Source organism: Pyxicephalus adspersus, chromosome 3 (assembly GCF_032062135.1).
Source record: "Pyxicephalus adspersus chromosome 3, UCB_Pads_2.0, whole genome shotgun sequence".
Lineage (NCBI taxonomy): Eukaryota > Metazoa > Chordata > Amphibia > Anura > Pyxicephalidae > Pyxicephalus > Pyxicephalus adspersus.
In genome coordinates this window covers 52,935,058-53,007,146 of record NC_092860.1, presented here as the reverse complement: position 1 = coordinate 53,007,146, position 72,089 = coordinate 52,935,058, and the positions used below count along the sequence as shown (strand labels likewise).

At 36.9% G+C, this 72,089-nt stretch overlaps 4 protein-coding genes across 12 annotated transcripts; 2 read left to right on the top strand and 2 right to left on the bottom strand.

Annotated features, from left to right (window-relative positions):
• The first annotated feature begins 28,930 nt into the window (after positions 1 to 28,930).
• TMEM221 (transmembrane protein 221) lies at positions 28,931 to 36,790 on the top strand. Its single transcript, XM_072404609.1, has 3 exons — positions 28,931 to 29,958; positions 33,846 to 33,931; positions 34,916 to 36,790. Exons 1-3 carry the CDS (start codon positions 29,672 to 29,674, stop codon positions 35,473 to 35,475), a joined length of 933 nt encoding a protein of 310 aa, XP_072260710.1. The 5' UTR covers positions 28,931 to 29,671; the 3' UTR covers positions 35,476 to 36,790.
• Positions 36,791 to 38,182: 1,392 nt separating this feature from the next.
• On the bottom strand, positions 38,183 to 43,187 carry BORCS8 (BLOC-1 related complex subunit 8). Of its 2 annotated transcripts, none has more exons than XM_072404620.1 (4): positions 43,038 to 43,187; positions 42,358 to 42,470; positions 41,258 to 41,322; positions 38,183 to 40,606 (listed from the first exon to the last, which is right to left on the bottom strand). In XM_072404620.1, exons 1-4 carry the CDS (start codon positions 43,072 to 43,074, stop codon positions 40,495 to 40,497), a joined length of 327 nt encoding a protein of 108 aa, XP_072260721.1. In that variant the 5' UTR covers positions 43,075 to 43,187; the 3' UTR covers positions 38,183 to 40,494. The 2 variants fall into 2 exon arrangements, with proteins under 2 accessions (XP_072260721.1, XP_072260722.1); XM_072404621.1 differs by having other exon boundaries at positions 42,980 to 43,122.
• Positions 43,188 to 43,245: 58 nt separating this feature from the next.
• On the top strand, positions 43,246 to 53,102 carry RFXANK (regulatory factor X associated ankyrin containing protein). Of its 7 annotated transcripts, none has more exons than XM_072404610.1 (9): positions 43,246 to 43,442; positions 45,730 to 45,855; positions 47,020 to 47,100; positions 47,974 to 48,039; positions 48,128 to 48,228; positions 49,413 to 49,538; positions 49,644 to 49,710; positions 50,104 to 50,184; positions 51,039 to 53,102. In XM_072404610.1, the coding sequence occupies exons 1-9, from the start codon at positions 43,367 to 43,369 to the stop codon at positions 51,089 to 51,091; spliced, it is 777 nt and encodes a 258-aa protein (XP_072260711.1). In that variant the 5' UTR covers positions 43,246 to 43,366; the 3' UTR covers positions 51,092 to 53,102. The 7 variants fall into 7 exon arrangements, with proteins under 7 accessions (XP_072260711.1, XP_072260715.1, XP_072260716.1 ...); XM_072404614.1 differs by having other exon boundaries at positions 43,322 to 43,465; XM_072404615.1 differs by having other exon boundaries at positions 43,329 to 43,525.
• Positions 52,128 to 60,921, bottom strand: NR2C2AP (nuclear receptor 2C2 associated protein). 2 transcript variants are annotated; one of them, XM_072404618.1, is made up of 5 exons: positions 60,817 to 60,921; positions 58,741 to 58,831; positions 57,701 to 57,806; positions 57,354 to 57,421; positions 52,128 to 55,007 (listed from the first exon to the last, which is right to left on the bottom strand). In XM_072404618.1, exons 1-5 carry the CDS (start codon positions 60,894 to 60,896, stop codon positions 54,891 to 54,893), a joined length of 462 nt encoding a protein of 153 aa, XP_072260719.1. In that variant the 5' UTR covers positions 60,897 to 60,921; the 3' UTR covers positions 52,128 to 54,890. The 2 variants fall into 2 exon arrangements, with proteins under 2 accessions (XP_072260719.1, XP_072260720.1); XM_072404619.1 differs by having other exon boundaries at positions 60,812 to 60,905.
• Positions 60,922 to 72,089: the final 11,168 nt, after the last annotated feature.

The window sequence follows — 72,089 nt, the reverse complement described above, 5'->3', positions numbered from 1 at the left end:
AGACACCGTTTTATTAGGCGGGCTTTCACATCTGTTTTTTTTAAGTGGTTAGATATTTCATACATATATTTAGGGTAGTATGACATGGATATTGATTATGTTGCACTGCAGAATAGAATGACATAGATGCTAATTATATTTCCCTGTATGCTACTTATCTTCTTTATTCTGTGCTGAATGCTTCGCTGCCAGATCCTGTGAAAAGAGAAACCTGCTGGTCTGTGGGAACCCTGCCAGCATACGTCTCCCATAGATTCCTCTCCATGCAGCAGCGCACTATGAGTAATACTGCTAGGACTCCATTTCCCATGGTGAACCATTTTGCTAGGTTGATGGATTGATTCTGGTGAGGGTAATCATGATGTCTACAATTATGGCAGTCCTGCAGTTTTCTGGGACTGTTCTTGTGTATGAACGCTATAAGCAGCATGGTAATTGGACTGGATGTAATATTTCAGTATCTTTAAAAAGAATAGAACTAGCTGGATTTGTTTGACAAATAGATACTTGGATTTCACTGATAAGATTGCAGTAACTGGATTATTTAATCAACCCCATTGACTGATTTTATACATTAGATAAAAAATCTTTGCATAATCTAATGTGAAATGTAAGGTAATTTCAAAAAGCAGTATAGCGGCATTATACATGTATAGAAACAGCTATTTTGGAAATTATCAGGAATATTCTTGTAACGCTAAGCAAAAAAAACATTTAGAATATCAGATAGAAATTGATATTTATAATCTCTTTAACAATAAATGAAAAAGTAGTTACCACGGGTCTAGAATTCATAATTTTGCTGACGTTGGAAAAAAGTGTCTGGAACCTTTACAAAGCCTGATGTATAACAGGGGTGTCCAACTCCAGGGACCACATACAAGCAGATCTATGGAATCAGCTACTGGGTTTTGGATACCTGAAGTCTGAATGGATCTACTCCAACTCTGACACCTATTAAATTTAAATTGTAATAAAAAAAATATAATAATATTAATAATAAACCTCCAATTTCACAGATATTAGTCATAATAAAGTACACAACCTATTTTGTAATCCAACATTATTGAATAATTTTTATCTTGACTATACATATAGAAAGTGTTTTTATTTGAGTTGTATCATGGTTAAAAAAAAGTTCTTTTAAACATTGCATGTAACTAATATTAGTCAGCTCCAAGGCCAGCTCCACATGAGTTGAGCTAAATATCTAACTATCTAGGCCCAGCTGGTGTCAAGGGGACTTTCCTGTTCTCTCTGCAGATGTTCCTACCCAAAGCTGTACTTTAGCATGGTCTCTTTTGCTTTCTTGCTCGGAGTGCTGCATATAGAATAAAGGTGGACTGGGTGGCCTGGAGACAGAAAATGTGTCTTTGGTAAGCTGTTTTGGTGAACAGCAACACCAAATAAAAGCATAGTGTAAATGTTTCCAGCAAAAAAGCAGACACTGCATTCATATAGCTGTAAAATTAATAAGAAGGGCTTTCAATTAATATGTTAAAAACATTCTGTATGTACCGGAATGTAAACGAATCCAATTATAATCTGAGATACCTACTTTTATCTGGAAACATGTACACCATATTTTATCTGGAAACATGTACACCATATTTTATCTGGAAACATGTACACCATATTGACTACATATAGAAATGACAGTAAAATTAATGTGAATAAATAGATCCATAAAGTGTTATTTTTAAAACATTTATTTAAAAAGGAAAAAAAATATCATGGGCTTAGTGAGTATATCTTTTTTTTCCATCTGTAACGGGTTTTGTAATTTTTGCCTTGGTTATGATGGGTCACTTCTAATACAGGGGTCGGCAAACTCCAGCCTTTAGGCCAGATACGGCCTAGCCGGTAGTTCGTTCTGGCCTAACTCCCCCTGGCAGATCCGGCCTAACGCTGGCCGGCAACCCACGGCTCCGGAACTGCGGGTTGCTGGCCGGATCTGCCAGGGGGCATTAGGAACTACCGGAGCTACCGTGCCGCCTCCTTGCTGTTGCTCCCCTATTTACCGTGGCCAGCGTTGATACTTCTGCCACTGCGGTAAATAGGGAAGGCTCCCTAAAGGGAAACCCCTCTCCTCCACAATGCATACGGAGGAGAGGGATTTCCATTCAACGGGCGTTCCCTGGTGGTGGGCAGAACCATTAGGGCGGGACTCAGGGTCTGGCCGAATGTGCTCCTGCCCACCCCTGAAATGGCCTATTGGCCGTGAAAGTTTGCCATGTTCCTATAATCTTTTGGGCATTATTGCAGACCACCAGTAGATGGCAACATGTCCTCATAAACTTTTACAATTTCTGTCAGAAGACAAGAGTTTGTTACATACTTTATATGAGCACTCAGCACCATCTATTGGTGTGATTAAAGTATTAACCAAGATTCTTTTTCTAATGACATTTTCAGGTAAAAAAGCTGTTGGTTAATACTCGACTATACAGTATATGGTAATTAGTATTAGTATTTAAAAAATAAAGGAGTTAAAGTCAGGGTATGACGAGTCAAGTATACTAACATCTTAACCTCACATCCATGCAAACAAGGCAGTATTTTTGTTTAAACATAGTAATTTTTCTGTAAACCACACTTTACTTCCTTTACTGCTGTCTGTTCAGTGCTCAGTTTAGGATTACGTTTACGATTAGGATTAAGAGGGGGTTGAGGGTAAGATGTTTTTAGTGGAATGCCAATTCTGTCAATTTCAAGAAATGATTGTGAGATGCTGATGTCACCTAACCACAGAATTTCTAATGGATTTTGACCCAAATTTAAAAAATACACTGAGCTCCATTATTGATCAGAGTGTTCTTTTAAGAGCAAGCTTAAAGAATTCAAAGATAGGTTCAATGAATTGGGTAAGACAAATTCAGCAATATTCAAATATTCTGCTTAGTCACTTGACTTGGGGGGTCAGGACCTTTATGCCCCATTGACTATGTGAAGTAAGGATAATTCTGCTAAACTAAAGTCCCCACAATGACATATGTTGGCTTTTGTCGCATAGCAGGAGCATTCAAGACTAAACTTGTAAACGGCAAAGATATTATCATTTGAAAACTTTCCATTCTCCAATTTGTCAAAGCACACCACTTCTATAGAAAACATTTTAAATGCAAGAACTGTAAACTGGATGAATTTGTTGACTATGAAAATCAAGGTTAAAGCACTAAGAGAGCATTAGATTTTGTTTAAAACTATGACTAAAGAGAATTAATGGGATACTTGGAACTGGTAAGAAGCATACAGTTTCTTTAACCTTGGCCTGACCTTTGAATAAAACACTTGTAATACCACTTCTGTGTCAGTGAATGGCATACTTCACAAGCATACATGATAACCTGCATGCTGACAATGACCCTCAACTCGCATTTGAGTCCAATTACAGCAACATCTATGTGTTTAGAACATCTCTGCTTTGAGAAAACATCATTAAATGTAAGATATACACTGTACAGCAGCAACCTGATATAACTGCTTGTACTCCTCCTGCACTCTCTTACCACCCAGATCTTCCACTCCACTATAGCTGTGTCAAAACCAGGACATCCAGGAATCAGACACAAACACACAAGACACTCCGTACTGCTTCTTACAATTTATAAAACACCAGCCCTGAGTTCTGGCACATTGGGGTATAGGAATACCAATTTTAAAAAGTCTTTATATGTATGGGATTTATGGTGGGCACTGTCAGTGAATTAAGATAGTGGTTCAATGCCTAAAAGGTAACAGGCAACTGTTTATGGTTCCTCCTGTACAGTCCATGTACTTTTTTTTTTGATACAGTGTCACTTTAAAGCTAAAACCTAGAAAGATTTAAAAGACACAAACCCATATTGCACCTCTGTAATCATTAATACATACAAAGCTGATTTTTTTTATCTTTTAATGGGCTATTACTATTGAGCTTGTTATTTTTGGCTAGAGTTCTGCTTTAATTTCTATACTGGAGCAATCAGCTATCAAATCAGATGCTGTGCAACAATTATTTCTGTGTGTATATGTACTGGTTTGCATTTGTTAACTAACAGGAACAACCTTCCAGGCATTAGTCACCCATAACAATACTACTTAGAAAATAGGTTTGACAATTCTACTTTGCCCTCTTTCTTATTCAATTTTACTTCCCGTCATAGATGGCCTCGTTCTAAACATGGTAGTTTCTGTCAACAATTATGCTAAATGTATTGCTTCATGAATATGCGCATCAATTTCTTTATTATAGTAATGATTTGTAACTTTAAACGTAAAAATATTTTATCAGGTGGATTTGTTGGTTCCATTTTATGTTTCGCACTCGCTTGCTCTTCTTCAGTCCCAAGTTTTAATCAGTCAGGTGAGCAAACTCTACTGTGCTTTGTTTGGGTTTTTTTTTTTAGCTTGCCGATAAAATCCTTTGTAATGTATTTTTTTATTTTCAGAGATTTATTTTTTATTATAAATTACAAACACAGTTAAATTGAACAATAGGAGGGGAGTGGTCATAATATAAAGCGGTTGCCAAAGTTTTATAACAAAACTTACACATAATATAATTAAAGTTTCTTTAACTTCCAGCACCTTCTTTACATCGAAATGTAAATAAAACCTAAAGACTATTCATTTCTCATTGTTGTCATTACAAATGGCTTAACCAAATAGCGAAAAAAGTAAAGAAATTAACAGCGCATAATAGCTTATTTATTAAATTTTAGATTGAAACTATTGCCTATCCTTCGGTTCTTCTTAAAATTTACCGTGAGTATTGCTAATGTATTTTTTTTAAACTAAAGAACTAAATTAAAACTGACACCAAAACATTATCAATTATCAATCAACAAATATCTTCTACAAAATAATATTTTTGTTTAATGCCTTTTATTATTTAGGTATGATTTATAGTATAGTTTACTTTTCTATAACAGTGGTTGCCAACCTTTTTGGACCCACGGACCACTCAATTTACCGGCTCTGGACCGTGCATGCGGTGCGGGGGGGTGTTATTTAAAGGGAAAGAAACTTCCCCTATAGTGACATCATGATGCCAGAACCCGTCCACTCTCCCGTCACAGGTCTGAGCCTGCAATGGGAGAGTGGGTGGGTTGTGTCCAGAGAGACAGCCCGCCCACTTCCCTGAGCCGTTCGGGGGCCAGAGAAGCGTACCAGAGAGGCGTAGCACCAAAACTAATTGGGCTGCTCACTGCCCAATATCTAAACTTTTGTACAAACTTTAACACATTTATGCGATTTTAGAAGCTGGTTTCATTCTTTTTACATCTGCAGATTTCATTGAAATAATTCTTGATGATTTGGTCAGACATTATCTGTTATAGGGAAACAGCTCCCTGTCTGATTTGTTCTGTCCTGTCTCATATGCAATGCCTAGAACACATTGTGCGGATACAAAGCACTAATGTCACTATCAGAAAGATGCAGTTATGTGCAGCAAATGCTGGAGCTCATTATGTAGAAGAGAAGTGGTTTAAACAGACAGAGAGAGATCACTAGCACCTAAAAATGGGCTCGCAGAAGATGTTGTCTGGTAAAGTAACCATTGGTTTGTGTTTAATTTGAAAAAAAAAAAGTCAAAAAGTCAAACAGCATTTAATAGAAAAAAATAATAAAAATTATCTACTGAAAGGGTTTAGATCGACTTTAATTAAATAAATTAAAAGTTACTTTTTCTTCCACTCAGTTTATGTTTCAATTGTTGTTTAAAGCCATGTATTCCCCATGTTTATATTTTTGTTTATTTTGTTACCCATTTATTGTGTTATTGGTGATTGACCACAATAAAAAGATATTAAAAAAACAAATATAATAATTATAAATATATACATAACTATATTATTAATTAGAATATTCATTTTGGTATTTGTTACTAAGTGTGCAGAGTTGTATTTTGGAGATTCCATGAAGGATTAAACAATGTGGAATCAGGTAAAGTTTACTAACTGTACTTTTGGTTTTATAATGTTTCCAGTATAGTACATCTCTTTCTTAGAAGTAGCATTGCCCTAGCTTATCATTAAACAGTTCTACATTCTTTTTCACATAAATGGTTGCTAGGAGCACATTTCTAATGTCCAACAAGTAACCCCTGACATCTAGGGTTAAAGTTCTCAGCTGAACAGATCAGTAGACATGGTCAGTGCCTATTAATCTTCTGACTTTGCTTGCTGTTGCACTGTGCTGTTAGAAGGTTTGCAACACCAGCCCAGTGCCTGTTAGGAAATGTACACACAGCACAAATTGTAGACTCACATATATGATAACTGGTTACTTATTTTTTCTGTCTTTAGAAAATGTTTAATTTCTCATCTGTAATTTTAAAAAATGTTATGTTATGAAATATGGTTGCTTGAAAAGAGCATTGAAATTGTGACACTATTTGTAGAGTGTTGGTTTAATTTCGATTTCTAAAGTGGACCTGTCACTGAGAGATGCTGTAAGCTGACATTACTGATCTGGTTCTATAATATCCAGGTTGTCTGGTTGGTGTTCTGATCACTGACCCAGAATGAGAATACAGCTCAGGTGTTCAGTAATTATTACATTGTTATCTGATTGTTCCAGGTGTGTTAATGATACCAAAAGCTCTACATCTGGGGTCAAACTCAAATACAGTGTGCCAAAATGAAAAATTGGGATAAAGTCGCGGGTCAACGCTGATATTTATTGAAAAAATATCTACAATTGAGGAAGGTCGCCAATAAATGTCAACAGAGAAGGGGTCGCTTGGGGTCTTGATTGACACGCCAGCAGAGCATTCTGGGACTTGTAGTATTATCAGTGCATGCACTGTCTACCAGCAGGCCAGCTCTAGTAGATATTTGGTATTTTCTTGTGGGTCAAATATAATTACAGTGCAGCCAGATTTGGAGCACGGGCTTGAGTTTGACTCCCCTGCTCCACATCCAGGTGATTAGCAATCCTTACAATAGCAATAACAACTTATAGCATAGGTCTGCTTTAAACAGTCTGGAAGCAATTTCTGATGTTCTTCTGACATCTACTGGTCAAACAACTAATTGCAGTAGAGACGTACAGCGTACCTAAACTCAGAAATTTCACTTTACATAAAAGGGTAGAGGTTTTTTTTTGAAGGGCAACACCCCCCTTTTTTATTTGCAGCCCCACCCTCCCAATTCCTCTTTAATTAAGATCTGGTATAGAAGACTTTTTTTTTGGTTTTGGATAGTAGAAGATAAATACAATCTTCACCAAGTTTTTATTGCCATTGCCCCTTTTTCCCCTGGGGACTATTATCATTAAGACAGAAATTGATGCTATATCCACTTTTTTGAGAGTTTGAGAAGAAAATGGGACAACTCTCTGCAATGAAAATTTAACTTTATTTTCTCTGCAATTATTTTCTCTAATATTTAAATGAAAATTTAAATATTAAATTAACTTTGGAGGGAATTACTGCCTCATTTTGTTCAGTATTTAGTACAAAAAAGGAAAGAGAGATCTTCCTGGTGAGGTGCAAACAGCAAAAAAAAAATAAAATAAATAAATAAACTGGGTTGTAAACAAAGCAAAGGGGTAGACATTATTCACTGTAACATGAATAGTTTTTGTTTTCTTGTGCACAAATGCCTTATTAACATGTACCTGGATTTATCTGATTTACTAAGCTTAGATAACAAACACTTTTTTAAAGTGAACACTCACTTCACTAAGACAACGGTCCTGACTCCTTTAGTAAATAAAATTTAATGGGAGCTCAGGTTGAGAACTTTTTTTGGCAGGTTCTGCCAATAAAAAATCATATTTAAATGGGAAGAATTAAGGAATGAATGAGTTGGTGTTCTCCCTTCACCTATCTCTGTATTGCACCTCTTCTTGTAGTTAAGGCTTTATTTATGCCACTATAGTTTGTATTACAAATATCACTAATGTGTAAAATCATCCTTTCACCAACTGGCCAAAATGAAATACTGCAACATCTTACTACATACTGATATGCCTATATACTGTAAATATGTATAACTACCCGGTACTTTGCTTGACTTTAAACTTGTTCATTAAAATTATTTGTTCACATAAAACAAACATAAGAAGATTACATAAAATTCATGTGAAAGGCCATGGCTTTTCAATTGTTTGAGACTCTGGTAATATAACAGCTTTTTGGATTCTTGCTTTCAAAACCATAACACACTAACAGCATCATCAAATCATTGTATCTCTTTAGGATATTGAGATTAACTGTTGGGATCTAGCTTTCACATAGCTAGCTAGATATTAACTGTAGCTCAAAAGCTACAGTTAATATTATTTTTTATTATTAAACAAGATTTATATAGCACCAATATATTATGCAGCGCTGTACATTAAAAGGTGTTGCAAATGACAGACAGTGATACAGGAGGATAAGCGCTTACAATCAGTTCTCTCTATGTCTCTCTTTCTCTATCTAAATTATTTTCTTTGTTTTACATACTGCAAATAATAAATTTAAAATAAATTTAACACATGCCAGTGAAAACCCCTTTTCACTTAGACAAGTAAATATATTATGATATCCTGACATTTCAATAGACACAGACCTTGTAACTTACAGATATCCGTGTGCAAAAAATGTTAGATCTCTTGACACGAGACTTGTCCCATACATGTGCAGCACAAATATCCTGCATGGGAACTTAAGCTAGAAAAAAACCTTATATGCTATGCTAAACTCTATAACCTTAGAAATGCTGACTACTACTAGCCAAGCAGCACATTCCTACAGGGCATGTACTTTTTTCTCCCCTAGGCATGGCCACCTTGTGCCTCCCCTTTCCTTCCAAATGCCTTGAAAGAAGGCTTTTCAGGCTAGAGTTTTGTTTATTATTAATAACAACAGTAATAATAATAATATTAACCACCCTACCGCTAAACCCGACCTTGGTTCGGGTTTAAAAAAATTGCAATTATCGATAAACCCGAACTTTTCTCACTGTATGAAAATACAGTGAGAAAAGTGTGGGTTTATCGATCACTTACCTGGTCCCGCTGTGATCATCCAGCATCGTTCTCCAGCGTCGTCCTCCAGCGTCGATCTCCCTCTCCAGCGTCAGGTGCCTTCTCCGAGAAGAAGAAGCCGGCCGGCAGAGAAGAAGAAGCCGGCCGGCTTCTTCTCAGTCCGTAGTGTGTGCGTGTCCCTCGGCGATGACGTCGGCGCGTGTGCGGGAAATTCAAATTCAAACTCATTCAAACACATTTTGTATTGGATTGAATACAAAGTCCTGTATCCAATCCAATACAAAATAATTCAAAATAAATACAAAGTATATAACTGGTAAATTCAAATGCTCATTTTGTATTGGATTCAATACAAAGTCCTGTATCCAATCCAATACAAAATAATAGAAAATATATTTATGTGGTTTTGTCTATAGGTAGTGTTTCAAACATTTTTTATATTCATGATATCTACTAGACCCTTGTTCGGACATATTTCTGTAAGTTACAGGTCTACAATTTAAAAAAAAAATTTCATGAAAAACAGTGTACCACTTTCGGTACAGAAATCTAGACCTGGTGGTTAAGACTGATAGTGGCTTCTTCTTGCCTGGGAACTGCTGCCTTGGGGAAGACACTACATGTAGCTTACATGTAGCAGCTCCACAGAGAATGAATGCGGGCAGCAGTGAGCAGTTCAGTACCGCAGACAGCTGCCCGCTGTCAAATGTTTTTGCTGAATTGCTGGATTCCAAGACAGATCTGAGAGAGAGGGTGGAAGAAAGAGTGGTAAAGAAAGAGAGAAAAATGGAGAGAGAGAGAGAGAGAAGGAATGATAGAATGAGAGGAGGGAGGGAGGGAGGGAAAGAGAGAGAGTGATGTAAAGAGTGGGGGGGGGGGGGGTAAATTACCTCCCCTGCAGTGCCCAACCGGTAAAGAAGGAGCAGTTGCTACCTACCAAAACAGTGCAGTTGAAAAGTCTGAGTGCGCCCTCAAGTGGACATGCTGCCCTAGTCCACAGCTAAGGTGGCCTTTTTGGCCCTGCATGCCTACTGCTACTACTGTTTTTTTTTTCTTTTTAGTGTTTTGTTAGCCTAATACATGTAACCTAAAATTTGCTGAAAAAGCTGCTAATGGCTTCAGAACTAAAACAGCTGTTACATTAAGGGACAAGTACAACTAATACTTCCATTTTCTCTTTTGTTACCACATACAAAACCCTCTATGAAAATGTTCATTGTCTAAACTGCTGTTTTATCATCTTCCGTTTGAATTCTAAACAAGCAGAAATAGATTAACAATTGTGTGAATTAATCTCTATATGGTTCCTGTCCAATAATTGGCTCAAGAATGATATTAAATGAGAATCTTGCATGTGTACAGTGTACGAACGATCATAATGAAAGTGAAGGGTGAGAGAGAACAGATAAAAGAGAGGGGAAGTACAAGACAAAAGTCATTTTGTGTTTTTCAAATTATGAAATTCCTACTTGACTAGCTTGTGACAACCACGTGATAATTTTTATAGAGTATATTCCATATATATCCAAAACTCAAATAAAACAATAAATAGTACACTTAAACCTTTGTTGTCCTTTGGCCATAGCCTTTGAGTTTTCCCACAGGTCAGTTAACTTTATAGGAAATTGGATGATTGCATACTAGAAGTAATGATAGTGTTCATAGTCTTGCTAGATGGTGGGATTGTGAGGAATCCAAAGGAACAGTTTGCTTTGTATGTGTGTAGATGGGAGGAACCTGTCCAGCGAACTATGTTGTGATTTGATGTCCAGGAAAGTATTGAAGCAAGAGCGTTAGCATAACTACCATGCTTCTTAAACTATCTTTAAGCAGATTTTTTTAAAATCTGAATCTGTAACATAAAGTTATGTTGGTCCTTTTTAGAGAGATCCAATTATACTACAATTATACATACTATACTATACTATACTATACTACACTACACTATACTATACTATACTATACTAATTATACAGATCTTTTTACAGATACAGATAATCTATACAATTTTTTGTATTTACCCTTTTACTATGTTGGTGTTATATGCATTGTTAAATGAAGGACTAAACATCTTTGTTCCTAGTTGGTATTGTATAGCTGATGTTGCATTCCATTGCTGGTCTATGTTACTTGTTGCCTCACTTTTACTGATGTCCCCTATTATTATTATTATTATTAAACAGGATTTATATAGCGCCAACATATTACGCAGCGCTGTACATTAAATACACAGCCCAAGGGCCATTACCTCATATACAGCATTTTTTTTGTTTCCCCTCCTCTGAGATTCTGAACTTCTTTGCTACTTCTTTGTTTGTTGTTTGCTAGTTTTAGATTTTGTCCTTCATTCTTAAGAAACTTTGTATGAAGTGCATTGAGAAAAGAATAATAATGCACACGTATCTCTCTTAAGAATCTGGGGATATTATCCGATTATTGTAAAGGGTTGGCCTCCTGATATTTTTGGAACGGTATTTTCCCTTTCTTGTGTGAGTTAAAAGTCCTGTTTATTTTGGGTCCAGAAAGTTACAAGCTTCAGTCTAAGACAGCTAAAGACATTCCTCTTCCTCTTTATGGGGAAGCAATGGTCTTACTGCAGAAATCTGAAAACCCCTTCCTGAATGGGTCAGAACTATAGCTGAGCAATCAGCAAAGCTCATGCTTGCTTATTAGTGAGCTGTGTTCAAGGGTTGGCAGGTATGGAGTGCAGGCAGCCAGGGGGTAACATTGAAGCTATTCCAGCTTGCCCATATTCACCACCACTTATCGTCGGCATTAGCAGTTTTCAAACTATCTCCTAGTTGTAGGTCAGTTTAGGAATAAACGCTATGCAGATATAAAGTTCCATATAACGGCTTGATATCAGCACTCTGTAATGTAATGTTCAGCACAGCACAGGCAGCAGATGGCAGAGGAGAATCCTGATCGGAGGGGAGTAACAGACATAAAGCCCATTCTTTTGCTTCTTTTTCATTACATATTTCTCTGAGAATAACTACAAAGAGAGAGCCACATGCTGAGCTGTGTACTAAGATATCCAGCTGTGATGCTATATGAAAACCTATATGTGTCAGACAAATGGAGTTAGTATGTAAGACCCCTGACTGACTGGAGACAGCAATACCCACCTGTTCTCAGTCGGTCTCACAATTGTTTGGGGACACTTTCCACACCAAGAATTGAATATACATAAGAAAAAAAAAGTCCCTTTAAATTTTCGTAAGAAAAAAAACTTTGCTGAATTAACTATATTGTTTATTCTGCTCTGTTCCTTAGGTATTCAATATGTATCTTCTTCCATCTAATGTAAAATAAATCTGTTTAATTCAGTAAGAAAAAGAAATCAGAAAATTTACAGGAATGTTATCTAAGTGATCATCCTTTATGATTCCATGATAATGTTTAACAAATGACTACTGGTAATTACTGTGCTCCTTTTTATAGAGAGGGTGGCATTAACATAAAGGATCTGCAGGGAAGACAGTGCTATTCTGCATAATTGAGTTTCCAAGCAACAAAGTGAATCCTTCCTTGCTCCTTACAGAAATACAACAAGTAGTAAATGCCTTATGCCTAATGGACGGCTTCTTCTTGGTGAATATATGTTAGAAAACAGTCAGGTGTAATGGTCTAATACTTATGATGCAAATGCAGACACCACTATCCAGATTCAAGGCAAAGTGCCCTAAAAATGCATAGATATTTGATTATTGGAACTCATTATTTGTGGCCCACAGTGTGGTTAAGAATATAAAGGGTTTCAGTCCTCACACAGATCAGCTAGTGGATACTTTCCGGAGATAGAATCTTATTTTTGTAATATGGTGGCAGATGCTTAAGTCAACAGTATCTGACTTTCCTAATGCTATTTTTATCTAATCTACACATTATCGTCTTCAGCCTTCATCTCAATCCATTTCCATCTCCCTTCTATAGTGGTCCTCTTATATAAGAATGCCTACTTTTATTCAAAACTATCCTTAAGGTATGGATCTTGAAAGGTAACATATTACAGAAAGGATTGGCAAAGCGTAGACCAATATATTATGTGGGCACTACAGTCACCTAAACTTGCATGCACAGACAAAGAAATTACTTGTCAAGTGCTTATTATTATTTTGGTTCTAAAGCAAAAGTGGTCTCCTGATTTGTAAATTAGCTTTTCATCTAGTCAAAGCACCAGGATTTGTTACCTGTACATGCCCGCGTTAGGACAATTGGGAACAATGGTGCACCTATTGATAGCTATTGAAATCTAGGGAGTAGGAGGCACCACACATGTTTTATTTATATACACATATATAAAATATATCTTCCTTTTTAAGGAGGTAAACAATATTACAACTAACATTTTTTAATTGCTTTTCAATTTTCTGCTGAGAGGGTGAAATAGAAGATCACATATCAACCAATCTTCAGCCTTCTTTTGGGAGGACTGGTTGCTTTAGTTTTCTAGACATGGTCCATCATCATTCGTTTGTCCTGTCTTTCACTGACAAAGCTCAATGAGATTACAATAAAGAACAGCTAATAACATTCCTCCTAGCTTTATTTTTGGGAAACAGCACCTTTAATGTAAAGGTGCTACTATTCTTGACAAAGAACATTTGTATAGCCAAATTTGGATCCCATTACATAAAATATTCCGGTCCAATGAATTGAGGCCCTCAAATGTAACTATAATTTCCAGTGGGGAGTAAATTGCTTCAATATCTAGGAATACATTTGACCCCAATGTACCAAACGCTTTACCAGGCTAACTGTGACCTGTTAATGAAGACTATCATCTCACTAGTGAGGTGGGCCAAGTAACCTCCCTCGTAGTTTGGGCATATAGCCACCATCAAAATGAATGTTCCACCAAGAATCCTATATATGTTCCGTATTTTACCGATCTTAATATCAGGACCAATCATTATTCACTTGCAAACAAAAATTATGCAGATTATATTGTGTGGGAAAAGAAGCACAATACAAAAAGCTACTTTTTATGCTCCCTGTCTACAAGGGGGCCTGGGGGTGCCTAATCTCCACTACTGCTTCAAAGCTGCTCAACTAGCCCAATTATTTTTGTGCAATATATCAGGATCAGTCTAGAAGAACTGGCGTGTAAACTAACCTCCATTTGCGCACTATTGTGGATCTCAAAAAAAGCCAGGCCAATAATGCAATGACCAGTCTTAGCCTTTTTACTGGTCTGGGATAGACTTAAAACCAACCCGAAAATCTCTTTATCTCACTTACCACAACCCAGAATTTTTCCCAGGAAGGGACCTGAAACGGATCAGTTGGTGGATTAACAAAGGTTTTCTTTTTCTCTTTTTTTTTATATTTAAATTTTTATTGAGGTAATTCCCGGTACAAAAATACATCGCTTTTACAAATAACAAAATGTACACTGTAAAAAAGGAAATAAAACAATATCACAGGCAAATATAAACTGTACTTTGAGCACCTGGAACATCTCAGGGCCATTTTTTCCATGTATACAGCATTGAGTAAAGAATTATGGAAAGGGAAGGGGGGGGGGGGGGGGGAGTAAAGGAAAAAAGGTGGAGGTGGCACAAGTAAAGTAAAAACAGAAACATTTATAATACATGACAAAATCCGATTAGTACTTTCTTTGGTATGAATGGAACTTTTAAGCAAAAGACCACTGGGAGGAGAGGGCAGCAAGATCGGGAGTGGTACTGAACTGAATCCAGTAAAACCAAGTATGAGTAAATTTTTCAGAAGTTATCGAATCTGTGGACATCAGATCTTCCATATGATATATATCTGTAACTCTCCCCAGCCATTGTCCAACCGATGGTGTTGTCTCACTTTTCCAACACGAAGGAATGTAGACACGTTAGACACGTTCAAAAGGTGACGCAGTAAAGAGGATTTATATTTTTTCCTTGTCATATTAGAAACGTGCAACAATGCCAATTCCGGTCTACTCCCTATATCTATTGATGTAAGGTCAAATGTAAGTTTTGGGACAGCTTCCCAAAAGGGTGCAAGTTTTGGGCAATCCCATAATATATGAAGTAGGGAGCCATGGGCCGTCTTCCATCTCCAACAAGTTGTGTCTACATGAGGATATATTTTTGCCAGCTTAACCGGCGTTCTATACCATCTAGTGAGTATTTTGTAATAGATTTATTTATACTTTTTGCTTGCTTGCTTGTCTGTGAATTTGAAACCCATGTCCTGCTCCCATCTCGTCACAAATGTTGGGGTATCTCCATCTGTTGGCGTGATGAGGTTGCTATATGCACATGACAGTGAACCTCCTATTATGTTTTCCTCCAGCGATTCTAAACGGAAAAGGGGGCGGATTAACTGAGATGGAGAAGGGAGGGATCTGAGAAAATATGTCAGTTGAATGCTGTGCCACACATTCAAAGCCGGTATATCATGATCAGCTTGCAGATCCGTGAATGAACACCATGCATCTCCCCTCAAAAAGTGTCTGGCTCTAAAGAACCCTTTGGCCCTCCACATTTGAAAAATCATATCTGAGTGGCCAGTAGGGAAATCATCATGACCCAACACGAGTGACAATGAAGATGGAAAAGCAGGGACCCCTTTGTGTCTGAAAGTATTTTGCGATTACCTTCAAGGTGGGACCTATCAACGGGTGCTTGGTCATCTTATTTCGAACTGCCGTGGGAGCCCAGGCTAGAGTGTCTATTGGGACCAATGAATCTTCATTTTCTAAATGCACCCAAAGCTTGGAATGTTTGTTAGTGCACCAATCTATTAATCACGCTAGGTGTGTTGCTTTATAGTATAAACAGGATCTGGGAAAGCCATTCCACTATACATTTTAGGTAAACTAGAATTTTCGTGCTTATTTTTGGTGTGTCTGGAAACCAGAAAAATTTGGTGAATTCTGATTTGTAAGCTTTAAGTATCGGTACAGGGATCTGAAAAGGTAGGGCTTGTAGGAGGTATAATAGCCGAGGCATCACATTATTTTAAGGATATTACACCTTTCAAACCATGTAATTGTATGTTGTCTCAAATATGTATATGTTTGTGAATTTCATTGGAGATAGGAAGGAAGTTAAGGTCCACTATATTCATAATTCGCGCTGGGATCTGAGTGCCTAGATATTTAATAAAGGAGGTGGCCCACTTGAAGGGGAAATTCGTAGATATTTATCTGTGTGTATTACATGGGATGGATACTTTTAGTGCCTCTGACTTCCGGAAAATGATTTTATAGTTGGATAGTACCGTATCTTCAGTATATTTAGTTCAATTTAATCAAATTTGGGATGTATATATGTGGGGAAGATAGATAAAAAAGGAGGTCGTCTGCGTATGCTGCAATTTTATGTTCTATTTTCCCTATTCTTACTCCTTTAATATTTGTATTAGCAACATGACATATAAAAGGCTCAGTTGTGAGGATAAAAAGGAGGGGGGGAGAGAGGGTAGCCTTGTGTCGTTCCATTTGTAATACTGATGACCTTAGAGAGTTCCCCATTTGACAAAGATTTTCCAAAGATCAAGGATGTAATAGATGTGCGTGCAATGTTTAGTTTTGAGTACCTAGTAAGCAAAAGAGAACTTTCTCTCACGGAGAACTTTAGATATAGACAACGCAAGTCCTTTGTATGCACTAAACATATATTAGCTACACCTCCATACAGGTCTACCCCCTTTGAAAGTGCATGTCATTTAATAGCTGAGGTCTGAATTCCTTGATATATGACACTTTAGCGGCTTCAGCCATGAAACTAAAATTATTGAAACTTTGGGAACAAGAAGAGTGGAACGAAATGTCCCTAGCGCTTTCAAAGGTATTGCTAAATTCCGCAATAATTGAAGCAAGTTATAAGGTAATGCTAAGGTGGTACTTGGTCCCAGATTGCATATCAAGATAACATCCATCATCCTCTCCATTATGTTTTAGGGGATGTGAAGAACGGGGAACAATGGAACACATATAGTGGTCCTGCCCAAAAGCCCAGAATTTTTGGTCAGCAGTTTTTAAGCTAATATCTGATGTAGTGCTAGTAGAGATAAATAAATCTTCAGAAGGGGCTTTATTTAGCAAAATCAACCAACCAATACCTACTCATTCCAGAAAGCTGATAAGGGTAATTTTGATGGCAGCACAAAATTCTTTAGTGGAAGCATCCTCATTAAGGGTAATAGCCTGTCTAAGAAATTACTATCTTGAAAGTCTCTCTCCCCCATTCCTTTATGTACCCCTCTGTGCTGACCAATGGCAGACTCATATACCAAGGGTACAGAAAGATTCCTTCAGTCCAAATAGACAACATAATAATTCTGTATGGCTCACACATAGAGCTGAGGAAGGGATAGGGGCTCCAGCTGTTTGAATTGTTTGGCACTGATGTCTTTACATTGTATATATGATGTTTTTCAATATTATATAATTTGTTTGGAAGCACATGTCCACATAGACCACCAATACAGTTACTTGTCAATTAAGTAATGTTTTTCACTTAATGTTTGTAAACTATATACATGTTAACAATGAATAAAAAGATTGAAATACAAATTTAGATCCTGCTGTGATAGTAGCGAAAGCACTAATGTCAGATTTCCCCTTTAAATATAAAGGAGAGGAGGCTAGAGTCTGTCTAAAGCTGCGTACACACGGCAAATTTTTCTCGCCCAATAATCGGTATCGGCCAATTGCCGTGTGTACAGTCGGTCGTCGTCCATCGTCCGACGACCGTCCTGGCGGATCCATGGGCGATGGACGACGACCGATCCTAATGAAAGGGAAGGGGAGAGCGCGCAGCAGGGTGCCGCTCCGTCGCTCTCCCCCTCCCCTCTCCATAGAGCATGAATGGTGCTGTATGTACAGCATCGTTCATGCATCGTGCAGTCTTTTCTCGTTGGAAAGGATCGTGAAAGATCCTTTCCAACGAGAAAAATTGCAGGTGTGTACGCAGCTTTAAAGTATGGCACAGGATCATAAATTCTCTTTTATCAGGTATTCAGTTCTCTTACCAGATAACCCACCAGCACATCCTTCCAGATCCACTGATTTACAACATGCATTGTTGAGATTGAGTTGTTATGTCTCCATGTGTCATAAAAGTGTGCATCAGGCAGATAAGGTTAGTAAAGCAGCCTCTGATTCACCTCCAATCTGTATTAAGGAACACATTTATTAATAATCGTCATATTACCACTACACAGTTCTGTACACAGTTCTGTACAAAGTCAATTCAAAACCCAATCATTATGGTGAGCATTGTGAGACCAAGAACTAGTCTCCTATGCCTCAAGAAAGCCTGGAAATTATATCAGCCCTGTTCTGGTGAACCATAAGTCCCAGACCTGCCTAGTTTTGTCTATTTGAACTCCATATTTTGTGCTAACTAATAATCTGGGGGTTGGCAGTTCATAAAACCCCACCCTGAAAAATTATGAATATTGCTAAAATAAGAGTATCCTGGGTGTGTCCACAAAGCATCATAACCCATGTGGACACAGCTTTTCAGACAGCCCCCACCCTGGTTTTATTGTATTTTCCTATTAGTCCCTCCTCTGTGTATTGCCATTGATAGATTGAACCTGGACAGACCTAGACAAAAGCAAATCAATTTTCACTTAAGTATTATTCACAGATATTCCCTTTTATTTTACACTGTTGCTACTATTCTGTGATTAGTTTTTATTTCTCTGTATTTGTTTATGCATTTATGTGTTTTGTTATGTTTCTACTTTTTTAAACACTATAAAAAGTGTAAGCTGAATCTCTAAATGCTCTCAGTAGAAATAGTGTAATTTTCTCCCCTGAAAATGCTACTATAAACTTTGCGATTTCTGAGACATCCCTGTCTGGAGTGGCAGCAGGTGACAGACAGTATTAAAAGAGGCAGAATCATAACTGTGGTTGTCACAGGTAAAGGTGTGTGCTTCCATCTAAGCATGTGGTTGCAGTCCACCTGTGTGTGTGTTTAGCAAGGGTTACCAGATCAGTTAACCTTGCTCTCTGATGGCCCTTTTCAGCCTGCTGATGCTTAGATTGTATCTGAGCTTGCTGGAAAATCTATCTCCCCAGGGTGTGGGATGAAAGCAAGCGTTCCCCACAACCATCAGTGGCTGATCTGGGTACATAAGGGCTTGTTCACACCTGCAGTGAAAGCATTGCGTCCAGGATCGTTTTCAAGCAAAATGCATGTTTTCTGCAGGCATTTGCAAATGCTAATACAGACATTTGCAACTGTCTGTTCTGGTGTTTTTAGCCTTTTTAAAAGCCTAGAAAAAAAAATAAAAAACTAAGCACTAGGAATAAAAAAGGCTAAAAACGCCTGTAAGCATTTTAAAATGGAAAACTGTTTAAAAATTGCTTGAAAAACCTTGGGTCTGAACAAACCGCAACTATGCAAAACATTCCTGCAAGGACTGTGGAGGTTTCCTAAATCTTTCAGCCAGCAGTATAAAAACTTACTTTTAGAAAGGGTACTGAAACTGCTTTGGTGGATATACTTGGGCACATATCTACTACCTGGATTAAACCTATGCCCACCTTTTTATATATATATAAATATATAGAGTGAGGTTAAAAGTTAGATTGCTACTCCAAAAGTAATAATGAGCTGTCATTCCTAAATATTAGATCTTTGTTAATCCATTAATTATGTAGAGGTCATAGGGGGCATCTTCAGTCAAAGTCACCGGCTTCTTGCTTTTTTTTGGGTATCCAAAAGTAATGCCTTTTCGGAATCTGTTCTTGCCCACCTCTTGGGCCTGATTTATTAAAGCTCTCCAAGGGCTGGGGAGAATACACTTTCATCAGTGAAGCTGGGTGATCCAGGAAACCTGAAATGGATCTGGTCCAGGATTCAAAACATTTGCTAGCAAATAGCAAAAAACTTTGAAGAAATCCATTCCAGGTTTGCTGGATCATCCAGCTTCACTGATGACAGTATATCCTCTCCAGTCTTGGAGAGCTTTCATAAATCAGGCTCTTTCTTTTTACTGTCCAAAAATAAGATGAAAATTCCTCAACAGAAGCAGTGACAGGTGTGAAGTCTAAACGTCCCCATCGGGACTTCCAAGTACCATTGGAACTCAGTTTTGGCTCTTCTATGTTTTAGTTTAGTTTTGGAATGAATGAGTGCTTTTTTACAAAGCATATTAAAATGTATTTGTTAGGTCCCCCTAAACATAGCTAGGTATGTGAATGCAGGTTATGGTAAAAAGGTGAATTTTTTTACCTGAAAGCTATCCAGTCAAAAAGATTCAACCATTTGTAAAATTTCTTAAAAATCTGGCTTTAGTGTTCTAGCACAACATTCTGCTTATACGTAGCATATAGTGATATTACCACCCTTATGCCCAGCAGTTTATACTCACCAACCCTGGACCATGCTGTGCAGGTTTTCAATCTCTAATAAAAACATAGTTCAATTCTATACATTTGCTTGTGGTTTATAGGCAAAGCTGAAAAGAAAATGCATTCTATAAATAGAAATTCCCTTTTTGTAACTGTAGTCATTTATTATTTCTTAGAAAAAAACAATTAGTCAATTTTCCCATATAACAATACAGAGCAGACAGACTATTTCCAGTGACTTTGGTTGATTAACATACTGTAGTTCTGCCTTATTGCTGTGCTGATTGATTTTAGTAGGTGTAAGAAAACTAATGGCATAGTTGAAGGACCAATGTTGAATGTATTACAGGCAGATTAAAAAAACACTTCCATCTAATCAATATGTTTACAATTTAATTTAAACTGGACTAAGTGGAATTGTTTATAATCAATATTTACAAAGCATATGTAAGCCTTTAGCATGGTAACAAACAATTGCCATCTCTAATACCCTTAGATTTTATACATTTTCAGAATAAAAAAAAACTCTGAACAAAAAAATGTGCACAGCTGAAACTAATATAATGAAGGTTGGATATCATTATTCTATAATAGTGGTATTCTCTACTGGAGCCACTGCCAATGAAAACCCACTAGTGGGCTGAAGTGTAGATATAATATCAGGCCAGGCATCATGTCCTATACTCTGAATTAGTATTCCTCAACCAGGGATCTATGGAACACCAGAGGTTACTAGAGGTTCCATGAGCAGTGAACAATTTGTGCATATAAGATCTAATTATTTTTTGGGCTATCTATAGGAAAATTTACCATACAAGTGTACTGTGTGAACTGTGGATAATGATTTTATTATCAGGGGTTAACTATTAATATTATAAAACAGTTTTTATATAGCACCATCATATTACGCAGCACTCTACAAAGTCCATAGTCATGGCACTAGCAGTCCCTCAGAGGAGTTCACAATTTATAGTCCCTACCTCAGTCTTTAATACACTCATGGTCTAAGTCTAAGGTACAGTCCAAGGGGAGCCAATTAAACTAACTAAATCTAACTAAATGTTTTTTCAGGATGTGGGAGGAAACCCACGCAAACACAGGGAGAACCTGCAAACTCCATGCAGATATTGTCCTGGCCGAGATTCGAATCTGGGACCTAGCGCTGCAAAGGCCAGATCACTAACTTCTGAGCCACTATACTGCATAAGAGATGAATGTAGTTTTAAGGGCCCCCAAGGTAAATTTATTGTGAAAAGCTGCTCTAGATCTAGGAGAACACATGGTGGGCTGACAATGTGACCAGTGTTGTCAATCCAAACCTGGAAAAGCCAGGTGCCTGCAGGATCAACAAGTATTAAATAAAATTAGAGTACAGTGGATTTTCCTATTACAGAAAACAGATTGTTTTTTTTTCTTTACCTTTTTTTCTTATGACTATCAAAATACTAGAATTATAGAAAGAACATCCAATTTCTAGGAGTTGTGCTAATCTGAGATACTAATTAAGGATGCAGAAAACTAATTCATTTGGCAATTTCACCTCCGACTATTTTCAGGGACCCCTTACAGATCCTCGTTTAGGAAAACTATTATTACATGTAAATACATTAAACAATTATGTATTTTGTTTAACTAATAGACATGAATAGTCTAATAAACTTTATTGCTTTTACAATCTAAATCTAAATTATCGGAGCCCTCCCTGCCTGGCCATACTGCAGGATCCCACTATGTATATCTTAGTATAAAATGGATCCCAAATAAAGGGCTGCAATTCTGCAGCAATACAATTAATTATGGTTTATCCAGGCCCTTTAATCCCTTTTCCACAGGCAGATGATGCCAAATACCCCACCAATTTGGCATTCACATATTTCATCTTCTTACAAAAGACATCTAATAGAATGCTAATTTAAAGTGAGGTCATATCTCTAAACATTGGAAATGCACATATATGTAATCTCCAACATTATATATATATATAGTTTCAAAATATCGTGGCAGCTTTCTCATGTGACTTATCTTTAAGATGTGCATGGATGTCAAAATAGATGGTATTGATTGGATGAGGTACAATATCCTAAGTATAGTGATTACGTACTTCCTATAGCAGTCATCATATCCAGGGTTTTTCATATATCATTAGTTCCCATTTGTTTATGGTGTAAATATAGTGTAAAGGTGCCATATCCCCACACAATTATACAATTCCTTGTTCCAAAATAGAAAGGTACTTTATGGGAGTTTAAAGGTACCACAATTAACAACATCTAATTGTCACAGATCCCCGCAGTTCCAGGTATTCCGTGCCTCCTTCCTGCTCACCCTCTGTGCAGTCTCCTGCTACCAGCACCATCTCTGCTTCTGTGTCCAACACTATGCATACTTCCTGATCCAGGTCAGGTGACTCTCTGTCAGCTGCTCCCTTGCCTCAGAGAACCAGAATATTCTGCAGACGGACTCCCTCTGCTGGCAAACCTGACATTCCCTTTCTCAAGGAAGTGACCTGGCTACAGGAAGTTGCCTGAACAAGGATTTCCTTTGGCTCTGCTTCCAGGTTCCTGTTTGTTGATTTCTCTTGCTTCTGATTCCTTGTGTACCAACCTCGGCTTGACCTTTGACTACTCCTAATCGCTGCCTGCCCTGACCTTTTGGCTCATTTGACTACTGTTTTGGATTTCCCTATGGCACTACGTTTTGGTTCCTGCTTGTTAACAGTCACCCACCTTGGTGGGCACAGGGACCACAACCTGGCAGTAGCTTGCCGCATAACAACCTCGCCTCTGGAGAAGCTCTGGAGAAGACCAAGCTACTGATTAGTCCCTGCGCTCCATGCACCTCTCTACCCACAGGGTTGTAGAGCAAGCCTATTTGGCATATTTCAAAGTTAAACTTGGTGATCAAGATAGGTCTTGGGCCCCTCATAAGGTGTGCAAACAGTGTGTCAAGGGTTTATGGATGTGGACAAAGGGAACACGTGAGAAGATGCCATTTGGTATACCTATGGTTTGGCGAGAGCCAGGAGATCATTTCAGTGACTTACTTTTGTATAGTGAAAACTTCAGGATATAACAAGAAAAATAAATGTAACATAGAGTATCTTAGTCTACTATCGGCAATACACCCAGTGGCTCATTCAGATGAAATCCCAGTGCCAGTTTTGGTTACACTACCTTCTCTTGAAGAACATGATTATGGTGATGAACTAGGTGACAACAATGATGAAGAGTTTGAAATTGAAGAGGACTCTGTTCGTAAAGGATTTGATCAGCATGAGTTGAGTGATTTGGCACATGATTTGGGACTATCAAAGAAGGCTTCAGAACACCTAGCATCAAGACTGCGTGAGAAGAATTTACTTGAAAAATGAATGAAGGTATCGTACTTTCGAACCAGAGAAATTGCATTTCTGTAGCACTTTAGAACTGACAGTGGCTTTGTGAATTGCCATAACATACCTAGTTTAATGGAGGAATTGGGAATTCCAATCTATAACTCAACTGAATGGAGACTATTCATCGATAGCTCAAAGCAAAGCTTAAAGTGTGTCCTCCTTCACAATGGCAATATATTTGGGTCAGTCCCAATTGGCCATTCAGTTTCTCTTTGTGAAGAATATACAGACATAAGAGGGTCATTGAGTTGTTGCAATATCTCCAACACAGTTGGGTCATCTGTGTTGACCTTAAAGATGTATGCTTCCTTCTTGGTCAGCAACGCGGATACACCAAGTAACACTGTTATCTGTTATCCCTGTTATCTATATGTGGGACAGCAGAGCTCATGAGAGGCATTGGGTGGAAAGGAATTGGCCTACAAGATCTACCCTAAAATCAGGTGATCCAAACGTTCTACATGAGCCAATTGTTGATAGAAAGAAAATTATATTCTCGCCTCTGCACATGAAACTGGGTCTAATAAAGTAGTACGTTAAAGCTTTGTCAACTGAAGGAGACTGTTCCAAGTACTTAATTTTGGCATTTCCTAGCCTGTCATTTGAAAAAATAAAGGCCAGTGTGTTTGATGGTCCACAGATTTGGAAGCTCATCAAAGATGAACATTTCATCAGGACCATGTCAGAAGTCGAAAAGAATGCTTGGTTATTATTTAAAGCCATTGTCAAGGACTTTCTTGGAAACACACGAGCAAATAATTACACAGAAATTGCCCAAAAACTTATGGAGAGCTACAAAATTCTTGGTTGCAATATGTTGCAATATGAGCATCAAGGTGCATTTTCTGTATAGCCATCTTTTTAACTTCCCAGAAAACCTTGGTGCAGTCAGTGATGAGCAAGGTGAAAGATTCCACCAAGATTTGCAGCTCATGGAAGGACGGTATCAGGGTAGATGGGATGTACTTATGATGGCTGACTATTGTTGGACTATCCGGCGGGATTGTCCTAACACTGAACACTCAGGAAAAGCTATAAGCATACATTTTTACCTTAACCACTTACCCAAATAATTTTCAAATGTTTTACTGTAAAAAACATGTAATATAGTAACAATAAACCCTTTTTATAAACAAAATAAATGTAAATAAACAGTATATTTTAGTTATTATTTCATTATTTTTTCATTGTATGTAAAATTTGTATGTTTTTTGACAAAAATGGAGAATACCCTGGAGGGTATCTTAAAAACTGGATGTGGTAGCAAAAACTGGGGTCATTTCTGGATTCACCACCCAAAAATTAGTAAAAAACAAGTATAAGATCTAACTGTACAAAAATGTGTTCTCCAGTGTAATTGTATTGGTTCCGAAATATCATTGGCATCCCACAGGAAGATATCATATGGAAAAAGTCTCCAATGTCAAACATCCACCCTACTGACTACTTGAATAGTCCCAAAGTGCTTGTAGCATACTTAGCAAGGCTGATAACCCTGTGCCAAAAAACTCATGTTGCTATACAACACCCCCTACATTTTTGGAGACAGGGTTTTGGAAGTATACCCTGTACATTCAACATTAGAAATACCAAATGTTGAGGAAAAGCATGGAAACCCGTACTCCCTGCCCCTACTTACTGCCCAAACAGGCTCCATGCCTTCCCTCAACATCTGCTGGTAGTTTTCCACATCCACATTTCCTAAGAGGTATGTCTTCAGGATTGAAATGTAACGGGTGCCCAATGCTTTTTTTTACCTCCTTAAAAGTAAGGAGCTTAAAGTAACCACTAACCTTAAAAAACAGGGAAAAAAGGGACTTATGGCTGATTTACACACATTGACACGGATGCTCTGTGCCCCCTCGATCTCCTATATGGAGCTGGATGGCACATAACAAAACACCCTGATATTGATTATTGTAATAATGCTAAGAATATTTAAAAGGTCAGGTTAAACCAGACCAAAGTCTCCTACCCTTTTACCTGGGGTTCTGCTGTCTCTTCCAGGCCCAGGTAGCAAGTTGAGTAGTATGCCCCTAGGTACACAGACACTTCAATTTTCTACTAAGACTGGCCTTTGCCTTAGTTGCCTCCTACATAGTCCTAAACCTTGCTTTCTTTTTTTTTATATTTATGGCTTCTTATTGGCTCTGGAAGATGGTGAGGCTTATTTTTTCTCTTTAGTGGTATGGGGTTCTGGAGACTTTAGTCAATACAGACAATGCACTTTGCAGGTTACCGCTTAAAAATGATTGACATGTTCCTTTTACTATACCTGATTTTGTGATGTCTAATAATTTGCATTCTCAAATCCTTCTTTCTTGATTAAGATATTGTATCATGTACTGGTCTATGTCATGTCCTTTTCTTGCCTTAATTAAAGAGTATAATTAAACAAAAGAAGTGTGAAAATGATGCAAGACAACAAGATGCTTATTTGTGTATATTCAAGAGACCAAACAAAAAACGTTATTTGTTAGGGTTTACATACATTTTGATGCCTGCAGGTGCTTTAGATTTGAATGCAGCAAGCATGACCCCCTAGATTGCAACCAAATGAAGTACAATAGAATATTGCATGAAGCTAGAGATAACTGCAACTTATAGGGTTGGGGTTATGTATCACTTGTTACTGATAAAACAATTTGTTACAGAACTTTTTGTCATATTGAATTATTTATTAAACCATATAATGTTGATTCAGGTGACTCATCTTCTGAAATATTTATCATCACTATTAAGCAACCTACCCTTGTAAAAGAAATCAACAAACTTCAGATTGTGCAGTTTTCTCAGAAACTGCAATAAAGGCATACAAAGCACATCAAAAATTCATGCAATGCAGATACACAAGTAAATGTAACCCCTCCTAATGTATTTAAACCTAAACCATTTCAAAGCCTATGATTTGTAAGAGAAAAAAATCTTTTTGGATATGGTGAAGACAACAACTCTCTTCCCAACTATTCACTTTGAGATCATTACAAAGAACAAGAGGGCACTCTTTGCATCTGGAGGAAAAGAAGTTTAAGCTCCGGATAAGGAAGGGATTCTTCACTGTAAGGTCTGTGAAAATGTGGAATCGGCTCCCTGAGGAAGTATTTTCAGAAACTACTATAGAGTGCTTTAAGAGAAAGCTGGATGTTTTTCTAGAAGTACAGAATATAACTGGGTATTAATGATTTAAAGTAAAGATTACAGAGACTGTTGATCCAGGGAACATCAGATTGCCTCATGGAATCAGGAAGGAATTGTTTCCCCTGTTGGAGCAAATTGTACCAGGGTTTTTTTTTTTGCTATCCCTGAATCAACTATGACAATAGGCTTTTATATCTGGGATATGTTTATTTCCCTAAGGGGTTGAACTTGATGGACTTTTCTCAACCTGACTTACTATGTAACAAGTAAACATATATTTTATTATTATAAGATAGGGAATAGGGGATCTGACATTTCTTTAAACATTCAATCCTGGGAATGCTCCAGGTTCATGTGTTTCAATGGAAGTTGTTTCCTACCAGAGAATGTTTGAGGAAATGTCAGATCCCCTGTTTTATAAACTGATCCCTTTGATGGATTTCTAAACCAGTTCTATAGTCCAAAATTTTTTTATTTTAATATTTAAAAAAAAAATGTTTAGTGCCCGTTTGGGGAGATTACACGTTACCCCCTGTTCTACAAACATTAAATGAGAGGGAGAAGAAATATTTACAAAATAGAATATGATTCTCTTACAGGGGCACAAAAAAGTTTTTAACAAGAATATTTGGTTTCTATTTCTGTAATAAACTCTAAAAACACAGGCTCATTTCCCAGCTGATTGCTATTTATATGTGCAATTAGCATATGTAATGCTGGTTATTTATGTGTAAAAGCCTTCTTTGTGTCAACATTCAAAAGGCCCGGGACTGCTGAAGAGTACCACCATTGGATGTGAAGTTAGCAACCCCAGCAGACTTAACTGAAGGAGAGTAATTAGACAAATCAGAGTAGACGAAGGCTATGACATGCGGTGACAGGGAGGGCTGTACTAGAGAACTGACCTGTCCAAAGGCATTTTGCAGGTGAATAAATTGTAAGTTATGGAAGGAGAAGCATTTAAAATACCTGATGTGTGTGTGATTGTACCTGCAATTGGTGACAGAGTCTCTTTAACTTGTAAAGCAGCTGACTGAACAACTTTCCCCAGCTTATGGTCATGAATTTTGTAAGTCAACAAGTGGGGTGGAAACTTGATAGAAACACTGTCACCTATGAGACCCACTCATGTTTGGAGGGGTAGTCCAGAAGTGTATTGGGAGCTGTAATATATCATGAAATGTAACAGAAGTCATTTAACAACATTAAAGATTTATAAAATGAAATACCACCGTGCAGGACTAAAAATGACTGAGATCTCTAAATTGCTTAAATGTTTTATTCCTGTAACTGAGCTTTCTGATAAGAATCCAGTGGATCCTTAGCTAGAAGACTTGTTTTATTACTGCACCTGAACATATTAGAGATACTAACCTAAAGCCGTGAATTACAGATTGTGCAGTAACAAGAAAAGCCATAGTATGGGTGACCACCTGTTAAAGACATACTGCCCCTTCATTCCTTATTGATTAATGCATTTTACTTTTACACCATTTTCTGAATTTCAGGCTTTTATGTGAAGAAAGATTCAAATTACAAAGGCAGTGGAGGCACCACATATGGCTGAACTGAGATGTTGCTCCCAATCTGCTTGCACATTCTTCACAATAATGGCTCTCACTTTTTTTGTTTTGTAATTAAGCTCCCTTTGTTAGGATGAACATCTGCTCATAACAGAGTGTGACAAGTGTGTAAGGGGCCAGTACATGGAATGAAAACTCTCAGTGGTGAGTCAGTCAAGTTTCCAAATGAGTAGAAAATTTCAAGAAATATTCAATCACTGTAATAAATGTGACGCTTGGAATTAAAATTTATATATCTTTAATATAATTCCATAAAAAAAATGAAAGGACAGATTCAAATTCTAATTAAATGCAAATGTTTAGTGGACATTTACTCATATTTCCAATTTACCTAAATTACATTTAATTCCTAATGCTACATTGATAATTATCTTTAACTCCAAACTGGCCACATTGACTATTGCCAGGGAGAGAGGTTAAAAAGACGGTTGAAATTCCCGCCCACACCCCTCCTCCCTTGTCCTGTACCAAACAGTTCAAAGATTCCTTCTTTTATCCTCTTGGAAACCCCTCAGTTTCTAAGAGTCAGGGGAACGAGACAATCTTTTCCAGTCTCTCTCTTACTCCACCACTTATTTATATATGTGTGTGTTTTTCCCATAGCTCAAAAAATTATCACAACATTTTGGGAGCCTATGAAGAGGTAAACAGACAGCTTTCAGGGGTAAGACAAAAAATAGATTATAAGGATAGTAAGTGGTCTGTGATATTGATGTTATAGGAGGTGGCGGAGTGGATGAACCTTCTGTGATAGAGAAACTCGATAGGTTCTTTGTTTGGGAGTTCCAAATGATTGTTGTGATGATACTTTACAAACTGTGTGTGTTTTGCTTGTAGAATTTGAAATAATGGTTTGCAGTTGATGTGCAACATTTATGTTTTGCAGCTTTTTTTTAGTAATATTTTATTATTCAGTTAGTTGTATCATTTCATTTGGCACTGATGATTCATAGCTAAGATGTTGAAAAAGCTGTTTTGTGTGCAAAGTAAAAGATGTAGCATATGTTAGAATATGTTCCTGGAGTTAGATGTTTAGGGTATCTTAGTGTACCATTGATTTTGTTATATTGTGTTTTGGTACAGGCAGCAAGCAGAATTCAATAACTTAGGAGTGATTGTATTCGTAAAGGTATCAGGGGAATGGAAATATTGGAGATAATTAAAGAATAGGTAATAGATAGTTACAAAATCAGTGATTTGAATAAATAGTAAGATTTTATCTACTACCCCACTGAAGAGTAAGAGAGAGACAACATAAATACACACAAAGCAATTATGTCTTCCCACTACAGTCACCATTCTATAGTGGCCCTGGCTCTCTTTGGCATTCTGGCTGCCATCATGGCTTCGTTGTCAGTCATGTTAATATTCCAGGTTCAATCTGCAACAAAACAGGGAGAGCTCAATGCTGGGCTAGGCCCAATGGCTGCCCGCATCTTATTACCATCATCAGCGGTACTGGCTGCTCTGTGTCTTGCCCTCAATGCCAGCTGTCTTCTACTGTGTCTTCTTCACTCCTACTTCACTGCCGAGGTGTGCCGTGAGGAACCAGATTCCAGGAGGTAAGTGTAAGCTGCTGAGTGCCTAACAATATATTCTAAAATGCCAAGTACATGTAAACTTCTATTATATTAAAACAGCATACAGTACAGTATTAAGGAATTGTGAGCAAACTATGGGCATTTCAGTAATAGTATATTGTTAGCAAATAGTAAAGGAGTTTTAAAGACTTCAATGACCTCTGTAGCTGCAGAAAATGTGGCACAATTCCTTCCTAAAACTCACAGCAAAAGAACAGAAATTGCTGTGTAAACCAACCCAGCTTACCCTCATCCCATTCCCAGCATTGAGTTAGCAGACCTCAAGCCTTCTAATAAATGATAGATGAGACTGTCCAAGTTTAATTTGTTCCAAGTTCCTATAATTTGTAAAGTCCCTAAACAGATTCAAGTCAAACACTGACTGATGTTTACCTTGCCAACCACTCAATTGGGAGGTAGTTGTTAAGGTACACATCCAGTTTCTAGACAACGTTTACCTTGCCAACAACATTGAAAGTCATCTCTTTGATTGATAAGTAAAATTGAGGAAAATTCATGTTAATATCTGAACAGTGGAGGTTTGCATCAATCCCACCATCACATTAAATTCAAGCCTCATCACTACTCCTCATCTCTAAAATTAAACACAGATCATGTGCTCTGGAGGGGGAATAAGATGAGCTGAGCTCTGGACACTATGGCTTGGATGACTAAGATCACCGTAGATGTAAACTTTGCTATACTTTGTTTTGCTATAATCTTTATGAGGATTATTTGCTCCACAATGACTGCAGTTACAGAGGTAATTTGTGAGCTTGTTTTAAGGAATAATTGATTAGTTTGTTCATAGTTTGGGCACAGGTTCACTTTAAAGAAAATAGGCAAACTAACATTTAATGCATTTTATTTTATTTTTTTTGGAAAATGAAAACTGTATGAATAACATTTCTATACAATGTTTGCTTTCTGCTTCAAATGGAAGTGTGATTTGTAACTGAACTTTCTTTTTCTCTTAGTACAATTAGAGTAAGCATTGGTATTTAATAATAGCAGCCATAATCAAATTTAACTTCACTTGAAAGTATTTTACCAATGAAGAAAATTTGAAACCAACCTCATGAATTCAATACAAGACAGGGAAGTTCTTCTTCCATGGCTATGGCAGCAATTCTGTGCTGGGAGCTGAACTTTCTGATTCCTCACTCTTTCCATACAGTCCTATGAATAATCTATTAGGAGAACATGGACTCTGTGATAATGGTGTCCAAGTCTTTATAAATATACTGTATATGGTTAATGCTCCTATGAGAGTAGGGTGTGGGTCGATTTCTACCTATGTAGTAGCAATGAATTTAAAAGGTCACTCCAATATCATACTGTCAACAAAGACCATTGGATACTTATTAGATCACATCAGGTTGGTAAGTATCAGAAATAAAATATATTATAGCTTTCAACTTTCACAATTAATTTCCTTACAAGATGAGAAACTTCTTTAAGCCAGGAGGAATGTCCAGACTCTGAAGTGTGAATACAAAGTACATAATAATAGTACTTCAGCCAGGGTGGGGGGGGGGGGGGATCTTACCCCCAGCCACATTTATGACTGTGCACAACAGGGGACTAGGAAACTAACAGCCTCTGAACTGTTCATTCCTAAAAGGGTTTCAGTCATTTAGCAAATTCATGTTATCACAGTGATGTTAAGCAGTAACAGAGGTACAAATTTAATATTTGCTTTTCAAGAACATCCTCAATTGGCACTTTGATTTTGTTATTGTTGAAGCTGTTATAATAAAAAAAGCAAATCCCCTTTATTAAGTGTCCTTTCTAAACAAGCATGGCAGATAGTTCAGAAAGTTAGGATTGCAGGATTAGTGATCAATGTTTTTATAGTAACTTAATTTACATGCATTGATTTCACTAAGTCCTAACTATGTGTAATAATAATGGCTTTTTAAAAAACTGATGCCCCTGTATCGGCCAAATCTATGAAAACAATGCCTTGTAACTTTCTATGGACACATGCTGTATGATTCAGCAGTTATTCTTTATCAAAGAATAGAGCCAATAATCCAGGAAAAGCTTCAATTGCTTTATGACTAATAATTCATCTCTTGAATATAGCCGAGCAGTGCTGATTTACTGTTATAACACAGGGTTCATTCTAATAAGTCCTTAAAATCCACTTGTTCAGAAACGCATGATTTCCCAGCACAGTGCACAGGAATCACAACCAACCTTCTCATTAGATGGAGCTCACGTTCCAACCTTACATTTAAAGAGCCTGATCTTTGCCTTCCTCAGTCTCTGCCCCAGATTTCAGATGCCACCCTTTGTTCTAACCAGCTCCTGAAAACAATGACCCAGCATGGAACTTTATCCAGCTTGCTGGGGACCATGTGACTATTAACTCCTAACGGTCAATAGCAGGGTATTGTCCCAACCTGAGTAGCAAATTCTAGGGAGAAATAAAGGAATGCAATCAGTAAGTGTCCTAGCTCACAAAAAAATACTGGCTAATTGGTTGGTTGATTACCTGGTTGGTAAATAGTTATTAATTACATTCTATGCATTATACTAGTTGTTTACAGGTCCCTAATTGCATACTATTTTGTGCATTTAGGATTAAGAAGTGTATTATCAATAATTTAAAATGTGGATATAGGTAAACTTGCTAATAACAGAAATGTTGATTATTAGAGATAATCAGTTTTGGGATATTTCAGAAATCTTTCCATTTTAAAGCATATTGATGTCTTGTAGAGGTGTAGTAACCTACACCGACCAATTAAGACCAGTGCAAAAAAAAAATCCAATCTAGTTAAACTAGAACTCAGAGACAGCAGTGCCTTAGCTAATCTCACACTGCAGATATACAACTAATATACTAGGAAATGCACTGCCATTTTCCAGAAGCAATTAAAAATAAGGGGTATTTTTTTTTTTAGAAATACTGTCAAAAATATACTTTTCTGTATATCCCCTAATAGCAGTGGCTTAGCTATAGACCTATGCTGCCCAATGCGGAACTGGGCCCGGACCAATGTCTGCTGCTAATTGTTTTTTTTTAGTTATATAGGCCTAACAATGCTAATTTTTGACAGGACCCTCACAATTATCGATTTTACTGTCCCTTCTTCACATTAGAACAACCCTTTAAAATATGGATCATCCTTTATACCAGTGCTTCCCCTTCACGTCAGACCTTTTGACATTAGACTCCCCCAAATCCTCTTTTACATCAGTTTCTCCAATATACCAGAATCCCATGTTAATATCAGGCATTCCCAAGACCTCTTCCAGTACGGGCCCCTACCCGAGCTCACCTACTTTCACTTTGCTAGTGGTTCATTGTGGGACATGGAGTTTGCATTGGAGATCTTCTACTACTGTCTTCTTCTGCTGAGTCTTGACAGAAAACATAATTTAAAACCTATCCAAGGAGAAGAGGCGAGAAGTAGAACTTCTCCTATGCCAGCTCTGTGGACAACAGTGAGCGGCCACACAGTGGTCATGTGGAGAAGAATACAAGTCATCAGTAATGAGGGCCTCTGTTACAATTCAGACTTCTGCAATGCATTTTCCTATGTCACTGCTGGAATGTTGGCAAATCTTTACTTTTTGAATATAGAGTAATTTCAGTTCAGTCCAAACCACACAAATACTGGTTTCTGAATATTTTCTAGCATTTGGTAAAGCATAACTACCCCTTGCTGTAAAGTGACACCCCTAACTTGAGAGCTCTAGAATCTGCGTTCCAGATGCCAATCATTTTTTTAACCCAGGCCCAGAAATACTGGGTTTTAGGAGGACTAAAGAGGCAATAAAGCATCTCCATGTTTTATGAAGAAAGCTGTAAATCAGACTGTTCCGACTACTGAAAATGTTATCTCCTGTCTATGTAGGTGTGAATGGTTCCTGCTGGATAACCGTAGTATTCGCCAGTCTGCTGTCTGCCTTTTTTGCCTTGGAATCTCCTTATATTTAACAGGTAATAAAGCAACCTTACAAGATACATATTCTTCTTACACATATATGTTGACAAACTGGGAAATAATTTTAGGAATTAGAGAAGGACTATAAAAAAATAGTGATATTTGTTGCTCTGCTTTCTTTTCTTATCAGCATGTTTCTTGTAAGCACTAAATGATCAGCTGCTTTTACTGCTTATAACTAAGCGAATTGAAACACATTTAAAGCTGTATTAATGAATACAGAACTACAATTGTATGTGTGTATATATAGAGATGAATCTCAATAAATAGAGTATATAGAATATCATCAAAAAGTTCATTTATTTCAGTAATTCAATAAAAAATATATCTATATATTATATAGATTAATTACACACAGAGTGATATATTTCAAGCAGTTGTTTCTTTTTAGTTAGCTGATTTTGGCCGACAGGTAAGGAAACCCCAAAATTCAGTATTTCAGAAAATTAGAATATTACAGAAGATTTTTTAATACAGGAATTTTGGCCTATTGAAAAATATTGCATCAATGCGGCATAAATTGCTTTTGAACGTTTGTGTCAAAAGAGCTCCTCTCTCCACACAGGTCTATAGCAATGCAAAAGCAGCTTGAAATGTAAATGCAGGTCATAAAGAGATTAAATGCACCTGAAAATGAATTCTAAATTATGCATGATGTATCTCAAACTAATGTAAAATTCAAACTGCATTTGATATCTCTGTCCAGGTGACGTAACAAGTGATACTTTTGAGACCGCTTTGAATTTCCCCTTACATTCTGTTACATGGTCACAATATTATCTAGAAAGATCACAAAGGTATCAGTAGCAATCTGACAAAGGTCCTAACCCAGCTATAGCCAACATGTAATTCCATTGTAGACTTTCTAATTTATGACCTAAATGAGAGGGTGTATGTAATCTGGTAGACACACATTATGTATTCAGCATTAATCTGCTGTGTTCTCGATTTACTAATTTCCACATTTGCTCTGTTTTCAGCTCTCTCACTTTACATGCTAATCTTGTTTGAAATTGAAACGGGGATAGCCAGCTCCTGCATCCTCTGTATGGGCTCCATTTTCATGGTTGTCACAGTGGCACACATGTTCAACAAAGCCACACAAGCTTCCTGTAATAACAATGAACACGTCCCCAGTACCCTCTATGAAAATGACTCTGCACATGAGGCAGACCTTAATGACTCCACCCCATCATCGGACATGAACAACGATAAAGAGATGTCACCAATTCGCCCGCGTCAAGAGATCCACAGAGAGTTTTCCTACCCTCAATTTCTGCAGCAGCAGCAACAACAGCAGAAAATGCATCCAATTTCACCACCATTCAACAATATGCCCAACATGATGAAACAATGTGAAAATATGTGCAACAGCACCCGAGATGAGCGGTACAATATTCCTAGAATGCAGCGGACGCTTTCTGTTGAATCTGGCCTTATGCAGCCAAACACCAAGCTCTGGAACGGGGGAACTCAAGAAATGAGAACTATGGTATTAAGAAAACCAGGAGTAGTGGGAAAAGACTCAACATTAGTGTAAATAAGTCACTCAACTACCAAATGGAAAAAGAATTGCATTTTTCCAAAAAAATTACACCTGAAAAGGCATTTTGATACTGGTATTAAATACAAATCTATGTGAAACACATAAAATCATATTCATGGATCTCTTAGAAGTCAGAAAACTGGTTATATCTGTAAATATTGATGTTTTTGAAGACTATTGTCCCACTACTAAAACCACATTATATGGCCAAAATATACACACTTCCCTTAGGTTATTGTACCAAGTGCACCAAGCCAATTCCTTAAAATCATGGACATGTTGGTGTTAAAGGATCTGGAGTGACCTACACCCACTTCTGACCTCAACTCTTGTGCTGGGGTTGCAGTGCATTTACAGTTTCCTCACGCCACGAATTACTGCTTCTTGGGAGATGATACATGGTAGTGTCTCCAAGTAGCAGCTTCACAAGAATGATTAGGAGCAGCAGTGAGCAGTACTAGTACCGCTCAATGCCGTCAACTGTGCAGATACAGGTTCTAACTGTGTGACTGTTTGAGCAGCTTGCGAGGTGCCAGCAGTGGGATCCACACAGAGTAGCATGACCTAGAGGCAGGTCCAAAACAGTCTTTATTACTACCTCTGGGATGGATTGAAACTCTAACCAGGAGCTAGGTCTCTTGTCCTACATCAGCACTCACATAGCCTCAAAAATTATTTTTTCAATTGAATAGCCACAAATTCCCAGACACACTTCTTAAGCTTTTAGATGGTTTCCCAGCAGAGTAAAGGTTGTAAAAAAAAAAAAAAAAAAAAAAGCCCCTCCTAAGATCAGTTCAGTTCTACTTTGAGGCCATAATATGATATATTTTCATTTTCACTCTGCTATTATTACAGATCTATGCATGAGACCTATAAAGATTTTCTCAGGTTATGTTCATGCATTTTGGTTATTCGGACAGCTTTTATTGGAATTGCAAATAACATTCATCTGAATTTAATGAAAGATGCAACAGACAAGACCAATGGATTACACAGGAAAATACTGCAAAATACAGAGGCACTCCTGTTGTGCTAATGTGTCCATTTTTACATTTCTTTATATTTTAAAGCTTACCTAGTAAACCGAAAATGATAAAAGTTCAAATAACTACTGAAAGACGATTTAAGGCAAAAGTATTCAGAAGCCAATGAAAAGTATTTGAAAGGACTTGAAATGGTCAAGTATGAAAATAATTTGAAAAGCATGTGATTTAGTATTTTGAATAAAAAAAGAATAGATATGTTGGAATATTCTGTCATATATTTTATAATGTGCTGTTTCCTTGCTCTCCAGTAAAACCACATGGTGTATAAGGTGGTAATAAGTTTGAGCGTGAACTCCATAATACATTTCAGCACCAACACAAATGTGAACTGATACATTTCTGATCCTTGGCATACTTATAATAACATTTGCTCTACTTTTGAAGTACATAAACTATACATTCACTAGCATCCATTCCTTAAAATATACTAACTAAAACATTTGCCCACTGATTTTAGCCAGACTGTGATGGTGATATATTGCATTTAACAAAGAAAATAATTGCTAATCATGATCCTGCCTGCTTTTGATGCCAGTTCACATACCATTGAGCATTCTGGTGTTCTTTCTGCGGACACCAGTGCCAGTGTTTAATGCTGCTGAGAACCAGACATTTTGGCAGCCCATTACTTAAGAGGGGGTGCACACTTGGAGGGAGGTATACTACCTATTTGCCTCTTTTGAGGAATCCGTAATTGTATTTGGTATCATACCTGATAAATAGTAGCCATTAGAATGCATTTAATACTAGTATGCTCTGTAGAATGAATAATACAAAAAATCCAGATCCAACTACTCAGCACACAAATACCTTTTTAAACCGTTTGAACATTTAGGTTGAAAACAGAGGGTCTTGTCGAATAAAATTATGCAGTAAAATCTGTGAAGTGTGGTTCCAAATTTAAGCCACAAATATAGCAACAAATTAGAAGCATACTTACCTGGAAGATAACACCAACATTCTTTTGTGGACGCATGAAAAATATTGTGTCTTGTTTTGCAGACACAATAAAGGTCTTGAGCTGCCTTGAACAAGTATGGGCTTTTTTTTTTTTTTTTTTTTTTTTAAAAACAGCCTTATTGGTACTAAAAATTTCAGGGTCATCATTTTTACCATTCATATGTAATATGAAAAAAAAAAATATTAGAAAAAATTTAGCCAAACATCAAGTGTTATTTGCCATTCCTGTTTTCATTCTCTGTGGTGACACAGCCTCCACCGACAACTCTTATTTCAGGACTCTTCATACCCAGTGTTCACCCCAGCCTCTTTTAGCTGGGTGCACCACCTGGAACTTTTCAGTAACCACCTTGAGGTTTTTGGTTGATTAAAATACAGGGGCTGCCACCCACCTTCAATTTCTTCCTACCAGGCTTAAGTTTTTTTTTTCGGTTGAACAGGGATACCTTTTCCAAGGTTAATTTTAGAAAAGTTCACACAAATCCTAAAATGTTAAAACCTTAAAATAAATGAATAAAAAGTGCAGAGAAGGGTTGAGTGGTACCCAAATTTAAATACCCAACAATACAATCCTGGGGTTGCTAGTGCGATCTTCTCCCACATTTTCACTTTGGGTGCAAATAGCAGTGGAATGTCATTATTTTGTGCACTTTCCACTTTTTTTCTTAATTTAAATTTAATTTTTGAAAACATGGTGGTGGTCACATGTATATTTATTAGAATGACAATATAACAAATTTCAAATGCTTTACAGTTTAAGACAAGAAGTTAAAACATACAGGTTTGGGAAAAAGTGAAAAGGTGCTGCTTAACTTTGTCATGGCAACTTAATAATTATTTTGTAGCTTTCCTGTAATAGATTACAGAAATATCATGGGACATAAAAAAGTAATGTTCTATTAGAGGCAATGTACTTTACGATGCGAGCCAACACAAAATATACTAACCAGGTAGGTTTAAAAACAGATGATGGCAGCATACAAATTGACCTTGTTGCAAATTACTGACATAGACTGCACATCTTTCATTATTCTCAGTTAAACTAATAAGTAAGAGTAAGGCATACTAATATTAAATAGGCAAGACAGCAACATATTATGGAACGCATTATAGCATGGTAAATGAATGCCGTTATCCTAGGACAGGAAGAGTGTTCCTTGCATATTCACTAGGTCAAAATAAAGGGAAAAAAAAGGATATTAATGCAGTCACCCACAAATACTAGCAAAGTGCATTGCATTTCATTTTGTTTTGGGTGTTGATAAGCTTTATATGCAGCATAAAAAAAGAAGGCTGCGAAATCGTTGGCTTTGATAGACAGTAATATCAATCCTTTGCATCTTTAAAGTAGCTTCTCCATCTGTGTATTTAACTGTTAACTGGGTTAAGCTATAAATGTTCAATGGCAGAGATACAAATAAAATTTCATATACAGAAAAAAAATTGACATACAATAAAACCAGTATATTGGAGGTCACTATATTTTATAACTCATATTTGAAAATGTCTCAAGACAAACACTAGTCTACATTTATGTTTCCCAAGCGTTACTTACTTTACATTTTCTCCAGTTAAAACAAAACAAAAATAAAGGAACAGTTAAAAAAAAAAAGTTAAGTAAACACGTTAATGCCAGTGAAAAGGTTTTCTAAGTGTAGAGAAATTGCAGATTAAACTAGAATTTTAAAAATGACAACTTTAACTTTATTGAATTTATCCTTTAACAAATGCTCTGCCCCTAAGTGCATTCAGCCTGATTCAGAGGCCTTACCTGCACCATTGTCCCACCAGGATAATGCTTTCCAATTTACGCATATGTGCTATTGGCCACACTCATAGAAATACCCACAGAAATGAATAAATCTGTGACACGTATGTGCAAAATGAAACAGATCTGTCTGGGGTCATGTCAGAGCTAAGAAGGCTAGGATAAGTGCTGAAAACACATATAAAGCTAAATTGTATGTACTTATTGGGGCCATAAATTATTAAAGTACAACATCATCCTATCATCAAGTCCCCAAAATATAATAGGCCTATTATACATGGGATACATGGGAAATCTACCCAACAGAGACGCAAACCCCTTTTCCACTCTATTCAAATAAAAAACAGAACTTTGGGTTTAGATTTTTCAGTTTAGGACCAATTATTGCTGAAATAGTTAAAATATAAAAGCCTTAATGCACCAAGCAATAAAAACCATTGCGCCCTATGGTATGATATTATTTATGCTTATGGGTGGCGAAAATAATTCAAATTATAACAGGAAACAAGAAAGAATTACTCCACTTGTACATGAGTGGTTACCTGACAAACATGCACTGTTGGAGGGGTTTAAAGGCCAGTCTGGGACACAATGCTTTTGAAAGTGAAAGGGGGCTTCCATTATCATTTTACTCCCAAAAATTCTAGCAGATTGTTAACCTAAACTCAATATTTGGGTCACAGTTTCCTGGCTGTTATTTCTTTTCTATTATTAAAAAAACTGACCCTGACCTTGAATGTGTATGCATTCAGTCAAGTTAGAACTCCTGACCTGCATATTGCATGCATCTTTACATAAAACAAGAAGTCCTTAAAACATGGACGATGCATGCCTATATAGAACTAAAAACAGTTACCACAGTATAGCATTATATCACATTACATATTCAGCATTATAAAAATTAAAGTTTAGAACTGTACTAAATGAGGACTTAAAAGAAAAAGTAAATACTGTGTTAAGACCATGTTTTCCAAACCTCATACTTTCAAGAGCAATATTAACCTGTTACATAGCACAAATCAATTTATGTAAAACTTTTTCTTCCCATGTTTTCTTTCACATCATACTCCTTTACACTGCAATGCAAATTACAGAGTAAACATTTCCTGCTAATTAGGCCAAAAGGTTAAACCAAGAGAAGAATGTCAGTATTAAGAAGCTGATGCTCATTGATGCTCCTTTCTGTGCTCCATATATTTAGGAATGCCATGGCGAACAATGAAAATCGAATCCAGAGTACTACCTGCGACTCTGCACTGTGTTCAGCTGGTGCTTTAGATTGATGGCTTGCTTTAGTAGACCATCGATGCTCTTAAAGTGCACACTGCTGAAAGTCATACTCTTTACTGCACTGTAATAATAAAAAAAGTACAGTAAGTAACAACAGAAATACTGAAACAATCATTTATTACAATAGTTTATAGAACAATCTAAGTGCTGAGGTAATTACCGTTACAAAACTGACAACTATCCTCTGTTAACCTGGAAAAAATTAGCAGCAAAGCAAAGAATCAGATCTAGAGATCCCTCTAATGAAACAAAAATGAGACCACAAAAATGTGAGGGGAGAAAGAAACAAACAGCAAGGGTGGAAAACCCCATTCTAGTAAATTAATAGGTCAGATCATTGTATCCCAACTGCACCACCCAACTGGGGGAGGTCGGACTCAACTCGGATCAAAATATTTCTGTATTATTGTATAATGAATTTAAAGAGCCAAGTCAAAGATACCAAGCAGCTTTTAATTTTTATCTTAAGGAAAGTGTAAGGCCTGTACTGAAGTCTTTTGTCCCATATCACTTAAAAAGCATTTCCCTTCACCCGTACACATTGCTTGGAATCAAATATATGTAGATACATTCCAAACAATGTGAAGAAGTGGGATGCAAAGAAATGAAGTTCAACTGCATCTAAGGAGGGCATAATAGAAAAACCTTCATATGCCAGTTTCTGCATGCTGAATTTATCAAAATATTATATTGGTTGTGATAATCTTCATACCTGCATGCATACTCCACTGTGTATATAGATCCTTGGCTCTGTTCTTCCCAGTTCTGCATATCAGCCTGTAAAATCAAATCAGAAATGTGGTAATCCAAAGGAATATAGACTTCTCACATATAGTAAATTATGCAAGCAGAATGAAAAAAGGCCTGAAGTCCAAAGCCTAAAGAGCACCCACACAAAATAAAAAGGTGTTTGCTAACCTCCATTAGGTATGCACTCTATACATTATGCGAGATGCTCAGCCCATAGTCAGCAGCAGTTTTACAGAGCTATTTTGGACTTTGGGAAAACTGGCTACTCATGTGACCTGAGCTTGTGAACTAAGGCAGTACTTTGTAGCACCCATGTGACTCTCCCAAGAAAATATATTGCCCACTGCAAACATACAATCAAGGACAAAAAATGTCCTCGGAAATCTGAAGGTAAGTACAAAAATCCAATCCCACCTGGTTCATTGGTGTTAAAATTATGAGATTGGCACCAAAACCAGATGATTTCCGTTTGTGCATCTCATACAACAGGTACACTTTCAAGCTTTTGGTTGATGTAGTATGTCCCAACACACATAGGGCTCTGTTTATAAATGATTCCCCTTTCAGTTCACTCATAACATGTTTCCTTCCTATTTATTTCCTATTGTAACAGCTGTGCACATTTCATGATTGCACAATTGGCAGAACGAGTCATTGTTTTATTAGGAGGCCATTAGAAATATAGGATCAAAGAATTCAGCATCAGTGAGTTTCAGAAAATTCAGCTGGGGAAATAATTTATAAATAGAGCCCCTAAAAGTATGCATTTTGATACGCAATACTGCAGGTTTATGGCAGATATTCTATGTTGGGCTAACCGATTGATATGACGGTTTCTTTAAAATGTATGGCATTTGCTTATTTTTTTCTATTGTTAGATTGATTTATAATACCACTCATTCTCATCAATTATGCTTGTAACTGTTTATATGGAAAAAATCAAAGGATAGAAAAAAAAAAAGAACTAAAATACTGCTAAATTAATCAAACTGAATGCTGAATTGTGCTAAATCATGGCTTTCCTTTAGACAAACAAAAGAGATATAAGAAAAGCAATCTCACCTTGTGCTGGGCCAGCTCCGGCAATGACCTTCGCACATGTTCCTGCAGACGATACAAAGCCACTGAAGGCTCATTGGCGAGGACATACATGCTCTCAGTAAACTTGTCTGTGACTAAAAGAAACAATGAAAGCGTACAGTTACTTCCGAGGGATAAAAAAAAATCAGATGGTAATGAAGAACTATGGCCTCCCATTAAAAAAAAAAACTGATGTGGCACCAAATTATGTTTCTCTTATTCTAACTGTTTGTCCTGCCAGTGACATTCACCCAATGCAGCTTCCTGTGATGGTGAGTTGTCACTCACATGTAAGCTATGCAGCACTTGGATTGGATTTGAGACTTGAATAAACTGTAATAAATGAGTGATTTAAGTAATATTTTTTTAAATTTGAAGCTTTTCATTTATGTTTCAGCAATATAAACCCTATTCATACTTTATAACACACATATATGGCAATTAGTCCCTATTGGAGGCCAGCAAGCATTAGGAATCAGCAGGCTAGCAGCTGTTTGTATTGAGACAAGCAGAGAATGCTCAGATTGTATTATGTACTCTGGGAATGATGTCCTCTTCTTTGTACATACAAGCTCAATACTAACAGCAGTTCTATATAACTTACATTTCTCTATGACTCGTTTATCCATGTCTTTACCTCTTCCACCAGAATACCGGCTCACCTTTTTTCACTTTAATTTGCATCTCCTGCTCCTCCATGGCTTGAAATTAATCAGTGCACCGCCTCTACACGTCCGGGTTACCATGGGTCCGTCCCTGACAGCTGTCCGCGTGCACCGCATGGAAGGTTCCGCCTGTAGAAGAGTGCGGAGTACTGCAGTTGTGTATACACGCGGTGTGTATGTATTAGGCTCCTGGCTGTGCTGTTATTTATTTACCGTAAGAAGGTGGAACTACAAGTCCCAGTGTGCAGGGCTATACATACAGACCAACTAATACCTGTCACATCATACGCCTGGCAGAGATACAATCCGCCAATCAGAAGGGGACTATGCGTCGTCCAATCAGGAAGCTGCTTACATTCATTGTCCAGGAAGTGCAGCCCTGCAGATGTGAAGAGGTGCCTGGTGTGTGTACAGCTCGTGCTGAGGTAGAGGTAGAGAAGCAGCAGTGATGGGTAACAGCACGTGACTCTGTATTACTGAGAGGGGTGTGAGGAGTACACAATGTCTGTGTGGTTACCAAGGACATGTAAAAGAGGGAGAGGGTGGGGATTGTAGGGCTACCCCTGTCATGAAACTTTACTGTAGTCCCAGAAAATGATGAATATTTCCCTGGAGCAATACTAAACTCTTACATTGTTTACAGGCAGGCTGGTGTTCCTATAGTGCTTCCATCAGTGGTGCTCACTTCTTCCTACCCCAACAATATTCATTTTGTGTCTAGTGATACCTATAGTCACATAAATGCTTCAGTGTGTTAAAGATTCTCAAATCTGCAGTTTTTAATAAAGAAAAATCATTTAGATCCCACCCGGAAGGTTCTTGTTCAGGCATTTCCTAGGTTAGGGTGACAACACTCCTAGTTGCGCTGTTGTGTTGTCTACTGATGGAGAATAGTGGCTATTTCACTGTTATGAAGGTCCACGGTTACTGCCATCAGAGTCCATAGTCCACACAATGAGCCTGATTTATTACAGCTCTCCAAGACTGGAGAAGATAGACTATCATGGGAGAACCTGAATGATTCAGCAAACCTGGAATGGATCTGGTCCAGGATTGGAAAAAAAAATTCGAATCAATAGCAGATGATTTTTAAGAAATTCAATCCAGGATTGCTGGATCACCCAGGTTCTTGCATAATAGTTTATCTTCTCCACTCTTTAATAAATCAGGGCAAAGGCACTTCTGCTGGATTGCAAGTAGACAGGAAGTAGCTGCACAGAATCAACAGCACTCAGATGCATCAAAGGATAAAAAAGGGTAAACAATAATATATTCAAACAATAGCAATTATTTGCAATACACACTTCTTTAGCATTATAAACCTCAGTTAGGGTTTACATTTTTCTAAAAGAATTGCTAAATATAACCTTTTACATTCAAATACAGAGCTATGATTGGGTTCTGTCTGCAATTCAACTTTAAAGAGAACACACTGCATGCAAAGCAGTATGTTGGGGTGTTTAGACATTTTAGGAAATTTACGAATGAAAAAAATGATAGAACCATGTTATAATGAATTAACGTGGTCACTTTGGTGGGAAAAAATGTCATGCAAGTGGTAACACTGCAGTATGTATGGTCAAACTAAATCCATGTGTCAGCACATTAACAAAGACCAAGTGATATTATAGAAAGGCGGGGAAGTGTAAGACCTCATTCACACTATATGAATGTGCTCTGCTGTCTGATACATCACAGTGTGCAGCACCTGCATTGCTTTGACCATTACAACCAGTGGGGCAGTACACAGGTATGCAATATTACATTGAAATGATTGCATTGCATATAATGAAGACATTGCTTTCCATACATTTGTCTGATGTTCTTGTGCACTGTTTAAACTGAAACAGTTTATCGCACAGCACCACACATGTGAACAAAAGCCTAATAAATCCCAATCATACTCTGGGGATTTTTAGGGTTACCAGATGTCTCATAACATGCTGTCAGAAAAATCTGATGACATTGTTTTCCCTGAATTGTCCAACTCGGTCTCGGTGAAGAATGAAGTGCAATGCAAACATATATGGTGAAGAGAGTCACCTAAACATTACCAGCTCTAAATGTTTATTTATAATTAGATAATGGACTAAATGCATTATTCCCTGAACTGACATGTAAAATAGCAATACCCATTTATCAAAGGAAAAAATCTGATGATAGTTACACTTGGTATCTAGCTTTGAACAGAATAGGGAAGGGTTGGAACCTGTTTCATTTGTTTTGCTGTCTATGTCTCATTGGGGAAATTCCCATTATTTCTATCCCTGGGACCTAAAAAAAGTGAGAGGAAATCCCTATACAGGCTCAGCAACAATGGCCACCAGGAAAAATAGAGAGTTATTTTCTGTAGTGGGGACAGAGGCTGTAACAAACACCTAACACATGTTCTAATCTTGAAAAAAAGAAAGATTTGGGCTATACATACAATGAAAAAGACATGTTAGCCTGCAACTAGTTTTGCATCTCTTTACCTCATCTGATTCAAGTAACTGTGTTCACACAGTCTAAGGTATTTGTAAGTCGTATTATGTTGGCACTATATAAATCCTGTTTACTGATAATAATGGTATTGCCAGATCTCAGTAATTTTATATTTAAAATATTTTGTTGGGTCTTAACAAAATCAATAATTGTTTTAAGTGCATATGGTTATTACCTAATGTAAACTCCTTCTGTTTTACCCTAGAAATGGCAGATCCTGTAGCAGATGCCACCACCTTTCCCCTTAATGATGACAGCACTGTCATATTACATCTTTACCCGGCAAGTCAGAGCGGCTCAGACACAGAGGAAGATGTGACTCATATGAATGGTATGAATTTGAAAGAAACATAATTCCTGTTTACTTTGGTTAACTGGATTGTAAGCTCTTCAGGGCCGGGTCCTCTCCTCTTCCTGTGTCACTGTATCCTCTGTCATTTGCAACCCCTATTTAATGTACATTGATGCGTAATATGTTGGCGCTATATAAATCTTGTGTATTAATAATAGATTAGGAACACCTTCAAAGTTTCCAAACATCCGCCAGCCTACCTGAGAATATAAGTGCAGCCCCTGCAAAGGTAAGGCCAACATACTGTATAAAATGAAGAGTAAAACATTCCCCCCTCCCCTCTTCTTCACCACCTTACAATATGCAGTAAAATTCCTACATATCAAAGGGTTTATAGTGTGCCACCATTTCTGTACATTATTTGGAAACCAGCTAATAGTTCAGTTGGGTACACATTCTTCCAAGTCCTAGAGGAGATGGTGCCACCAATGTTTTGGCTGCTTTTATCGATACATATTGGAAGGGTAAGTAAATAAGGAAAATCCTGGAGGAGCAAGCAATCTGGACTGTAAAATGTATATTATCCTGACTTTTCGTTGCTGCAGTTTTACTTTGATTCTCAGGTCTCCTCCTCACTCTGTCTTCTCACCACACCTAATCTGTTACTAGGCAATGAAAATAGAAGCAGCACATTGATGCGCTCATACCTCTTTCACTGTTCTCTCCTTCTTTCAGCATGCTCCTTGCATTTCACTTCACATTAGACTGCAAGAAGTTGATACCAAGTCAAATTTAGGTACTTGCACTTCTTGGATTCAAAAATGCATTAACTGATGTATCAGTGATTACAGAGCTGCAGTATGCACCTACGTGGAGTGTAGCTTTGAAGGTATGGGCTCTGAAGGTATCCCCCCAATTCTGTCTTTACTACTTGGTAAGACACAGACCCAAAGCCTCTATGTGATCTAATAGGATCAGCCTAACATGCTCATTGAAGATCAATCATCAGAAATAACATATGCCATATTTATATAATGATAGCATCATGTACAGTTATGCTATATTTGCTTACATGTTTTTAGTTAGAAGTCCTTTTGATCTACGCCTAACAGAATGAACAAGCAATGATTGATGGGCTAGAAGACTAAGGATTTTTAAATGTTTATGAAAGGTACATTACAGCATTCTCTCTCTTCTCTACAGTTGGCCCATTGAAATACTCGACAACTCTAACCAATCGGCAGCGTGGAAACATGGTATCTGTGTTGCCAGCCACACTGGACTGTAAGTACACGAGCGAGTTGTAGTGTGTCTTTGTCTAACACTGCACAAATATTTATATAGAGCTCTGAAACTACATCCTAGGCCGAGCTGTGTATGCTTTGTATTTCTTTGTTGCACGCATATTCTAACTCCGTATCATGAGTGGGCTCTATTTAAAAGCAGAGAATCTTCCCTGAAATATCTACTTGTGGAGAATCAGTTACTGTCATTGAATCACATGAACCTGGAAGATTCTTCAACAGAGAATGTAAGATTCACTGCTTTGTAAATAGACCCCAATGTCTCTGTTTATTCCATTACTATGTAACTATTTTCTTATATCTTATTTCTTATATATATTTCAGAATAGCATGACCAACTCTATGTAGTTTGTTCATAATTGCTGTTTTAATTCCTAATACTGTTAGCATTTAATGAAATGATCCCATATGGTGCTCAGCATGTTCTCCTGATGCTGTGAATTCACACAGTAAATGCATTGCTATTTAAAATACTTTTGACCATATTTAGATTACAAACAGTCTGTAGATTTGTATCTGTATAACAAGGATGGTGGTAATCATATTATTCTATGCTGTGTTATGTATTCTAAACCAGTAGTAAGCAGCCTTGGTGACAACACTTCTCCTTTATAGTTGCAGTGAACATTGTCAACATACAACAGGAAGTGTGCTGACAGGTGAAAATAAGGGGCATTGATACATTCTCACCACTTTGCATGAACCAGGTTCAATCCCATGCGAAAAGGCATGCAAGCCTATTAAAAATCCCTAGTCGTTGTATACTTTTTTAGAGAGTGAATAATTTACTAGCAGAAAAATCATCTTCTTAAATGTTTAAACTGTTGATTGTTTGTTCATCCCTTTTTACCAGCCCTATCTGTACATCAGGTTGCAGCCCAGGGAGAGCTGACTCAGCTTAAGGAGTATCTGCAGAAAGGTAGGCACCTTTAATTTTACCCCATTAGTAACTGTGTGTGCAGTGGGCTAGGCAAGCCTATAATCTCTTTAATCTTTTATTTTGCTAGATGAAACTTTACTAAATCGACCAGATGAGCGAGGTTTTACTCCTCTTATGTGGGCTTCTGCTTTTGGAGAGATTGAGACTGTTCGTTATCTCTTGGACCTGGTAAGGTTTTGTTTATAGCAAATGGAGCAAATGCTTGGATCTTTAAATGTTGACCTAAACAACCTGAATGAAATGAACCTATACCTTTTACCTAAACTATGTACACTAAAATGTTTAGGTATCATTATAATTAATACAGATTTTTAAAGTGCTAGCATATTCCATGGTACAACAAGCAGTAAAAACAATTAAAGCAAGGCATTCTTTCTCCTTCTGTAACAATAGACACTGTGATGATATGAATTGTCAAAGTTCCCAACAGGGGGACAAAAAATATACGGTAGCTCTTTTCATATTACCTTTTATTGTACCAGAAAATTTGGCAGCCTGATATTCTTGCTAGTATCCACAATTTAGTATTTATGATCTGTTAACAAAACGACGGAATCTTACTTCAGAGGATCTTGAAGCATCCATACATGATATTTAAATATGAATGTGGAGTCCAGTAGGTAACAGAAATGCAGCGCACATAGTAATTATTGCCTAGCTGTGTGTGCCAGAGTGTGGGGGGCGGAAAGCAACATTTTCCCTGAGAGAAAAATTTATTTAAAGTCACTTTCAAGCAAAAATCATTCACTTGTTAAAACCTACATGTGTACAGGACTGCAAAAAAAAAATGCAAAACTAAATAAACTATAAAATTTAAAGATTGCAAATAGGCAGGTCCTTTATTGCAGAAGGGACAAAATTGTCCTGGATTATTATGACCATTTACAATTATAACCATCATTATTGATCCATTAGTGTTTGGCAACTTTGGATTACCTTTTTTTTTAGGGACTCCTTTAATAGTACCCTGTTAAGAATTTGAATTGCCTGCACCCCCCATTTTTTTCTTTTTCCTTTTTAAATTGCTTGTTTTATCTTATGTTCCTTAGATATTTACATATTTCATATATGGTCACATGTTTTTTTTTTTTTTGCTTGTGTATTTTTTAGTTTATCTTTTATGTCTTGACTATTATTATTTTAAACATTTTAAATAAAACACTTTTAAGAGATCAGACAAACACTTGTTTAATTTGATGGATCCAGCACATAATAGAATAGCATACCTTTGAATTGAATAAAGTATGACATGCTAACTAAGGTATATTTCAAGACTGGACATACTAAACTATTATGTAAGATCAGATCTGGCATGTAAAATACTCAGCATGATTTTTCTTTTTTTCTTAAAGGGTGCTGACCCACACATTCTGGCCAAGGAAAGGGAAAGTGCCTTGTCCTTGGCCAGCACTGGAGGATATTCTGACATTGTGACACTGCTGCTCAACAAGGAGGTAGACATCAACATCTACGACTGGGTGAGTGAATATGTGGGATGTGCTTGTTTAAAAAAAAAAAAGTCCTTCATTTTGACATATGCACAAACTGTGAGTTACTTACATTAAAAAAACTTTTTCTTACAGAATGGAGGGACGCCCTTATTGTATGCCGTAAGAGGGAATCATGTGAAATGTGTGGAGGTCTTGTTAGGTAATACTTTAAAATGTTTACCCTGTTTGTGATGGTAGAGTGGTCTTGTTTATTTTGGGGAGAGAAGGGGTGCATGGGCTATAATATATGACCATATCCTTTTCTACAAGTTTTTTTTCATATCTGGGAAATCAGTGTCACCAGTGTAGAGAAAAGCACTAAATCACATTTTTCCACTGTAATGCCTAATGCTAGCAAAGTATAAAGTGACACATATGGAATATATTAAATGATACATTGTGGGATTGAAATGTATCATCTTGATAACAGAGAAGGAGATTAAAAATAAACAACTTCAATGCTTCTATAATGCTAGTCTCACTGAACTATTCTTGAATATGAGTGATTGTGCATTTAAACCTTCTTATGAACATATGTATGTTATACCCACAGACAGAGGAGCAGACTTGACTATGGAGGCAGATTCTGGATACACGCCTATGGATCTTGCTGTGGCACTTGGTCATAAAAAAGGTATATTTAATACTAAAAACTTTAGCAAAGAGTATTTACATTAAATAATAAGCTGTTCTCATAATTGTTGGCATTCATGGGTACAAAAATCACTTAATATAAAGTAAGCATGCAGTTTTTAGCCAACCCTTACGGTGGATCATTTCTTGCTAAAAACATTTCAAGATATATATATATATATATATATATATATATATATATATATATATATAATATATATATATATATATATATATATATATATATATATATATATATATATAAATACAGGACAAGTTTCAAACATTGCAGTTCAAAAAAAAAAAAAAAAAAAAGCTGTATGCTGTCAGTGCCTTATTTTACACAAAATACCGCAGACTCCTGTCCTAAGCCGTAAAGGTAGACCGTTTTTTAGGACACATCTATTTGTGTCTGAATGCCAATAATGAACATGCTGATCAGAGAGTCCAAGTTGCTGAGAGATGAGGTCAGTGTGCTTCTTACCCTTCACAGTCCAATCACAGGCTAGGGGAGGGACATTAACTAGCTGTATAAATAAAGTGCAATAGAGAAAAAACTGTGTTAACCTTTAGGAACTGAATGGACAGAAATAGGTAAAACAGTTCCCATATTAGTTTGTATGGTTTAGCTTTCAGGTTGAGCAAGTATGTGTATTACAGTGTATAGATACTGGGCTGAAGCAAAGGGACTGTGCTGGTAGGTGTAACAGTGTTTCTGTGCTGAAGTTATATGTAATGCTAGTGAGATAAGGAAGACAGACATAACCCCAGGAGCTTACATAGAGTTAGAAAAACAGAGAAAATAATTGACTTGAGATTGTTTCCTAACCTTATGATGTTACAATCTTTCTCTAGTCCAACAGGTCATTGAACATCACATCCTGAAATTGTTTCAGAGCCAAGCGTGACACACAATCCAGAGGAATAAGTAGAGAGATATATGAGCTCATCTTCATCTACTGAGAAATCTGACAAAGGTCATGGACAAAATGCTACAGCATATACTAAGCAAGCTGGCATTTTTCTTGTAGGAGAATAGACTTTATTGAAGCACTGAACAGGAGAATGCACACTCGGTAAAGGAGCATCCTTATCTAATCAGCCTCTTTAACACTGTATAACGAATAAGGATTCTATAGCTTGCATTGGGCAGCAAGAATGGTACTTGAATGTTAACCGCTGTCATTTGAAAATGTGCCTTGCCCGGCCATGATGATGGAGGGCCTGTTTAGGTGGCATCTTAGCATATCTTTTTCTGTAACTCCAGCATGGATCGGCAACTTTAAATCCATTATCGTGCTGTACAACATGTCATCCTTTCATTTTAGAACTCCATATTTAAAGAGTTTTGGATGAGATGTGTACATCTGTTCCCCTGATCTAGAGGCCTTTAAACCCTAGGGATCATCTGTAAGAAAACATTAGCCTCTGTATTTTTTCATAGGAAAGCTGTCTTAGCTCATCTGATGTCTCATATGACAACTGCTTTATTTACCTAAATGTATGTATCAGTCACATATAATGTTGGTCAGATGCATGAAACAAATCTAGGATTTATCAAAGCTCTTAACCAGGGATGTTTGACATGCATGTAAGGGCTGAAGTTTGTATCCAAGTTAAAATTTAAGTTTTATTGGGGAACACATTTGTATTGAAATCCCAAGTGTTAGCTTATTAGGCAGTTTGCACAGTGTCCATCATTTACATAATATAGTAAGTATATCACTTACTATTTTGCAAAACCATGTTTATGTATAACAATCTGACTCTTGTGTGTATTAATGCAGTCTTACCTTTCAGCAAAGTGTTGCCCTGTGTTCTCTTCCTCTGTAAGATGAACGTGGGCATTCATCTGGGCTTGAAATAAGCTATATTATTGAGACCTGGAGTAGCACTTTACTTTATTCTCGTTCTAGGCAAATAAAAGCAACAGAGATAGAGATATGGAAGACTGGTATTTTACAGGGTCACTTTATTTTATTTATTACATAGCATTTTACAGTATGTGTAGCAGTATTCATTTCATCCTTTCCCTACTGAAACAATTCACCAATATCTGAACATCCAATAAATTACTCACAAGACAATGAGATACATTTTGTCATAAGAGAAGTAATCAGGCACCCAACAAGCCAAATTTCTTCTACCACACAAACATTTACTAATAAACGGTCACAGAAAAATTTAGCATTGGTTTCCTGAACAGTGCTCAGCAGCAAAGGTCAGACTATTTGGTCACACTGGAAAGTGGAATAATGAATATAAATGAGCATACTTATCACTAGGTTTAAACAGGGTCTTAAAATTAAAGCACAACTGTGTTTTTTCAGCATTGATATATAACCTGGTTTTACCAACTATTTATAGTTCAGAATACATGTCTTCCATAAAAACATGCGTACAAAATGAGTTGTAAAGTTAATAATACATTATTTTATATGTGATATCACTTTTCTTTGAGTAACAAAGGCTTGTACCCGAAAGAGAAAAATCTGATTTGACATGCATAATGATGGGGATCAATAGTAAAAAAAAAGCCCTCATTGAGAGAGGTTGAATGATATATTATAAATTAGACCAAACATTCAGGTTGGTTCACTACTACAGCACCAGGAAAAAAATGATTCCAGCTAAAAGTGTTTTGCATTTAACATGATTTATGTACAAAACATTTTGTACCTGTAGTTCCTAATCATAGCTTCAGTGCAAATGTATAGGATATGTAATGCCACAACAAAAGAACTGTGAACAGACAAATGTGCTACCGAGAGATTATGATTCTGCAAAGTAATGTGTAAATACATAATAGGAAGGTATTTTGGATGACATCATTTTTATGTATACTTTATTGAAAGGACTTTCTATCTCTTTAAACAGAATGATTTTATGTTTTGAAAAATAAAGCATTGGATTTTTTTACATTTTGTGTGTGTACAGTTTGTAAACAAGATTCCTAGTCTGGAAAAGTTCAAATGGAAGTTGTGCTGAACCGATCAAGTTTGTGTTGTAAAGTGGGGCTTGGACTCAAAACGTAAAGATTTGCTATGTTATAGGTCCAGGAATGGTAAAGTATAGTCAAGTCAAAAGCTTTTTGTTTGGGTAGATTTAAGAAATAGTAGAACTTCTGTTTTTCTTGCTACAATGGAAATATTTCACCTTACTTCCTATTCCGATACAATGGTTTTACAAACTCTGCACCAAGGACATAGATAGAAATACAGTCTGGCAGGAGTTCTAGTGACCCCCCCACCCTATCCACAAAAGTTTTTTTTTTCTTTTAAGGAGCTGTGTCCCACCAGATTTAAAGTGATTTTGCACATTGCATTAGGACAGATTATTCATTTAGAGCGGTCAGTGTATACCAACAGAACATTAGACTTTTTTTTTTTTTTTTTGACAAAATCGTGTGATGGGTGTTGTTGTGTGGATCTACCACCATCTACTGCACAGAGAGTTTGGATGCTATTCTAAATAAATGGCACCGCAATGCATTGCACTGCACATAAATAACAGTTTCACTACAAATTACCCCTAAAGTGTATGCATATCAAAAACCTTTTTAGCTTTGGATATAGTTATGGGTTTAAAGCCTTGTCAGTTTTTTGTGTTAACAGTGTCCCTTTGGGAGATTACTCTTTACCCTTTTACATTCTGTCTAAAGACAGATACTGGGGACAACTGTGCATCATAAACAATTGGCGATTTTTAAATACTTCACATTTTTTATCCTTGGTTAAATATCTGCATCCCTGCAGCCATTTCTTGTCTACATGCATGTACTCAAGGTATGTCATACCTGTTCAACGTGTACGAGGGGGGTGCTGAGAAGTTTCTGGCCTTGCCCCCTTCCAGATGAAATAGGAAAATGAGTGTGGGGGCATATGACAGCTTAATATCTTAGTATGTAAGCTGTTATGGCACAAGCAAGTTTCACGTCGTTGTAGTTATGGGCCATCATTAAGTTTTTGTTTCTCCAGGGAAAGGAAGGACACTTCTCCCCCAGTGTTTGTGACATCTCAGTGTGAATGTCCTTTGTGTGACTTTCCCTGGAGAAACAAAAACTTCATGACAGCCCATAATTCCAACGACGTGAAACTTGCTTGTGCCTCTGCTTACAGCTTCTCACTAAAAGAAAAAACTGTTTTAAGAATCACAAAGACCTGATATTTTCACAGTTACATACTAAGATATTAGGCTGTCATATGTCCCCACACTCATTTTTCTATTTCATCTGGAAGGGGGCAAAGCCAGGAACTTCTCAGCACCCCCTCGTATGCATCTGCTTTTAGACTCATAATACACTTAGAATAATTTGAACATGTATACAACAGATGTGCACAGAACAAGAAGACTCTCTATAAAATAGGAGGAAGTGACTGAATAGTTCTTCAGTTCAACATTACCAATCAACCAGACAGAAGCACATAATCTTCCATGCATTTTAAATGATTAGGTTTATATTTGTTGTCACACAGGGTAGCTTTAAATAAACCCATAAAATATATTTTCTATACCTTCATAATGGCTATAAACAAAGGAATTGTCAATATGCAGGGCATGTGATCCCTTTTGGCAAATGCTTACCTTCCTAAAATTTCTAATTTTGTGCTCATTACTCCCTCTTTAGTTGATAAGCAAGCAGGAGTGATGTAGCATTTAGTAATAATGGAATGAACTATTATTCAAATGCATGTTCGAGTAACATACTCAAGGCTTGCGGCCAACTATATCGAGGTGATAAACTATGATCCTTCCAAAGAAATCAGTGCTGCTTGGGAAAGAAAGCCGCAACTTTTCAACGCAGTGCTCTGTGAATACAAATTTGTGGAGCACAGGAGTTAGGGAAAATACATAATTTGAAAGCAGTGACAAAACTTTCACTTATCTACAACACTGTGCATAACTTGCACTGAACAGTTAACAAATGTTTTATATATAAGAACTTACCCATCCTCACTTACCCAGTAATGACTGGACACTTTAAAATTGTATGAAAACCCTAACTATGAGTTTATGTTATGTACTCACTTTGGATCTGATGTCTACTGCACCAAAGTGCTACAAAAACTCCCAATAACTATGTATAAATAATGCACACCCGTCTGTATGTGGTTTCCAGTAAACTGAAAAAATCTGTCACTGGGAATAAGGTTGAGTAAATAACTAGCAGTACCTTTCTGAACTTGCAGGGCAAATAAAGGGATAATACTTGTATTGTTTGTAATCAAATGTATTTGTGTGTGTTTCTAATTTATTTTTTTGCCCTAAAAAACACTCAATAAGAAATAAGTTCTAGTCTAGTCCCCATTTTAAGCAATACAAAAATAAAATAATTCATAAATGCACTGATTCTTATGAAGCAGATGGGTCAATTTACTAAATAAAAATAGGCTGTTCACCATGTTTTTTCATATATAGAAAAAAAAATGGTTTTAAATCCCTGGTCCAGAAATAATATACAGGTTTTGTACAGGTATGTTTATTCAAATACCAGGGTCTTTTATCCTTATTAGAATACTGAGCTGGCTTGTCTTCTTTGTGTCCCTTGCAGTACAGATCAGAAAGGATGGCAAATTTGTCTGACTGTCCGCAGATAATAGAGCACCCTGTGATTTTTTTTATTTTTATCAAACTGCAAGCAAGGTTTTTCATGCTCATTGACTGAGTTGCATTTGATTTCTTTCCAAATTTCATATATCCCAATGTTAACCGAGGACATTATGAAACTTTTTTTTAATGAAAACTACATGCCATCAGCAGATACAGAGATATAGGCAGCTAACATTATCTACTAATGCTGATAACGTTGAGCCAGTCCCTGTTTTCCAAGCTTCTTCAGGTAAATATACCATTGAAAGTGTTTTGGAATATCTGTTTATTACATACATATAAGTAATAAACATATATTAAAAAATATATTAAAAATAATAAGTGCTAAAAAATAACTTCTGATCATTCAACTCATTATATGTTTTTTAAAGCAGAGAATCCTCAGAATTAAATTGTAGTGGTTGCAGTTTTTTTGGGTCATATGCCATTTGTGCAACTGCTAATCAAACCTTTTAAATACAAATGCACTCAAAATATTGTTGGTGCACACAAACACATTCTTTTGTAATATATAAAGTTGAGAATGTGTCAAGTAAGATGTTATGAAAAATGTCATGCCTATAACCCATGTGCACCTGCAAAACCGGGCCAATTAAATAAAGTTTCCCCCCTCACTCCAGTTTGCAAAGCAATAACTAGCATGTTTTATGCAATGTTTAATAATGTATACGTATATGTTGCAGGTACACATATTCTTATGTATAGGGACAGGTGTAAGTGCTTTTGAAAAAGTATTTTTTATTATATTTTACCTTTTAATATTTATAGCACTTTATGACTTTTTCATGGGGGCAATGTCAGAGCCCTGAGCTGGGAGAAGAATGGTAAACAAACCTGGGAGGTTTGGTAATAAGCCAGTGTTGCTAGTGATGTACATTGCTAGCAGCAATGGATGTACCCCGTGTAAACCCAAGAAATCAATTTAGCCTTATTTATTGGTTCACAATTTACATTGTGAAAAGTTCTCTCCACAGGGATGCTATAGTTCAACAGAGCCAACTGGGCAGGGTCCACATTATTCCTTGCACTTTTCACACTGACATACAATTAGTAGTAGCATATAGAAACATTAGGTCAGATGGGTAAAATTAAGCACTAGTTCCAATGGCCTAATTAGGGCAAATAATACTGAATGACAATGAATAAAACTACTGTACACCTACACTAAAAAATAAAATAAAAAAAATAAGTACACATAAAAAGAGAGTAATATGTCTCTCAATTCTACTAAAATGTTTTCTGTTTTCCATAGCATTTTACTAGTGTGTTTCCATACTGTGAAATGTAAACCTCCTAGGTCATCATCTCACTTACCTGAGGAATACTCTGCTGTCTGCACTGCAATAGCTCAGACAAATGTCAGTGCCCCAGATACTGGTAGCTACACCAGGTACTAGATATCATTTATTTATTCTAAGGCTTAGCAAGCACAGATAAGAAGCAATGCCATGTTCCCTTATTTTCGGTAGAGTGAACTTTACTTTAATCTCTATGGTGACCACATATTTCAGCTAAATACCTGTGGAAATCTGGCAACTGGCATGCTCAAAAAAAGGATATTTGAAGGGCATTGATGTCTTCTGGATAAAATTCGGTTATTGTCACCAATTCTTCATTTTTAAGGCATCCTGCAAATGAATATAATTATTACAAACATTATATTTTATCACTGTTTCAAGCTGAATTTTAGGCAAACTACTAAATACATAGATTAAATACCCTCATCCCCACCGCTGATAAATATCTTTAGGGTGACACTGCCTGCACAATGTGACATGCTATGTATGGTTGAATGCATCCCTGAAGTTACATGCTCTGTTTTATGCACACCCAGCAAATGTAACTCAATAAGCTGGGGTTCCATGAACTTTAATCATTTCCCCACAAAGTCCGAGATCATTTCCTACCTTCTAAAATACAGTTTCTACTGGAAAATCCACCTTGGAACTGTATATGGATTTCAGACACACTGACTTTTTGAGGGAATTCAAGTGAGATCCATTGGGATGACCCCTGGAACAAGAAGACACATTCATAAGGTGAGGATTTTTTCTTAATTCTAGTTTTCTTCTGTCAAAATTATAGATAAAAGATTCAAGCATTTTATTTACTCTATCCATGCACAATGCTGAAATCTTAAAGGCAATAAAGGTAAACTAGATGGTATTAAAGGTGCGAGCCGTACAAATATAACATATATATGACATTTATATGTCTTTCATAATGGCCATTTTAAAGAGAATCAGTAAGATTATAAAAGCTTTGACTGACAACTTTCTTGTATTGTGTAAGTGACCTCAAGTCTAAATCATCAGAATCAGAGACCCAAAGCTGCAACATTAAAAATGCAACTATAGTTCCACATCTAAAAAATTTGAACAGGCAGGATTTGTATTGCAGAAAAGACTAATGATGTTCCTTCTGCAATAAAACATACTTACGTGCTTGTTTGCATTCCTCTTCTTAAAATACACAGCAATGGCAGTCTGCCCATTCATAAAATGCAGTCCAATGCATGAAGCCTACATTCCCCAATGAAGTTCTGACTAATAAAACAGAGAGTTCTTTCACTGCAGGAAAGTTGGTAATGCAACTCCCAAAAAAATCTCTATTGCACTACACTTGTTTAAAAATCAAAAAGAAAGCCTATGAAGCACGATCCACATTTCAGCATTATGAGGTTTACAATATTTTTTTTTTGGCATATCAAACTGACCAAATAGGGAGATCATAGAGATCATTGTTGTGGATTCTTTACACCTATCTACAATGTTACATGTGTGATATTTAAAACTGTGATATTTAAAAAATATTAAAAAGGCCCTAAACTTAACAGGTTCCATATATATATATATATATATATATATATATATATATATATATATAAGCTGTAATGGTTATTCTAATACTAAAATGCCTGCCAGATCAAAGGTCACCATAACTGTACCTGATCAGAGTTCCAACAGGTCTCATCTTTGCGGTCAAAGAGGAACTTTTTTCCAAACTGCTTGACATCTCTCTGGAGAACCGAACTCACCCTGAAGATAAAATGATTAACAGTGAGAAGAAAAATGGGCAAATACACATGATGTATTTAACATCCTCTTCATCCAACCAGCCATATTTATAAATCAACTTGCCAGTTTATCTCTGGATACCATCTGTTAAAGCAGGTGGTATGATACTTGCTGTACATTGTCCTGTGGTCAACTGAAAGTGAACACAGACTGAACATTTTGAAAACAGTTATAAATTCATCTGTATGACCAGCATTTTTCCATATATGAACATTAATGAGCCATGAGCTCAACAAGCTGCTTCCACAATCTGCCCAGTGGATTTTATTCATTGTGGTATATCAATACAAGCTATCAATGTTCTAAGCAAGTCATGCACAAAATATAATATCAAATCACAAATGAATGCTCCAAAACTGAACTGTACCATAAATAAAAAATGTGATCATGCATGATTATGAAAGCCAATAGACACAGGCTTATGCCTTAATCTTTTTATATGAACTGCAGAATCTGACATCAAAGATGGGGTCATTGACCCCTATGATAGCTGGAATTGGATAAAATACAATAGAGCTGAATAGGGTGAAGTATTGCCAATCACATCTAATTGTGAGCAGAATTCAAATCATTTTACTTACTTGCATGTGATTGGGTTTTTCTATCACAAGTTTTCATCACATTCACTAAGTGATTCCCTTGCAGAGTGATAAATAACTTTGCTATGTGAACAGCCTAAACCTTGTACGTCAGTCAGTCCCAATGACTTTGTGCTGAAACAACTGGATGAGTATGAGTGTCTGCAAAATTATATATTTAAAAACAGCAGTTGCCAACCTTACAGACCACTAAATTCATCATTTTAAAACCCGCAGACCATTAATATGAATTTTTAAAAAAAGATAAATACATTTGTAAAGTAATGATCTTCCTAATGGTGCCTGGAAGACTGTTGGAGGTTCTGATTCATTGATCAGCTCACAGTTTAGTGAAGTATTACTATTGTTACTATTATCATTAGTTGCATTATCTTTGGTATTACTAAAGAAATGCAAAATATTTGTTTGCTTTTTCTCACTCATTATGTGTTTACTTCTTTCGAATCTAAGACCAAACAAGAAATGATAGTTATCAAAGTCAAACTATTTGATGCCATTAAATATAACAATTAAAGAAAATACACATGTAAGGTCATACTTACCTAAAGGAGCATCTGAGAAATAAACAAATAAAACAACCAGATAAAAATCGGTATTGGCGGAGCGGGGTGACTGTTGTAATGGTGGAAACAATACTGAAGCGTACGGCTCGGTAATGGTTGCCTCATACAACTTAAGGCTACAATGACGTCACGCTGCGCCTCCCTTGTTTTCCTCTCTAGTACAGATTGTGAATTTAGTGCAATATAAAGACGAAAACTGTCATTCAGAATAAAAGAATTTATAAGAATATTTTTGTTTTATAATAAAACATAAAAATGGCAAAAAATGTCCAAATTTTTCTGTGGACCACAAAACTTTCCTTGTGGACTACTAATTGGCGACTACTGATCTGAAAGATGAAGTCCCAGCCTTTATACTTCCCAGTGCCACGTCGAATGGTAAATTCATAGCAGCCCTACCATGTCAATTTGTTAATGCCAGCAACAATCAGCAATTTGTAAGATGCCAGGTGATCACTATGGCCACTGGAGAATTGGTGCAATATTTTGCGGCTACAGACCCATCCAACATTATTAGCTGCTACAAATCACTGGCAAGCCACTGTAAAATGAACAAGTTAGTAATTCCATGGAAAATAAAAATTATTGACTTATGAGAAATCACTTTAAAATGCCATTTGTATACACAGACATTACACACAGAACACGTTACTGATCTCTATGCTGATCTATGGCCTCATTCTAGAATACAGAGCCCATTACAATCTAAACACAGCACCATGTATAAAAAGAATAGTTATAGACTAAAAGTGCATACAAAGTAACAGCAGCCAATATACCTGACCTGCTGACAGTGTCTGCACATATCACTGACTCCACCATGCTGCCAGCACTGTCTGTACTGCCGTAAAGTGCGCCCGGCATTTCACAGCATACGCGGCTCAGCTTGTGTTCCAAGCCTCCAGTCCGGGAAGATTTACATACCCGCCTGCTATTGGTCAGTCTCCCTCTCATTAATTTCTACTGCAGATACTGAATTCAAATGTGACCAGCAGAGGGCAATAGAGTATCACACAGAGCGAAACAAGGTAATACAGCACAGAACAAAAGGTTCACATTTATACATTCACTGTAAGCTATATGTATATGATATGGAAATACCTCATTCTTGTAAGGAAGGCTGTGACTGAAAATGTTACAATGTATCAAGATTTTTATGCTTTCTTCCCAAAGTAGGGAAGTGTAAGCCTACAGCATTTAAAAGTGAATTGTCAGTTTTTGCTTCAAAATAAAAAATTGGGAAGTTTTTACCAATACCCATCTTCAGTTTGTTCATCCAAAGTATTTTCTGTAGACTCCATGTAACCATTGTCATAATGGAATGACTAAATAGCACTAGAAATCAGGCATGGTGTATAGTGTATAGGGGTACATTTTATGGAATCTAATTCTATGCCCGGTATGTTGTAGAAGCCTTGGTGACAGACCTGTTAGCCACAGACCTCCATAGTAGACTCAACTGCAGACCCCAGTGACAGAACCTCTTAATGACAGACTTCTTAGTGCGTACCTCAGTGACAGACACCAGTACAGGCATCTGTAATAGACCTCCCAGTGCAGACATCAATTGTGGATCCCCTTAGTGACAGATACCCAGGTGCAAACCTCGGTGACAGACCTGCTTCATGACAGATGGCTTAGTGCAGACCTCAGTAAGAGACCTCTTAGCAACAAACCCCCAGTATAGACCTCAATGAAAGACTGCTTCATCACAGGCCCCTAGTGCAGCCCTCAATATTAGACTGCCTTAGTGACAGACCTCCTTCATGACTGACATCATTGACAGACCTCCTTCATGACAGATGGCTTAGTGCAGACCTCAATAAGAGACCTCTTAGCAACAAACCCCCAGTATAGACCTCAATGAAAGACTGCTTAATGACAGACCCCTAGTGCAGCCCTCAATATTAGACTGCCTTTGTGACAGACCTTTATCATGACCGACTTCAGTGACAGACCTCCTTCACGACAGATGGCTTAGTTCACCTCAGTGATGGACCTCCTAGGAATAGACCCCCAGTACAGACCCCCAGTGCAGAGCTCAGTGAAAGACTCCTTTGTGACAGACCCCCTCAGTGCAGAACTCTTACAGACACCAAGAGCAGACCTTAGTGACAGACCCCCTTCATGACAATCTTCTTAGTACAGACCTCCATTATAGACCTTCCAGTGATATACTCCCCAGTGACAGAACCCCCAGTGCAATCCTCAATAACAGACCACTTAGTGACAGTGTGGAACTCTGACGGACACTTGGGTGTAGACCCTCTTTGTAATAGACATCCAAGTGCAGACCTCTTAGCAACCTCCAGTAAAGAACTTTTTACCAGACACCCTCCCCCCTATAGCAGACCTCCCCCCTATAGCAGTGTTAGATCCCTCAGTGACTTCTTAGTTCTGACGTCAGTTACAGACCTCCTATTGACAGACCCCAGTACAGACCTCCATATTAGACCCCCCAGTGCAGACCCAGTGATAGACCCATCAATGACAGACTCCCCAAGTGCATTCCTCAATAACAGACCCCTTGGTGACAAACACAGTAAAGAACTATGTAACAGACCCTCCATTGCAGAATGATAGACCCCTCAGTGACTTCTTAGTTCTGACGTCAGTTACAGACCTCCTAGTGACAGACCCCAGTACAGACCTCCATATTAGACCCCCAGTGCAGACCCAGTGAGAGACCCATCAATGACAGACTCCCCAAGTGCAGTCCTCAATAACAGACCCCTTGGTGACAGACCTAGTAAAAAACTATGTAACAGATTCTCCATTGCAGAATGATAGACCACTCAGTGAAAGATTCTCTATACAGACCTTAGTGACAGACCTTTCAGAGATTGCTTGTACAATGTCTTTTTGAATGCATATCAATTTCTGACTACAATTGGGCTTTTGCCAAATCTTTTCAGGTTTCCTTTCTCCTTCACCTGCTACTAATACCATGCATGCTTTTATGACCCAGGGCCCTTCTCCCTTATTCTTTGTATGCATTATGTAGTTGTATGGAAAAGAACTGTGTTTACTCTCCCATTTATTGTGGCTTAGGGGTTAGCACTCTTGCCTTTGCATGTCCCAGGTTCAAATCCTGGCCAGGGCACTATCTGCATGGAGTTTGCAGGTTCTCCTCGTGTCTGCATGGGTTTCCTCCCAAATCCCCAAAAACATGCAGTTAGGTTAATTGGCTCCCCCCTCAGAATTGACCTTGGACTGGTAGGGACAATTAGATTGTGAGCACCTTTGAGGGACAGTTAGTGTCATGACTATGGACTTTGTACAGCACTGCGTAATATGATGGCGCTATATAAATACTGTGTAATATTAATTTAAACTAAAAAATCAACATGTTTAATACATTGCTTAATAAGTCATCTGAACAAAATGTGGGATCTATGCAATTACATTTGCAGGAAATGTTGATGCTCTGGCTTTGGTTGTCTGGTCTTAGCTCAAGCTTTTTGTAGCTTAGTTATGAAATGAATGTGCAAAGTGGTGCTGATTATAATATAAAATGTAGTATATTGCCTTGTGACTATGATTCCTTGGTCCCTGCTGAGTACCAAACCATTCAAAAGGAGGTTTAGATTTCTATGCAAAACTGTTAAATGTGTCCCAGCAAATATTGGACAACTTCCTTTCCTGTTTTATAAAAGCAATCCAGGCATGTTGTTACTGGTGCACAGTGGTGCCTTTCTGTCTAGGATTATTGGTTATCTTCCAGCTGATGCCCTAAGTAGGATCAGTTAACATAATATTGACTAGATATTGATCAGACACACAGAAGAGATAGACTGACATTGAATAATGACACAAGGAGAAGTCAGATGAATGGCAGACAAGGGACATACCCAATAGTTTAAAAGTGATTAGACTTTCATCAAAAACTCACAACTTATAGTAAAAATAGGTTTGTTAGGGATGTGTTTTACCTATGTATTTGCAAAACCTCTTTCCTCATTCTCTGATCTCTTCCACATTTTGACTGCTTATTAATGTTGCTCCATCTCTTGTCTCTTAAATGTCTAAATTAAAGGTTTTACTTGCACAAAAAATCCCAAAAAGTAGCATTTTTATTACACATGATTCAAGAAGGCAGCTAAACTGGAGAATAGTATGTAAAAATACTGAAACGTGTTTTTTTTAATGTAGAATTAATGAATGTTGATGTTTTTAAAATAATTGAAATCCCTGCAGTTCCATATATTACAAGCTACTAAATGAACAGAAAGACACATTGCTGGGGTGCACAGTTTTTAGCTGTGCAGGGGATCCTTCAAATTTTCCTGTAACAGTATTCAGATATAACACCATTATTAGTCTATTTTACCCCTATTTGGTGGTTATTAGGGTATATGATAAATTTGATGTTAGATCTAGATTGTAAGCTCTTTGGGGCAGGGTCCCCTCCTGTGTCACTGTTTGTATCTGTCTGTCATTTGCAACCCCTATTTAATGAACAGTGCTGCGTAATATGTTGGGGGCTTTATAAATCCTGTTTAATAAAATTAATGATAATATTGTGAAAAAGGTCACATGTAGATCTATAAAGTAGCCTATGCAGTTAAATTAATTTCCCTTCTATTCATTTTCCAGCAAGGGACAGTAATCTCTATGTTACTGTTTATGTTTGCTGCTTTTTGGCTGTCTTGTTGTTTATTTTATTAAAGATAGTTTTTCATTTATAAAGTTTTCCTATACAAACTCTAAATGTATTTATTTCTCATACAGTTTGTAATTGAATAACCTCACCAGGGTTAAAAATGTGTTTTTGTAGGACAGCAGGCATCTCAGGCACAGAAGCTTTTAATGAGCATGTCAGACATCTACAATTTGGCATCTATATTCAAAGCAATTATGCATAAGCATTGCTATATAACAAAGGATGAGAGCAGTTCAAAAAATCATAAAGCCTTTTTTCTTTCTCTCTACTTCTTTTCCTGTCTTTCTTCTTTTTTATTTCTATAGTCAACCTGGGCTGTTTTTATGGTACATTGGTCTCGTGTACTGTGATTACCGCTATTCTCATTGTTCTAATGTATTTCTTGAATTGTACCTAGCAATTCTTTTGTGTCATATTAGCGAACATTCAGGTTTTAAATCTTCAGATAGCTGAGTTTGGCTGGGAATGCTGGCTTGCGTGGTTTGAAAGTCTATTCTTCATCATGTTTATTTTTCTCTTATTGTTTCACAGTTTTCTTTCTTCAATTTTGTATTGTTGCATTCTAGTTATTATCTATTTTTTCTTGTTCTTTTTTTGTTTTACCCGTTGTTTTTTTTTGTTTGTTCATTACCTTTATAAATGTATATTTGTCTAATAAAAATAGGACTTAAAAAAATCATATAGCATTTTTAAGCAGAACCATTGTGCATTCTAAATGCTTTAAGGAATAAAAAGATTTCCTGACTGGCTTGTATTATATTGAAAACAAGGCACAGGTCAGTAAAGGGGGCAAGGCCATACAATACAAAGTGAAAGCTACAATGATAATAGGTAGGGCAGAGGAAGATCTATGAATAGGATGTTATAGGATTCCATTCCCTGTATCCACCCCAAGAGTACAATATAATAAATCTGTTGCTTAATTTTATATTGTACCTTTAAATGTATATGAATTGCCTTTCAGATATTTACAACTATCTTTTGCAAATGCATTCATAGTATTACCTTACATCAAGAGGCATTCAAACTTTGTGCTAGCTATACTTAAAAACTCATTATAGACAAAAATTTGTTCTCTTTGATATTTGTATTTCAAAGCTTTAGAACTCAAAATGTTTTAATTAACGAGATATTTTATGTTGAAACCCTACAAAACAAAGTTTGCTAATCAGTCTCTGTAAATAAAGTGAAAGCAACTGATGTGCAGTTGATCATCACCAACTAACTTACTAAGGGCTTATCCTAAAGTAATGTTACATTTTGGAGAAAAAATTACCCTTATCTCAGGCTATCACAGCACATCAGTTTTAAGAAGGCTCTACCTCCTGATTGGGCTACAAACATGGTTTGTGCCTTTCTGTGTGTGTTCTTTGCTGACTGTTTACCATTAAAAAGATGGGTAAAACTGCCCTGATGTGATTTAATGCAAATATATCAAATTAACATAAAAATCTGATATTTTAATGTTTGATCAAGTTTTGATCTTCCAATGAAGACAATTGTTCCTGGGATGCTCTCTAGGGTGAGAAATATATTCATTTTAGATAGATATTCTCTCATTTCCTTTTCTGGAAAGGAATCCCCCTTTCAGTGCTCTATTTAAAACTATAACAAATTTTCTGGCTGGACAGTACCATTTATTAATCAAATTATTATTCATACATTCAAAATTATATTGCAATCTGCTAATGCAGGTGTTCATTATAAGTTCTAAAAGTAAATATTAATGATATGGGTGCACTTTACACTTACAAAATGATGCACTTGCCACCATTTATTCAGCAATTGAAAAATAAATTAAAATGTATTATGTAATGTAAATGTGGCAGAGTACAGTGCTGTACACATCTGAGAAATCCCCGCAACACAGCATTTTAGCAAGTGAAGTGTCACTGCATTAATTCACTCTGCCGCCATAGCTCTTACTGGTAATTAAAAGCTGTTGGAGACTCTCCATTCTGTTAAAAACACCTCTTGCCTGCTAACACATTTCAAACTGTTATCTCTCTTCCTTATTCCAATCTTAGCTTTTATTCTCTTTTTGATCTTCAACCCTTTAGGAATATGTTACACAGTAGGTAGAATTTTAACCTCTTGCTAACAGCACAGATTTTCTTGGGAAACAATGTTATTAGGATGGTTCCTTGGGAACAACGTCCTCACACAGGCTAGATGTCCGCTTAGCTAACCTAGCTAAAAACATAATAATAAGAGGCATGGTTTGTGTTAAAGCCTTAGAGTTAAAATTAGATACCATGCTGCTTTTTAATAAATGCTGCATCCTAACATATAGATAAAAGAAAACACTTTGGTACGAGACATGATGTTTGCTACTATTTAGTAGGTAAAGTGCTCCAAAAAAATAAAATAATTTTCCATACACAATTTTGCCAATGGACCTGATTAGTTTTAACATGTTTACCTGTCTATTCTTTAATGCTTTGTAGAAAATAAAGCTCCCGGTAAAATGTACACACATGGCTGATTGACCCTGATTTACTAAAGTTCTCCAAGGCTCGAGATAATACACTTTCGTCAGTGAAGCTGGGCAAGCCAGCAAACCTGGAATGGATTTCCTAAAAGTCATTAGCTTTTTGTTAGCAAATGTTTTCAATCGTGGATCAGATCCATCCCAGGTTTGCTGGATCACCTAGCTTCACTAATGAAAGTGTATTCTCTCCAGCCTTGGAGAACTTTAATAAATCAGGGCCAAGGGAGTAACCCAGGGAGCATAAAGACAAGCAACATTTGCTGTATACTGTTTTTAGAAAGTATATAGGGCTGTGGAAATACTGTACCATATATTATATTATACTTTTTTATTTGTAAAAATCAAAGATTTCATATTAAAAGTTCTAAAGCAGCTATAGGCCATCTTAAGACATTTTAAACTATTTAACTTAAATATTGAATTGATCAAGAATCAATATGATATTACTTTAAAGCTGACTTTGCACCAAAACCACAAGGTACTCTTATTTACTTTGCTCCCCCACATCATATCAAAATGCTGTCATTATAACAAGCAGATTTCGCCTCAGACTTAGTGCTGAACCAAGGTCTGTCCCTAGATGTAGATGATGATGATTATGATCATCATGGTTATCCTTAATTATAATGAGATTATCAATATTGAGATATTAAGATCATTGATGGTATCAACAATGATGATGAGACCATTAATTATATCAGATGATATCATGGATAACATATTGGATGATACCGCTCACTATAATGAAATCATTGATGATTTCAACCATAAAAATTATTGACACTGGCCATGATGATGAGACCATTAGTGATATCAATTGTGTTAAGCAGGGTTGGGGCAACATGCAAAGGAGTTATCCCCATTATAATATAGGAAGGTGAGTGGTTCTGCTAGCATGGAAGGAAGCGGTTATTCACCAAAAGTGAGTACAGATATATGATTGTACATACAAGATGGAAATTTGACATTGGAGTTCTGATATAATTGACTTTTCATTTTTGGTTTAAAGGTTGAATATTAATAAGAACTCTGTTGTATCTGAGTGCATTCATATTTGGAGCAGTGTATTGTCTGATATTTTTGAATTACCTTCCTAATGGTTATAACATCTTCCTTACCTATAAGAAAAGACATCAAAGTTCTGGATAATATATGAGAAAATATCTGAGGTAGATATAGTAAAAAGAGTGATTAGTAGGTGGTGTGTCACCTTGGGTGATTCATTAATTATTTGTAATAAAATGCCTGATAAAGCACTTTTTTCACTGAGAGAAATTGTTGAGCACATTCAGGTGTACTAATAAACACTTGTTTTAAGGGATAATACTAGTGGAGAAATAGGTTTTAATATAAAGTTTGAATAATAAAAGGAGTTTATTAATAATGAATATGGATATATGGGGTTTTTACACACGGGTGATAAAGTAATGAAATAGTTTAGCATAATACAATCAAAAAGTGAATATGTGTTATGTACAATTTTTTATTTGATCCATGTCAACAATTAGCTATCATCTTGAAAAGCAGCTTTTGCTGCTATTCCATCTATCCTCAATTTATCCATTGGAAGAGGTTTTGCATGTCTGCATGTCCGCATACATCAGGTATACACATATATGAAGATAAATTGTATTGTTAGAAATGTGTTGTGAACAAAAATACTATATTGGAAAGAACTAATTACATGTTTTATAATTTTAGATCTCCCCTTTTGTCCTAAGGAAGCAGATTTATTCCACGAAACGCATAGAAAAGATTGGGCGTACCATCAGTGGAAACCCCAATAGGAGGTTCTATGTTATTCATTGATTTTATTTTTATGTTTTATGTTTGCTTTTAATGATACTTAATAAAATAGGTTTGTGATTTAAAATTGTGTTGTCTAATTGGCTAAATTTGGTAAAGGCTGGCCTAAAAAGTCCCATTGTTTAGTTGTGTTCCACAAAATTTCTTTTTAAGCAGGGTTGTTAAACTATGTTTTTATTTTTTATGAACAAGAAGCCAATCCATTTTGGATACCCATTTTTTCAAGGACAGGGGTGGAGTAAGCAGTGTTACGTTGCTGACTCCACCCCTGTCCTTGAAAAAATGGGGAACCTGTGGGTGTGCGTAAAGTGTGAGCGTGATTAACATTTTTCTCGCATCCCAATTGCAACCTATGATAAAAACATCTCTGCCTCTACCTGTTAGAGTTTCAACTTTGTGCACTGTATGTACCCTTGTGCATTTATGTACAAAGGTACAAAGCATATTGTAAACTGTCACCCAACCACCCCAATGTGTCACTTGTATCCCCATATTCAACCCTGATAACATCAAGGTGCTGATGCTACTCAAAATACCTACAGCTAAAAAGATGTCCCTTTTCTTCTAATGGTACATACAGGTCCATCAGTGCAGCCCATTAGCCAGTCATGCAGCAATTGTTTGAAAGTAAGGAATTTTCTTTTTATTGGATATATTTAAAAAAAAAGACATCACAGACCTGTCTATGTTTTATTTGACTATCCATAAATTTACAGACAGTTGGCAACATGATGAATATATAAACTATGAGGAGATCATAAAAAAGATACTATCAATGATTAAATTAGTGATGAGATTGATGACGATAGCGCCATCAATTATATTGAGGAGATTGGGATGATGGGGGACTGATACTGCCAATGATAAGGCAATCAATGATATTGAACATGATGAGATCATCGGTGAAATTATTGATGATGATAAAGAAAGAAGGTAAAATACAAGTGGGGCATAACTACCAAAAAGCAAATACAGCTGCTGCTCACACACTCACAAAATATTAGAACTGTCCGCCAACTGTAACGCACGGAGAGACAGGACCACTAGAGGGCGTATGGAGGTGGTGCGAGCCCTGAGAAGGGCCAAGGCACAGAGTTTAAAACATAACCAGGTTTTCTCCAGAGCCTCTGATGGTGAGGATGTTGCACTGCTGGTTAGGGCCAGGTTGCGGTCCTTAGGCACACCAAGGTGGGCAAGCACGGTACCAAATCACCAGGCAGGAGGATAGTAAAGGGAAGCCGGGGTCGAGACAGGCAGCAAGCAAGAGAGGTCAGGTCACACGCCAGGGGTCAATAGCCAGGGATCCAGGGGACAGACAGCGATGACACAGGGGCCACTGCGGGCACAGGGAACACTGGGGACACTGGAAACAGCAGGAGGCACAGGAGAAGCAGGGATATCCACAGGCAGACAGAAACACAGGAACAGCACAGGGAAGTTGGCTGGGAACCAACAGACTGGACACAAGGGGGTAACACAGGAGCTGAACACGGGAAACACTGAATTAAACAGCAGGTGTACAGGAACTAGTTCACACAACTAACGGCTCGGCACAATCGGGACACAAAGAAGACACGACTTGAACATATTGCATGAACATATGCATCAACATATAGTGCATTCTGAGAGCCAGGCTAACTTTTGATTGGCCAGCGGATTGGATGGAATTGATAAAGCTTGGAAACAGAGGCACACCCAGCTTCAGAACTGCAAGCATGTGCAGGAGAGGGATGCCTGTGCTTTAGTGAGGAAGAGGTAAGTGTGACACCAACTACACTGCAATTCATATACAATGAGCATTGTAAAACATTGGAGCACAATATGGCAGTGTATACCATTGTCCGTATCTCTCTTACTTCCTAACACACTCCAAAATACTGACAAATGCCCACAGGGAACATCAGTTTTTATAGTAAGGGGGCTGGAACATAATGCAGACCCCTTTATTGACTATTGTAAGCTTGCTGATGACGTTTAAAGGTTCGGAAAGGCATAAGATGATGAAACATTCTCTCAGAAGGCAAATGGTGAATGGCTAGAGTTTGCTACAAACTCTTCCCAGCAACAAACTGCACTTTCTTCCTACCCCGATCACCACTGTTTCTTTTACTAGTTAGGATGCATTCACACAGTGTACTCCCATGCATTTTAAGACACATTCATAATTACATATGACCATTTGCTACTCATAAAATGCACATTATTTTTCTCTTTTTCATTTTTTAGTTTTGTGCAGATTAGAAAAATGTTGTATCAGATGTGTTTTCCTTATACATGTACATTACATAGGAAGTAATAGAATTTTTGTAATTTAAGCATTTATTTATTTTAGTAGTTAAAAATAAAAAGTTTACATAGAGTTATGCTTTAAAAATGAAGCTACATTGTGTGTATATTTCAATTTGCACAGTGGATTATAATATAATCATGCAAATCAGCATTGCGAAGAGTCAAACATGCAGTCTGTATGTTCTTTCAAAGATATTACTTAAAAAAAATGGTTATGTGTAGAAAATAAACACTTGGAATGATGTCAGTAGCAGAATTCCATTTAGATGCAAATTGATCTCCTCATAATGTTTGCATATACAATAAATGCAGCCTTTACAGAGAAACATAATTGCATTTTCCAGAGTAAATACATATTTCTTTATAGAAATGTTCAGATAGATGTACAACATACAAAACAAGACAAGTGATATGCACAAGACTCCCATAAATAGTCCATGTAGTGCCCCTGGGCAATATTTGGTACCTGTATGTCACTGACTGTCCATGTTTAAATTAAATAAAAATTTGACTCATGAAGACTTCTAGCTCTTAACAGAATTTTGCTTTTCAGTTTATTGTAACAGGCAGAAATAGTCCCTTCCCACACACGTCCGATGATATTTGCTCAAGTGATTAAAGAAAGCTAATGGCATTCCCAGGTGAAGAAGAACACTGGCACAGTATTTGCCTTGAAAAACTATGTATTGCCCCTAAAGTGAACAAAGTTCTTTAACAATGCACAAATAGTGGGAGTTTTGTAACTGTCCATTTCATTTGTCATACTTATTGATTTGACGTAGAAGAAGTAGGCGTATTTAAAGTTGGA

Coding starts and splice junctions, on each gene's coding strand:
- TMEM221 (XM_072404609.1), top strand. CDS start 29,672: ATGTCTTCCCACTACAGTCACCATTCTATAGTGGCCCTGGCTCTCTTT. Junction 29,959..33,845: donor GAGGAACCAGATTCCAGGAG/GTAAGTGTAAGC, acceptor CTGTCTATGTAG/GTGTGAATGGTTCCTGCTGG. Junction 33,932..34,915: donor AATCTCCTTATATTTAACAG/GTAATAAAGCAA, acceptor CTCTGTTTTCAG/CTCTCTCACTTTACATGCTA.
- BORCS8 (XM_072404620.1), bottom strand. CDS start 43,074: ATGGAGGAGCAGGAGATGCAAATTAAAGTGAAAAAAG. Junction 42,471..43,037: donor GCAAATTAAAGTGAAAAAAG/GTGAGCCGGTAT, acceptor TGTTTCTTTTAG/TCACAGACAAGTTTACTGAG. Junction 40,607..41,257: donor ACAGTGGAGTATGCATGCAG/GTATGAAGATTA, acceptor TTATTATTACAG/TGCAGTAAAGAGTATGACTT.
- RFXANK (XM_072404610.1), top strand. CDS start 43,367: ATGCGTCGTCCAATCAGGAAGCTGCTTACATTCATTGTCCAGGAAGTG. Junction 45,856..47,019: donor AGATGTGACTCATATGAATG/GTATGAATTTGA, acceptor TCTTCTCTACAG/TTGGCCCATTGAAATACTCG. Junction 49,711..50,103: donor ATGTGTGGAGGTCTTGTTAG/GTAATACTTTAA, acceptor TTATACCCACAG/ACAGAGGAGCAGACTTGACT.
- NR2C2AP (XM_072404618.1), bottom strand. CDS start 60,896: ATGCCGGGCGCACTTTACGGCAGTACAGACAGTGCTGGCAGCATGGTG. Junction 57,807..58,740: donor CCTGTTGGAACTCTGATCAG/GTACAGTTATGG, acceptor TTCTTGTTCCAG/GGGTCATCCCAATGGATCTC. Junction 57,422..57,700: donor TAGAAACTGTATTTTAGAAG/GTAGGAAATGAT, acceptor ATTCATTTGCAG/GATGCCTTAAAAATGAAGAA.